At 37.3% G+C, this 72089-nt stretch overlaps 6 protein-coding genes across 9 annotated transcripts in view; 3 read left to right on the top strand and 3 right to left on the bottom strand.

Annotated features, from left to right (window-relative positions):
- The window catches only part of LOC110861859, a 10199-nt gene extending 4016 nt beyond the window's left edge, over nt 1-6183 (bottom strand). For 2 of the 4 annotated variants that reach the window (XM_035845058.1, XM_035845059.1), the window contains exons 1-2: nt 5978-6183; nt 5303-5564 (exon numbers count right to left, since the gene is read on the bottom strand). In XM_035845058.1, the coding sequence (XP_035700951.1) occupies nt 5303-5564; nt 5978-5980 (265 nt within the window). In that variant the 5' untranslated portion in view covers nt 5981-6183. Of the gene's footprint in view, nt 2429-5302; nt 5565-5712; nt 5830-5977 lie in introns of those variants that run through there. The other 2 variants (XM_035845060.1, XR_004833291.1) reach the window with 2 other exon arrangements.
- Nucleotides 6184-6456: 273 nt separating this feature from the next.
- LOC118433294 lies at nt 6457-9288 on the bottom strand. Its single transcript, XM_035845080.1, has 3 exons — nt 8812-9288; nt 7894-8194; nt 6457-7352 (listed from the first exon to the last, which is right to left on the bottom strand). Exons 1-3 carry the CDS (start codon nt 8973-8975, stop codon nt 6915-6917), a joined length of 903 nt encoding a protein of 300 aa, XP_035700973.1. The 5' UTR covers nt 8976-9288; the 3' UTR covers nt 6457-6914.
- An 8301-nt stretch (nt 9289-17589) lies between these two features.
- Nucleotides 17590-21146, bottom strand: LOC118433285. The gene is made up of 2 exons (XM_035845067.1): nt 21054-21146; nt 17590-18905 (listed from the first exon to the last, which is right to left on the bottom strand). The coding sequence occupies exons 1-2, from the start codon at nt 21061-21063 to the stop codon at nt 18253-18255; spliced, it is 663 nt and encodes a 220-aa protein (XP_035700960.1). The 5' UTR covers nt 21064-21146; the 3' UTR covers nt 17590-18252.
- Nucleotides 21147-29894: 8748 nt separating this feature from the next.
- On the top strand, nt 29895-32676 carry LOC110861882. Its single transcript, XM_022111016.2, has 3 exons — nt 29895-29988; nt 30107-30175; nt 30495-32676. The coding sequence occupies exon 3, from the start codon at nt 30500-30502 to the stop codon at nt 31268-31270; it is 771 nt and encodes a 256-aa protein (XP_021966708.1). The 5' UTR covers nt 29895-29988; nt 30107-30175; nt 30495-30499; the 3' UTR covers nt 31271-32676.
- A 2248-nt stretch (nt 32677-34924) lies between these two features.
- On the top strand, nt 34925-39840 carry LOC118433268. The gene is made up of 6 exons (XM_035845027.1): nt 34925-35118; nt 35789-35977; nt 36530-36790; nt 37116-37361; nt 37812-37974; nt 39228-39840. Exons 1-6 carry the CDS (start codon nt 34995-34997, stop codon nt 39559-39561), a joined length of 1317 nt encoding a protein of 438 aa, XP_035700920.1. The 5' UTR covers nt 34925-34994; the 3' UTR covers nt 39562-39840.
- Nucleotides 39841-42082: 2242 nt separating this feature from the next.
- LOC118433271 lies at nt 42083-61754 on the top strand. The gene is made up of 5 exons (XM_035845032.1): nt 42083-42590; nt 60559-60617; nt 60676-60793; nt 60871-61223; nt 61290-61754. The coding sequence occupies exons 1-5, from the start codon at nt 42083-42085 to the stop codon at nt 61464-61466; spliced, it is 1215 nt and encodes a 404-aa protein (XP_035700925.1). The 3' UTR covers nt 61467-61754.
- The last annotated feature ends 10335 nt before the right edge of the window (nt 61755-72089 follow it).

Below are 72089 nucleotides of genomic sequence, written 5' to 3'. Positions count from 1 at the left end.
CTTTGAATCCCCTCCCATACCATCCCAACCATTGGTTGTTCACTTGCAGACGATACATTGTTGAAAGTGCGACTCTTTGAATCCGAGTGTCCATCGGATTTTCATGCCCGGGACCCTTTGGGGTGACCCATACCGATTTTTAGAAATTGACGTAAGAAGCTGAAATTCGGCACGGTGACACTTAATGACTTCTCATGAAATAATTTGAAGTCAAATATGAACAACAAGTAACAAGAGGGTCCCTTGGGGGTGACCCATACCGATTTCTATTAGTTTCAATATTCAGCTGAATTTTAGTATGGATGCGAAAAATAAGTTAAGATCTGAATTTCGATTTTTTATAGAAAATTCTGACAAACATGAGTTTACTAAACATTCCTGGCTCGGGCTAAGCAAAGCTGTACTGATAGGTTTTTTAAATAGGTTGAATAGATAGATAGGTTGAATTTAAAAAAAAAATTGTCGCGAAGGCTGTTTTACATCCGAGCGTTTCAATTATTGTGACTGGAATCTGTTGCACAATACTTTGCTTGAATGAAACTTTAGCTTGAAATTTCTGCCGGATAAAACTGGAATTTATTTATAAATCTTGTGCTTTTAATTTTTTAGCAACAAGGCCTCAGAAGGCGAGAAGTACAAGTCCATAACGCCAGCGGTGTCGCGCTGGTTTTGACGAAACCACGATAATTATGTAGACTGAGATACATAATTAAACACGTGCTTCAGGATTTCTCATGATGTTCGGCTTAATCGAAATTATGACGGAATCCATAAGCGAGAGTTTGCATTTCTATCGAGAAATTTTTATCCCGAGAGAGAAAAATATTCTCGGTTTCGGATTCCATCATAATTTCGTTCAACTTGCAATGCGTAGTAATTTGCTCGTAATTTGACCTAATTTTAAATTGCCCATATACCGAAATATCATGAAACCCTTCACGGAATTTCAATACGCAAGTTTTCGGTTGTGGCAGAGTTTTTGAATACAGTTTCATCTAAAATCAGGATTTTTAAAAAGCCTGCAAATTTTCCAATTTTAACGATATTTCAGAAATGAAAGAACATGTAGGCCCAAAATTACTTCTATAGAAATACAAAAATACGTTTCCAAGAGTTTAAACTCAGAGGTCAACGCCGCCGATTGCCCGCGCCGCCGGGCGCCGAACGGTTTTGACGCGATGCCGCCGCCGCTAAAATCTAGTCGGCGCGCCGGCGCCAATATTCGGCCGCCGATTTATACTTAAATTGATTAATTTTTTAATGTAGTTATTTTTTTTATTTTGTTAAAAATTATTTTTCTTTAATTTTGAAAATTGATATGATAAAAATTTTCCTATCGTCAAATATTACATTTTCAATAATGCTCTAAACTTGTCGAAAGTGCATGATGAAGAAAAAGTTAATGAAAACATTCATTTTGCAAGAAATATCGTATATTTCCGATTATTGGCAGGTTTCAGACCCTATGTATTTAGTGCAGATATGTTTAGTAATTTATGTAGGCGCCGCCGATATTTGCTCACCACGCCGCGGAGCGCGGCCGCCGCCGACCAATATAGATTTTCAGTTTTCAGTATTTTGAAATGACAAATTATGCAACAACTTCAATTCAATCATTTTTGTCTTTGTGACGACAAAAATATATCTGCTAATTATTGTTTTCGTAATCATAATTAATTTTATTATTAAGTAACCTGATTGGTATTTTTGAAAATTCAGCTAAGTGAAATCAAATTAGCAGAAGTCTTTGCGAGCGCCGAAGGAACAAAAACGTTGGGGCGCCATTATAATTTTGCCTAGGGCGCCACATTACCTAGAACGGGGCCTGGCAGTATGACAACGTCACCCAGATGAAAGATGCAATTTTGTAAACTTAGGCGAGAGTGGAGACACAGGCGCTCTAATAGCTCGTGGGCCCCTTGTACCCCCGACGTAATGAATTTATTTCAAAGCATTAGGGTCGTCGAAGTACCAAAAGTCACTAGAAACTTCAAATATTGATCAGTAAAATAAATAGACTTTTAATTAAAAAATATCGATCATCGCCTATCGTTTTGCACCACCTATTTTTCAATTTTTTCTAGCTACGAGCTGTTTCCGATGAAGCTGGAATGTCATGCTAATGTTATAAGTAAGTAATGCAATTATACAGATTTGTGTAAAGCTTCAAGTCATTCGGTACACTGATGTGAAAACTAAGCGAAAAAAACCATATCGCTTATCGTTTTGCTCCTGACTGTAACCGCTCGACGAGCGCAATTAAGTATGTACTTATACAATTACCAACTATGTATGTAAATACATTGGTCGGGTAATTAGTTACAACTTTATACAATTACTTTGGTCAAAAATTACTCAAATACAGATTAATTACATTTCCATTTCCATTTTCATTTATTTACATTTACGCCCCTGGCAAAATTTTCAGAAAAAATTTCAGCCAAAATTCAGATTTTTAAAAACGCTCTAACTTTTCGAGTTTTAGCCCGATTTCAAAAATTGAGTACAATTTGTGCTCAGAATTACTTCCCTGAAAATATAAAAATTCATTTTCAAAATTTTAAAAAAATTGATATTTTCATGCTATTTCTGAGTTTTTAGAAACCCCAAAAACGATAATTTTTTGAAAATTAAAAGTTTTTTAAAAATGAATTTTTATATTTTCAGGGATGTAATTCTGAGCACAAACTATTCAATTTTTGAAATCGGGCTAAAACTCGAAAAGTTAGAGCGTTTTTAAAAATCCGAATTTTGGCTGAAATTTTTTTTGAAAATTCTGCCACGGGGGTAAACATGCCCATTCAGAAAAAGGAAAAAATACGGGTGGGCTTATTTTTGAGCCTGAACAATGTAAAATTAGTCCGGTCCACATTGGCGATAACCACCTGACACCTTCTCATTGTTAGTTACTCATTTGATTGCATGCAATTTTTATTGAAAAAATTGGAATACGGGGGCACTGCCACCGGTCCAACTGATGATGTTTTTCATTTAATTTTTGAAAAATATGGTGCCTGAGACCTGTGTCTTTGCTAAGTGAAGCCTTTCCATTTGATTTGTACTGCCGCACGTGTAGTACAACTTTACAAGCATCGAAAATGGCCCAATTCTGTCTTTTAATTGCTCTCAGCGAGGAAGGAAATTAATATTTGCGAAAGCAGGCTTCACTTAGCAAAGACATAGGTCTCAGGCACCATATTTTTCAAAAATTGATTGAAAAACTTCATCCGCTGGACCGGTGGCAGTGCCCCCGTATTTCAATTTGTTCCTCAAAATTGCACGAAAAATTAGTAACTAAGATGTAAATTATAATTAATGTGCACCTAAATATATGCGTTTTCTTGCATATTTATGGTTGTCAAGCTCGAAAGTCGTTTTGGAAATGTTCGACAATTTTTATTTATTTGTGAAACTTAAACTGGGCCTTAATTGAAGCCAAAAAATTAATTACAAATTACACTTAGGAGGAGAGCTTCACCACCTGCCCTTCTCAGATCTTGATATCATTCGGATATGTAGTAGTGTCCTATGAGTGTACTAAAACCCTGAAGTGGTTTGACTCCATGCCCACATTTGCGCCCGCCACACCCCCTCAAAGGGATGAAAACCACAAAAGTTACCAACTTCAAACATCCACCAAAAATCCAATTTTGCTCGGATTTTTATAAAATTTGCATTTTTGTGCTCCCAGATACTTGTGTGATAATATCCAATAGCAATCTCATTTTTTTTGAAATTTTCGAAATTTTCGAGCTGATGAATTATTCGCAAAAATTCAAAATTTCAAAAAAGTTGAGATATCTACTGGATATGATCACACAAGTATCTAGGATCACAAAAATGTAAATTTTATAAAAATCCGAGCAAAATTGGATTTTTGGCGACATTTAAAGCACATGAAAACAGGGTTTTTTTCGAGTTTTTGGCGCCTTTGAGTGGGTGTGGCGGGCGCAAATGTGGCCATGGAGTCAAACCACTTCGGGGTTTTAGTACACTCATAGGACCCTACCACATATCCGAAGGGCATCGAGATCTGCGAAGGGCAGGTGGTGAAGCTCCCCTCCTTAGTTACACAAATCCTTACCAACACTAAAGAAAAACCAATAACAATAAACCGTTACAACGCATGTAACCAAGGGGTGAAAGTAGTGTGTCATATGTCAAACTGAACACAATATTGTGTTTGCCCGTTCAAAATCTGTTAAAATTGACATGTCTGACGTTTCTTCAATATATGAATCAAATTGAACTGTTGTTGACCTTCCAATGACCTCCAAGTGACATTTCATGACATGTGAGGTCAAAATGCAGGTCACCATTGAATTGCTCATTGAAAAATAGTTAAAAATGATGTGTCACATGCCAAAACTGAAATATGACACTTTTTCGTCACTTTTCGTGACCGTGACGACGTCATCGCCACAGGTGACGTCCAAACGTAAAATGACATGAATTTTCGAGTTCCTCGTTGAAAAAATAGTTAAAAATGATTTGTCACATGCCAAAACTGAAATGTGAAACTTTTTCGTCACTTTTCGTCACCGTGACGACCAATGTCAAAATGACATGAATTTTCGAATTCGTCATTGAAAAATAGTTAGAAATGATGTGTCACATGCCAAAACTGAAATGTGAAACTTTTTCGTCACCGTGACGACGTCATCGTCACAGGTGACGATTTCACAGTGTCCATCTTCGAACTCATCCTGTCCCATGACGTTAGGAGTTTACGTTCAAAATTTCAAGCCTCTATGTCTCTTCGTTCAAAAGTTATCGGGGCTACGGACAGACAGACAGACAGACGGACGGACATAACGATCTTATAAAGGGCTTTCATCCCTTAATGATTTGATAAATTATTTTTGGACTAGAATATGGCCACTGCCTCGATTTCGTACCCCAATTTTCCAATTTATTGAGTTTTGCAAAATTATTGCAATTCCATATTGGTTTTCCGCGATGGAATTACTGTAATTATTGAAGGTTCTTAGCGTATTGTTTACGCGTCATAGTTATAGACATATTTTGCCAATTACAAAAGAAATTTTGTTAGAAAATTAAAATAATTTCATTCGAAATTACTGAAATGAAACACCACTACCAAAAATGATCCATTGACACCGGCAGGGTTGATAACAGAAACAAAAGTGGAAAGGAACAGTCGAAAAGGTAGCAAGATTATCTGTCTTATACTACAGCGTATTCGTTATATGAGCTTTTCACTTATCAGGAATTTTGAAAGCCACACAAAATTTTGTAAGCAATTCGGAATTTTGTTAAATTGTTGTGAATTTTGTCTCACCTGCGGCATTCCGGTGATTTAATGACTCCAAAATTCCGACCAGGCGTTCCACCGTTGCTCCACTTCCGTTAGCTTCTTTCCAAGCTTGCAAACCTTTGTAGATCTTGTCCCTCGTGGAATCTTGTGGATTTCGAACTATATCCCGAATAGTAATTTCTTCAAGTTGCATCGTACGAAAGAGTCGACTTAGATCTTCCAAAACGACTACGTGCTGGCATAGAATTTCCCCCGCGAGATGAATTTGAACCAATGGTGTCGTCGTCTAAATATGTGTAGTTAATTAAATAATGTAGTTAAGTAAATATGTATTAAAGTAAATTGAACAGTTTAATTTCGTTACGCTCACGGCATGATTTTACGATAAATTTGTTATCGCTAATATCAATTACGAGATCATTTAGGCAACTTACCTTGAAATGAAGCAGTATAAAGGCTACACTAATTTAATTATTCCCTAACGGAGTCGTCTTTTATTTAATAATAATGCACTGCATTAAATATCTATGTACGCCTCTTAAAGTAAATATATGTATAAGTACAATTTTGTTCATAAATTCCCTATCCTGCAATGGCATCCAGTACGAGATAAATAAATTATTGTGAAAGTATGGAGTAATAAGGCGACGCAAATTTAATTATTTGGCAAAAATACAAACCAACATTTACTAGACTTACCATATTGTAAAAGAGTGCAGTGTAAAATACTGTGAAGTGTGTATCTTGTCTTTGTTGTAATTATCCCTTAGTTCTGCGTGGGACGGAAAGGCCCCTTACAACAATACGCTAATTAATTGCTAATTAGCGTATTCGTACTAATTATATGCGAATTATGGGCTAAAACCATTCGATAGGATAAACCTATCCTATGCTTCCTACACACTCCGTCGCTTGTTAGAGTGTGACAACATATGTATGAGCAGGAAGTTTGTATGTACATATGCATGATAAGGGAATAATGTGAAATACGCGATGCCCGATAAGGAATTTGGTTGCGATCAACAACATTTCAACACAGAGGAATACATAAATGTTTATTCACTTTATGTTGACAATGTATTTGAAAATGTATGTATGTATGTATGTACGATTAATATTATTTATTTCCTACTTTTAAATAAATATGTATCACTATAGATTTCAGGAAACACAAACAATTTGAAAAAAGCATGGATCCGTTTCCGCATCATTATTTACTTATCTCAAAAAGAAAAACATGAATCAATGACATACATGTCTACAAATTATTATTTACATTTCCCAAAACTTCCTTGTATTGAGGGATTTCACGGCAAGTTTGTAACTACGTAACTGCGCACTTTTGATATATGTAAGTTGACTATGCAAACATTTTGGTAAACGTTTCTTTTTCTAAAAAAGTAAAAAAAAAAGTAAAAAAAAAGTAAAGGTAAAAAAACCGTCTCATAATTTCAACGGAAATATAAAAATATGAAAGGCTCGAATAATGTATGTATGAACTTCTGTTTCCGAATGAAAAACCATGCATTTGTTGTTCGTAAGCTTGGTAAATGTTCGTAAATTTCCTTAGTGGTTCCGCAAAGTTACAAAGCTCACGCGGTTCCGAGGGTTACAAACTTTGACGTGCGTTCCGTCATCATTTTTTACACTTATTCGTACACAGGGTGGTCAAACTAGTAAACTTTTCCGACTGTCCGCGAAACAGCGTGATGAGGGTGCGATGATACGTCTCCTTCTCGTCCGACCCATGAATGTTTACGCTTTCTATGTTCGGAAACTTAAAAACCGTGACAAATTTTGTGATGAAGCATGCACTAATATTTTTAAGGTGGAGGTTGCTCAATTTAGAAAGTACGATGGGATCATAGGTATCATCAGGTTCGATTTTATCCAGGGAACAGTTAAACAGCTTGGCGTCCACGGTTAAGTTAGAAATTGAGAGGCTCAGCCAGTTTACCGTGTCGTGGATGAAGTGCCAGTCTCTGGTCAGGGTGCGGATCTCGACTTCGGTCGGGTGTTCTATTCGGGGCAGACAGGACCAGTTAAAGTCTGACCGGTCACCTTTCACCCACACCTGTTCAAAAAAACTGTTTTCCTTCAAAGTTCAGTGATCCCGATTTCTGCTCCTTCACATTCAGTCATTTTCTTTCAAACTCATTTCATCTGACTTCAATTCTTACTTCGCCCCATGTGTTAAGCATAGGGTGAAAAATGGAAAGAGCGAAAAATCCGTTTATTCACAGTCACTCATCTCCCGGGTGAAAATCGTATGTAGAATTTGACATAATTCTGCACAAGTGGCTGGAACAATGGTTTGTGCAGACAAAATATGAACGATTCTGCATAAAGCTTCTGACGTGTATATTCTGCAGAAAGGTTTAGCACAATTATGCATAATTCTGCATATTTTTGTGCACACATTGTTTCGGCATAAATTGTTCTGCATAAAATCCAGCCAATTCTCTGCATACAACTTAGCTAACTTTCTGCATAAAATCCCTTAAATTTTTCACCAGGGCTGAAATGACTGAATCTTTCACTCATTACAGGAAATTCATTTTCATTCACTATGATAATCAATCTAATGAATGAAACTGAACAGGTATGACTTTTACCAAAATGTTGGATGTTTCCAGGGTGATTTGCGCCGTTTGGTTGGTTATCTTGTACAAGTCGGGGACAGAGCGGATGAACGTGGTGCTTATTTTCGGGGAGTTCTTTCCAGATGGCGGTTCATGTTTTGGGGGAGAACAGTGACTACTAGTTTCTCCATCCAAGGGGGAAGGTAAGTCGAGTTTTGGTGGGTAAAATGCCCCCAAGATGATCAAGAGGAGTACGATTGCAGTGTTGGCTAGGATGAATATCCTGGCTCGGGTGATTTTTACGCATTTAGCTGAGTTCTTGGTGGGACGGTGGCTAAAATAGGGGGAAGATGTTGTTGCAACTTAATAAGTTTAGATGAAGTAAGAATATTACGAAGTAAGGATTATCCAAGTCTATGTAGTTAAATATGTATAAACGATGGAGATACATCGAATAGATATTTGTTACAGAATTTATTCAGTGCTGCAAGCTTGGCAATGTTTCTGTGTGGAACTAAACCCTGCCTGTATTCATCAAGGGTAAGAAAGATCTCAGTTGATGAGGAAAATTGGCCCTGCTATTCTTATTTAATTTCATAAGGCTCACTGTTTAACTTCTAACTTTGGAACGAATACAATTGCTTGTTTTTAATGATGCGCAAACGTACTGATCACTTTTTATGTGCTACCGTGCAACCACGCGTTAAGCCTAGTGGTCAGGACGGATTTTTTTGCGCGAAACGAGAAATTGTTCGATTTGTGTCAAATTACTCATTCACTAAAGTGGAACCCAATTAATTTTCAAACTATTACCTAAGTTTCTTATTTTCTCTTTTTGCACGGAAAATTCGTCCTGAATACTAGGCTTTATGCCAGAATTCTTCTCCATCCTGAAGCTATTTTTTCTGAAATTATGTAGTTAATGTACATCTAAATATGATTTAAACTTACATTTTGGCGGAAGCACAAATTTGTTGGCTTGTTGGATGGGGGAGATTTAATCTTGTAAATTTCTGACCTCCGTTTACAGGTAACATTTCAATAATGTTACCAACTTTGGATATATTCGTTTCCAGCGTGCATTTCGGAGGAGAATCCTTTGGAGATCTGATCATCTCGGAAATTTATGTATGTGAAAATCCTGGTATCGTAAAAGATAGGTTCCCAAATTTTACAAAAAGGAGGTGCCACTATCAAAAACTTGGATGGGAAAGGACAATATTTTTTGATGTGCTTTACAATTATGAAATCAAGAATAACTCGCAGTATGTTTCTAAATATGTATGCTAACTCGAAAATTTATTAGAAACAACGTGTCACAATGACTTCCAAGAATATAAATGAATCTACATGTCGATCTCCTAACGTGGGAGATCATGATTCAAGGGATTTAATTAATTTACATGATAAATTGCTGTGAATATTTCGTATGTGAGTGAAACTTGTGAAACCCGTTGACACTTCATGGTTGGCAGTTGTTCCACTTTCGAGCATACAACGATAACATGTATGTACATATAATATTTATGTAAATTGTTCGTAAATATGCATTTGTCTCAAAGATAGCCAACACTTCCGCGTATATGCATATTTACATATCCATACCATTCCACTTTCATTCATTTCACTGAATCTGATGAGAGAATGAAGTTCTTGTCATTCGCATGGAAATGATTGAAAGAGTCTGTCATTTCAACAGAATGAGAGGATTTTTCACGCTTGCATTTTTCACCCTTTGCTTACATAAATATGAAAGTAATACATATGTACATAGAGTAAAGTAAAAACCGACTGCAAGCAACTTACAATGCAGAGGTGTGAGGTGGTTATCGCAGATTTGAATGGGACCACTGCAGTTTGATAGTCCAGCTCAATAATATAGAGGTAGGGTTGATCAATTTTCTGAATGTGCAGATTTAGCAAACTTATCAGAGGTAAAGTTGGCGAAAACGCTTTTCGCACAGCCAAAAATCAAGCGTTTTCGCCAACTTTACCTCTGATAACTTTGCTAAATCTGCACATTCAGGAAATTGATAAACCAAACCTCTATATTATTGAGCTGGACTATCAAACTGAAGCGGTCTCTTTCAAATCTGCGATAACCACCTCACCAGATGGTATCCGTCCATAACGATAGGTGTGGAGGTGTGCACAGGCCGGACCGAAGGTCCGGCCGTATCACGGCTCGGGCGCGACAGCACCGTGACCGAAAAATCATAATGCAGGATAAAACAAAAAATACGTATTTGTGTATCAAAACTTGTTACATATGTACATATGTATATGCAAATGAATTATTCAGTTTGCAAATTTTCGAACCGGTAGCTATTTTAGAACTCAAAACAAACTTTTGAAAAAATCACATGGTCCTCACAAAAATCGTACAGGGTCATATATTATGATGTGGTATTTTCCTTTAAAAGTCAAACAAAATATGTGTAAGTTTGTTTTTGACGCCCCAAATTCTTTCTGAAAAACAATGGGCTAAATTTTATTCACCACTTATTAGCTGAAACTTGGCACTTTTTTTGACGCTATAAACCACTAGCTGAAATCTTCACTACGTCGATTTTTTCAACCCACTTAGCTACAGTAGCTAGTTGCAATCGTTAGCCAATTTCGGATTCCTCACGTCAAGAGATCAAGCACAAAAATCACTAGCTAATGTAAATTTTGCACAAATTCTCATGAAAATGCATAAAATATCCTTCCTGATTTACATTGAAAAAATTTACCTAACACTAAGAGCTCTATGAGCCTGAGCAACCTTTCCCTCTTGCGATTTTAGCCTAAAGGTACGGTTTTGGATACTGCGCTAATTTAATGTCACTTTTTTTGAATTGTTAGTCCAATAATACGCTTACAAATGATTCCAATCATCAATTTAAGATTTTACCGTTCATAACCGGTAATACAAACCGTGTAGGTTTTAAACTATTAGGTAACTAAAAAAGTCAAAAAAGGTTCCAGCTAGTGGATGATAATTTCAAAAGTGGGAAGATTCAGCTAAATAAATGGGAGCCTAAATCTAAGAACAAAAGAATTCAAAATTTTAACTTGTCAATGATATTTAAAATCTCAAGTTAGAAAATTGTCCCCAGACACTTTTGGCCATTTGGACGAAATTCTAAAATTTTAAATTAGAGGATCATGTCTAACAATATAGGTCTTTTACATGCAGAACCCAGATTTTCATCGGACCAGTTTTATTTTGCTCGCTACCAAAAATTAAAATATGTACCCTTATTTTCTAAGGTTTCGTGATGCGCTTACTTAAACGGGAATCGCGAAGTTTAAACTGGTTTCCGGCGAAGACCTCCGGTTTTTAAAATCCTCTGACTTTTTCATTTTAGCGCCAGTTAACAAATTCGAAAACAATTGTCCTTCAATTTGAACTTTTGATCCGTTTATGCAATTTAGAAGATAACTAACTCCGTAGAGTTTTAAATTCAAAACAATATTTGCAATTGGATTGTTATTAAATCATGTAAGTCATTCTGGATAGATTCATGTGATAGTTTTTGAAAGTGGGAAGTTTTCGAAATTTGTCGATTCGCGCTGTAATTCAGGAACGATCTTGATGACCGGATGCTTTGGGTGGAAAATAAGTAGTTTAAAATTTACTCCTCGTGCTCAAATCTGTTCAAAAACTGTTCAAAAAAACTTTTTTCATTCAAAGTTCAGTTATCCTGATTTCTGAGTGAAGATTTTCATTCGCATTCAATCATTTTCCTTCAAACTCATTTCATCTCGCTTCATTTCTTACTTCGCCCAATGTATTAAGCATACGGTGAAGAATGAAGAAAGTGAAGATTTCATTCACACTGACTCATCTGATAGGACTGAATCTTTCACTCATTTTCATTCAAACCACAGGAAATTCATTTTCATTCACTATCATTCCTTATCATAGTCAGTCACATGAATGAAAGTAAACAGGTATGGCTCAAATTAGCGAAGCATAAAAAGTGCTGCAATACGGTAAATATGCGTATCTTTTGTGGTCAATGCAAAAATGGTCCCAAGTAAGTCTGAACTTTCATGTAAAAGCCCTGCGTTGTAAGTACAGACTTTGACATTGTAGCAATACATACATAAGTTCGTATGTAATAGTGTAGGTGTATATAAATATCCACCTAAATATAAAATTATGACCTGAAACACACCGGCCGGACCTTTTCAAATTCCACAGGCCGTACCAAGCCTAGGATACCCACTGCACCTCACACCTCTTCATTGTTAGTGGGGCCTTAAAAGATGGCAATAATGCCATCTTGGTACTTAATGGCAACAAATTTGGGTGGAAATTACCCCCAACCACTTGACCGACCATGCCCATCTCCGAACTCATCCTTACTTTTTACCCGAAGATGAAGCATGCAAAATTTCAAATCGATAGCTTTTGTTTAAAGAAAGATATCGTCCCCACAGACGGACGGACAGACAGATATCTTGACAAATATATAAGGCCATCTTAAAAGGCCTAATAATAAATGAAGTCCGAAATAAGTTTGCAAGAGAATGACTGAATGGGACTGAAAATCTTTTACTTTGCCCACCTTTTGAGATTAATCCCAAGTCCAGTGGGTAAAAATGGTGGGTAGTGGGGAAAACGGGTATGAAGGGTTAAAGTGAGGTGGTGGATCACCAGCACCATTGGAGTATCTTATTTTCCTTGTTTTGTCCTGTTCTTATTGTTTATTAAATAATCCACTCGATTTTTAGCCCGAGTCAGGGCTTATGGAACCGTCATGTCCGTCCGTCTGTCCGGAACGATAAAATTTGCATCTTGAGGGACCCTATAGGGTGACCCATACTGATTTTTCAGAATCGTCATATCGAGCTGAAATTTGCTAGAGAGGTTGCTAATAGGTCTTATTGGAAGAATATGAAATGCAATTGGTAAAATTCTTCTCTGGAGCGACCCTATCGGGTGACCCATACCGATTTTTACAAATTGATTGAAAAACATGAAATCCGGCACGGTGATACCTAATGGTTTCTCATGGAAGGATATGAAGTTAAAAGAGAGCAAATTGCAACCAAGGTGACCCATACCGTTTTCAAAAGTTGTTATTTCCATCTGAAATTTGGCATGGAGACTAAAAACCACTTCTTGATAGCACAAGTTCGAAATGTTAAACAAGCCCACGACGTTCGCGACATTATGTCGATCAATTTGGGAGAACAATTTAGAAACGGGCTAGGACTCACTGAGTCAGGGACTCTGTCCCTGACTCGGGCTATATGGAATCTGCACTGTAGGATTTTATTTTACCGATAAATATTCCATTACGTTTAAAATTGTCAGTTTAATAAAAATAAAAATTACACGATGTTTTATATCAGACAGAGAGAGTCAGTAATTATATTTTTTATAATTTCTTAGTGCTCTTGTGTTATTTAGTATGTATAAATCACTTTGTGTTTCAAGAAGGGAATGAAAAAATGAGCCACTTGGCCCTCAAAAAGTGTTTTCCTCATTTTTTTTTCATTTTCCCCACCTACGGGGCTTTATGGTGGGTGGCTAAAACCCATTTTACTCGAAAAAGTCGTCCTTCCTGAATAATCTGCTCATTGATATATACCCCTTCCAACATGCACCTGATGTTGTTAAAACATCAGATGGCCCTTCAGACCATGTTGTGGTCACACTAGATTTTTTTATGTTGGTATTTTATTTTTTTAAATATAGTCACGTAAATACTTTTGTGTATCAACATTGCGATCCTTTCTAAAAAAACAGGGAGGGATGGTGTTTAGAATGTTAATGGCAAAAGAAACGTGTACATAAATAGGATGCATAATATTGAGAAAATTGAGATTTTGCATTTGAGACAATACTACATGTGAAATATATATGCATGCATACATATTGGGTGTATGGATTACATACCCGACGAAGAGAAATGAGCGACTTGCTCAATATCGCTCTCACACACAGGCATGCAATGCAAAGTACTTTGTTCATGAAAAGCATGAAAGTTAGGATGCATGTATGTATGTATGTTGCGACGGTCCCCTCTCGGAAGGACCAAAATAAACACGACTCAGGTCACGTAGGCACGAGTTCGTGTACGTCCGACCAGACCTGTATAAACGGTCACGGTCCACCACCACCGCAGGTCAAAATATCTATGTGCTAAAGCAATCGCTGTTACGCGCAAGCGTGTTTTATTTAGTCTCACGTTGCCTCAAATGAGAAGGAACGGAGATAATAAATACACACGTATCAAATTGCCTCAATTTTAATTACCAATATAAAATTATCAAATTACCCCTAAACCAGGAACAATTAGTACATGCATTAAATATGTGTGTGTGTAACATGTAAAAAGTATAAATAAATAACTAATCGTTCCATTCCTATACAAATTAACCCTTTCGTTACCAATATATTTATTGCCATAAAAACACCACCACAATTAAAAATAACCAAAAATCAATCATTACAATTTCTCAGGAATCTAAGCAGATGGAACATTATATAGTGGGATGTGAACTTCCATATACTCCGTCATCAAAAATTTCGATGGTTTGTTTTAGGCGTTTAATCTTCGTGTTAACCTAAAGATTAGCATTTTTTTGACGACGTAACATATAGATGATCCCTATCGTAGAACAGATTTCGAAGGTTACGTAAATTTGTAAGCTTGATAAAATTTAACGATTGAAAATGTCGTTTCGATTTGGACGGAACTTTACCCCATCTTTTTCTTCGTAAATTATTTTGCGATTCTACAAATACAAGGAAATAATACTGAACACCCTCAATATTCACTCATTCCAGGGGCTCCCCGTTAATACAGATTCACATCTGGGAAGATCTGTTTTACATCGTCGGAGAGAAACCGGCCATGTAAACACTGTTTTTGAAAGTCGAGAATTTCATTCAAAGGGCTCTCATAAGCTACAACAAAGCGTGTAATAATTTTTAGCGCGTGGCGGACTTTCATATCTTAGTGTCTAATACAGCACCATGTATTACCTTACATACTTATCATCACGCATAGTGATAGAGTTGCATCCGGTGTTTAACAAGATATTATAAAATGTCGCTTACCGGTTTCCTATTTGCATAATTAATATCCACACCAAACAAAATTACAACGTTTAATTAGATGTTCGGTAAAAACATTATGTTGACAGGAAATGAATTAACCAATAAATGCATGTGAATCTAAGCCAATGTCAGCATAGCATAACATTAATTAATTTTGTACCCGTGGCATACGTACCTAAATCGGCAGATACTTATGGATAAAAAGTTCTACTCGACAAGTACTTATCCTGAATCGACATTACTATTGTAGATATCTAACCGTGATGAACAATTTCTTAAAAACTGGCCCAATAAATACAACTAGAAATCTTACAAGTTCGATAAATATGCTTAAAATCAAGATCGTGATACTTCTCCTATTTTTGTTTATTGGTATCATTTCCACTCTAAAATTACCTACTGTCATAACCAAGACAAGAATGGGATGCACCTGGAAATATTCAATTATCGGTCGAGGCCCCCCAACTTGGAATCGATTTAACCTGGATAAATTCTTTTTTGAGTATGCGAAACCCAAATTTCCAATTATATTGGAAGATTTTGTAGAAATCAGAACAACACAACTTGACATGTCCTCCTCAATCTCTAGACGATCGGATCAATGCAAAGTGCACGTTGTAATTGTGAAGCATTCTACTTCACCTTATTTCCCCAAGGTTTATGGCGACGATAATGCCAAAACATTGGTATATATTTTACCCTATAATCGGGGTATTCCATATGTAATTTCTAACAAATATTGGCGCCGTTCAATTGATAATATACGTGACATTTTTGTGCTAAATGTTGACTACGATCGAATGATAGCAACAGCGCTTAGGGCTTTTCAACAACGACCCATACAGGTCGTGGAGTACGATCCTTTGCAAGGTAGGTGAATTTACATATTCTTAACTGCTAAAAACTAATGTAAGGTGTTTACAATTTTGTAATTTTTGTAGAAATGGGTCAACCCAAAGGAAACTTTAAACTTGGCTACATTTGGGTTTTCGAACCGGACGGTACTGACCGAAACGTTTATCATACCACTCGAATGAATCCTTCAACTCTGCCCAAGCTACACGCATTATCAAAATTAATTGCTCCACGGTTTATTGTTCTTTTTGAACTAAAAAGATATCTCAACTTTACCCCGCTATTCGTTCTAGATTATGAACTGGCTCAAAAAGAGCATAAAAAACGAGGGGGTGTCATCCTCCCCACGATTTATACCCCGAAAATGTTTTCCTATGGGTTTGGCCTGAACACACGACACAGTAATTTGAATCCTTTGGTTACCACGTATCTTAAAACCAGAGAGGAAGAATTGTATATTTTATATTGCGAAAATGATCCAGATCCGTACACTCCGTCTGCCTTTTCTGCCCTGTTATTCCGAGCCTTTGACTTGGCGACATGGATTTGTCTACTGGTTACGTACGTTGGTTGCGCACTGACCACAAAATTGGTCTCGCGAACGGACGAATATCCATTTTTCAGTGTAACTTGCATCTTCTTTCGCCAATCTGTGAGCAAGTTTAAACCACTCCATTTAATCGTTAGCCTCGTCTTTATCCCGGTCTTGTTCCCCTACGAGGGAGATATTACAGCTAGAGTTATTGCACCGGATGAGCCCAATATTTATGCCAATTCCAAAGAATTGATTAATAGCTCGTACACCATATTCGTGAACCTAATAAATATTGGAAACGACGAGTACACCGTGCTGGAATACGATAGTGTCCATTATAAGATTGATGAGGCAAATCTGACGTCCAGGAATACCAAAAATTTGAAAATTGTGGTCAAGAGATTATTTAAATTATCAAAAGAATTGAAAAAACATGGAGAAAGGAGTCCACTATTGAGAGTTGATAATCAGACAAAAAAAGTTATGGATTAACCCTCCTTGGTACTTAATGTATTTTATACCAAATTAGTAATTACTGTTCAATCCGGAAAATGATGTCAGTCTTTTGAAAAGTAAATGCGCTCTAAATTATGCATTTTAATTCAAATATACTAAATCCAGAGTAAGACGACAAGGGGCAAAGCTTATGTTAGATAGTATACCCAACCTTACACACATAATCGCGAATTCAACGTGCATTTAGTTTTCAAAACGTTAATATTGTTTTTAAGAGTTGTACATATCTTTTCAGACGGCTTTCAACTTTTTGATTTCGCAATCGTAAAGACGAGGCAGGGTTGCATCAAGGACAGAATCAGACGGACGCTGTACTACAGAAAGAATGGACTAGACCGGAAGTGTCACTTTGTGAAGGACCCCATTGTGCGGAATGAACCGATTACCTGGACTTTTAAGCGGGATCGTGGCGGCGGATTTATTAGAAAGATGACAAATCAAATGTTTGAACATGGGTTGACCGCGTTGTGGTATTATTCGTATGAGAGGGAGGCACTTACGAGGCCAAATTTGAAAAACGCGGCATTTTTAGATATTACGCATGAGGTTTTGAAAATACGAAAAATAGCTTTTGCATTTGTTACGGGGATTATTTTCATTGTAATTGGTACCATTGTGGCCTTTATTGAGAAGATTTATCATTTGTTGAGGGTACAACCACACGTGGTACCCTTTACACTATGTAGGCTCATAATCTGGAGGTAATGGGGGTGGGGAAGATAATTCAAGATGATTGATAACCTTTGATAACTTTCGCGGCCCGAAATTGTTTCATTTTTATTTATTATAGTTATCGGATATATTTATGTAAATACAAAAATTTGCTACATATTTTAACAGACACATTTTGACCTGAGGGGCCTTCCATAAATTACGTAATGTGAGGGGCGGGTGTGTAAAACTCCAATGATATCGTGCCTCTGCCATACATTTGTACATGTCAAATGGGGAGGAGAGGTCCAGAAATCGCGATTTTTCACGACGTAATTTATACACGGCCCCAAACCATTTGCGGGGGAGAGCAACATACTGTTTTAGAACGTACCCTGTCATTATCACAGATGCATATTTGTACTTCGAGGTCTCTAATTTCTCCCGCCGGAACTTCTCGACTAATAAATTAGACCCTTTATCGTTTTTTAGGACAATTATAAAAATCGTCACCGACCAGTCCAGAGGTACAGGTTTAGAGAAAATGTGTATAATTACTGATTTTGAATGGTCCCAGTACCAATATATCAGTGGGAATTAGATCGAGTCCAATTTTTATCGTCGAATTCCGACAATAAAAATATACTGGGGATCATCCAAAATTAGTAAATTACTGAAAAGTAAAGTTGATATTTACGTTTCAAAATGGTAGCATTATTTTCAAGAGTGTAGTAAACTTTGTAAAACATGGCATATTTTGTCGAAAAAGAGGTCACACATTCTCCAAATTAATCGTGATGAAGTCCACGTTAAGATTTGTGTCGTCCATCGGTGCGTTTATTGGATGCTTGGTTACGCTGCGAATTATTTCAAATCTTCGTTCGTACTCGGAAATTTGCAAATTTAGTCGTGCGATGGTCTTGCCTTGTCCCGAGATGATGCCGTCTTTAAGGGCAAGGTCATTTTTCATTTTATCGACTCGCTCCTTGGCCAAGATTCTGTTCCGCCGGGCAGTAACCGCGTTACGGATGCGTTCCGTGGTCGGCTCGAGGTCGTATTTCTTCACGCGTGGGGGAGTTTGTGGGACGGATTTTCTTACTTTAGGTCGGCGGCCTCGCTTCTTTTTGGATCGTGGTGGTTGGGATGTAGTAGATAACTGCTTATCGATCTGTAGTTGTGATACATGTGGTATCTTGAAATCATCTTGTGGAGGAATTTCTTGATGATAAGTTCCTGAGAAGGTAGTTCCCTCCCCCATGGGAAGGAAATCAGTCGATATGTGACTAGCCGAGGGTAAGGAGCATGATCCCCCTATATTTTGAAGCTCGACTGGTCTCAGGGTAACCGAGCCTGGAAGAACGAGGTAAATCCTATCATCGTTTTCGACCTCTGGGGGATTGACGTTTCCGAATGGATCCATTATTCCTGCAGGAAATGCGTATGTTTTTACGCTCTAAATAACTTTAGAGACAAAACGTAACCCGTAAGGTGTTAAATGTAAATAAAGCTGTGTGATTAAGAAGACGTCTTGTCAGTGTCACCAAGGGAAAATTAATCGAACACCCATGTACATATGTTCGAACACGCATAAATACATACAGTTACTCAAAAAATTGAAGGCACCATTCCCTGTCATGACACAAACCTTGTTGTTTTTGCATTCTGGAAATTTGTTATTCTTGTGAAATATATCGATTCTATAGGAAATTTAATGGGGATTTCAAAAATCGTAGCAGTTTATTGCTGACTTTAACGGTTTTCAAAATATTGTAAATTTAGCCAAAAAACTTCGAAAATCCATGTCAAAAAAATAAAGGCACCTTGATAATTTTTCGGCCTTACGGTTGGCCCACAGACTCCAAACTAAAAATCACCAGATAAGTTTGAGGTGCAATTGGTTTTAAACGTGCCAAACGCAATTTGACAATTTGGAACATTGAAAAGGTCGAGTTCAATTGGCAGGAAAGACCTCAGGATTTAGCAAACCAAAAATGTCATCGCTCTCCACGACAAAAGGTTAGGATACTCTATGAAGTGTTCCAAACTTTAGTTTTCGACGTGTATCTTGCGAGACATCGTTAGAAAATGGAAGTTAAACTTGAAGAGAAGGAAATTTATGAGGCCGAGAACCGAAAAGGGCAACGACCGCGCGGAATGATCAAAATATGGTCCGTAAAATTTTGACCCACGGAGGACCCTCGGTCCCATAATTACTTTTAGAGTTCGCCAACAATTCAAAGTACATACTACACCTGAAACGAATTGCAACAAAATTCGGCAAATTTTACTTAAGGGCCAAGTAGCGTGGAAGAAACCATTCATGTATATTTAAAATATGAAGGATCACCCCCAATGAACAAAACCACACAGTAATTGGACTATCATCCACTGTAAACGAATTATTTGGAGTGATGATATTAAATTTAATCTATTGGAGTCGGAATTTATCGACTTATTTATTGATGCCTGGGAATTTGTCAAAAATCTCCCTCTGGGGTGCGATTGATAAGGGGTGCGATTGATAAGGGGCGGAGTTGTAATGAGTTGGGCTCCTTAACCATTGGGTGAAGTTGAAACATTGCACTTTATTGTTCTAATTATAACCAAGGAAGTGCAATAGTTCATTTTGTGGACAATTTGGTCACTTTGCTCAGATACCTGCGTCCTCAGAAGAACTTTGCCACCAAGAAGTATGGGGACCCCCAACATTCGGCGAATATCATCAAGCGGCACTTCGAGGAAACTAGAGTAAACGTTCTTTATTGGTTTGCCCAATGTTGCGGCCTAAACCACGTGGACTATTTATGCGCCGAATTAGAACAGAGAATTTTTAGCAGTAAACCAACACCAAGAAATTTGTGATGAGTGATCATCAGCCAGAAATGGGGTAATTTAGGACCGGAAGTGGCCAAAAACTTGGTGGATTCTGTTTCATGTCACCCCCAAGCAGTAATTGATGCAAAATGGGACTTGGCAATGTAGTGATAAAAATTTACAAGTATATTTTAATAAAAAAATAACATGGTGACTTCCATTATTTGGCATGCATTTTGAAAATTGAGCGGCTCCATCTAAAATATTGCACAAACCACTACAGTTAGCAATAAACTGCTATGATTTTTGAAATCCCCATTAAATTTCCTGTAGAATCGATGTGTTTCACAAGAATGACACGTTTCCAGAATGCAAAAACAACAAGGTTTGTATCATGACAGGGAATGGTGCCTCCAATTTGTTTAACTCTACGTTACGGCGTTTTCAGAATAAAATCTATACTTTCAGAAAACATAGATTTGGATAAAACTTAAAAAAACACAATTTTTTAAAATAACGACATATGTACATATTTATATAACGTCTGTACATTAGTTTTGACATATTTTTGGCGAAACGTCACCTTACTCACGATTTACAAGAAAAATAAAGCACCTCAACGGGTCACGATTTAGAGTATAGGTACAAACATGAATTGTGCTGATAATTATTTATATTTATATATTATTTATTAATATGCGTTCAATTATTTAATTTCTTCTAGCATACTCACTAATTAATTTTTAATTACTTGCCTACCTTTTCCCATGGTTTTCTTTATTAATTCCTCGCAGTCGCTCCACGACGAAGAAAGGCAAAGTTTGAAGTTTTTATTTAGGACTGTCTAAAAATTGTGCATGGAGTGAAGAACTACAATCAAATCAAACGATTCTCAACAGTGTTGCCACGCGCAGTGCAAATTTTTTGCAAAGGTGGCATCCACCCTGGAAAATGCTTATTTCTTCTCTTGAAACCTCACCCATGAGTCAAGTTAATGGATGAATACCCACGGCAGATTAGACTTGGCAAAGATGTGAACACTCTTAAAAATCTGGTAGAGTCAGATATGCACATATATTTAGACACATTACACTGGTAGTGATTTGTTAATAAGTTTCTACCCGATTGGTAGTAGTTTGCTTATGAGTGGCAAATTTTTCATTGCCACAACATTATTACACATTAATATATGTACATATGTATGTATTTGTATATATGTACTCCGGTCAGTTATAATATATATTGTTGCGTTTATTCATTGGAGTATAATTATAAATTGCATTTGTGTACATTCATAAAGGGTTAATGCATGTAATTATTTTTAAATACATCAATTTATTAATATATATAATACATACACAAGTGCAAGTTTTCTAAGAGTGCAGTACATACAATCCTGAATTTCTAGAGAAACGTTTCACTCTTAAATCAGTATGTACGTAAATACTTTGAAATACGTTTCACTCTAAAATATGTAAATAAGCCATGCGATGCAGATGATGTTTCGAGTTTGGGTGGACGCATACATATCTGCAGACTGTGCGGAAAGGATGCGACAAATTGGTGAAGAATTCATGATCGTTTACACGTTTCTAAATCTGTACATATTTACATAATACCTAAGACAGAAGGTAATAATAGTTTTAGAAAATTGATAACATTTTGCATGCATGGTCCCACACCTTGATAAGCCAGCCACATGCGTAAGATAACGTTAGACGTTTAATATTGCTTGGCAGATGCATACGTTCAGCAAAATAGTTATGCACTTAAAAATACATATATACATAGATGGATAAATGAATGCTTGTTGTATCTATTTATAGGGCCCGTTCATAAATAACGTTTTACGAGAGGCGATTTTGCATACATTCATGCAGCTAAAATGATGTCGCCCCCATAAATAGGATAGATGTTGAGGGGGGTAAGTGAGTCTAGAAAATTCAGATTTTTGCCTTGCATTATTTATGAATGGACCCATACCAAAAACTATGTCGATTGTTTAAACGCAAAATACTAAATACGATTGCCATATTCAAAATCATTAAGGGATTTAAAGTCAAGTTTTGTGATAGGCTTGTACATAAATTTGCAAACCTAAAATCTGCCTTAATGTTGGTCAACTTATGCAGTTGTGTAGGTTGCAAAAGTCGACGTGAGTTTATTCATTATTTTCATTTATTTTATTAACAAATACACACATTCATACATACAGAATTGGTTATGGTTAATTGATTATTTAAAGTTTTATTTATTCAGCTAGGACAACATATCGATGTAAATTTATAAGACCTACTCTCCATCTAATAGGGCGAGTCACCTCACTTTCATAAATCTCACATGCACATTTTCGGCGATACGGGAAGGTTTTCGAAGTCGTTATTTCGCGAACGCGTGATTAATGAGGTGGCTGACCATTTTAGTTGAAGAGTAAGTACTTATATAATATTGACACTAAATTAATAAGTTAACCTGAACTTACATACACAATGCAGTATTTGCGAAATAACATAGTTTGCATACCTAATTTAACTCTGTGGCTTTTAAACTCAAAGTTAAACTCTAAATGTTTTTAAATTTAGGAACATATGTAAAAGGGTTTCGAAAAGGTTCATTCATAAACAATTTTTACATGAAATGTGTCTCAATCTTTGATCATGATCCATTAAATTGTGTATTCAAATAGTCTAACTAATAGAGCGGCATATGTATGTACATGATTTCTTTAAAGGTTTTTTTAAACAGCAGCAATCTCCACTACTTGAGTATGATTCGATTAATGGATTTCATGGCGGGAATAAAATTATGATATTTTGCAATTAGGTTACGTTCATAAACTTCATGACGCAAAGGGGGGTGGGTGGGTGGTCAGGGCCCAATGATATCGTGCCTATGTGACACATGTTAAAGGGGGTGGGTGGGTGTCAAAAAAGCCGAAAATTTGCGTTATGAAGTTTATGAACGTCCCCTTATTTCATTTAGAAATTTGATCGTCTCCAGTAAACGTGTGTTTGAATGAAATTTTAAGGTAAATATGTATAACAGGATTATTTATGTAGATGCTACACTTCGTCCATTACAGCGAGTCACTTGATTTGCATATATACATATTTCCGCATTTGCGAAATAATGGTATATAGTTGTTTTAATATTGGAGGCCCGTATCGCCGGAAATGGGCATTGTGAGATTTATATCTTTGGATATATGCCAATTTATAAATGACTCGCTGTAATGAAGGAAATACGTAACTAAATATTATGGCGGAATGCGTAATTTACTTACTACATCGCCGTGGAAATGGTTAGTTAAATATTGTCAAAGTTCAAATTTGTATCCTCTATTGATACCCCATAATTCTGCCCGTTAGGCGGCAATATAGCAGTTTGAATCATCCATAATGTATTTTTATAAGCTGCATTTTCTAAATCTTTCGCTTTAAGAGCTTTGTTCAAGTTGACATTTTCCTCTATTTTAGCGGCAAGGTCGGCTCGCAGCTGTTTGTTTACTTCCTTCAAACCTTTTTGTTCAAGGGCGGCCTTTTTTAATTCGGCGAGCAGCTGTTTGTCGAATTCCTTCTTCTTCACACGTCTCTCGTATGCTGCCTTCCCCTGACAGATGCGTTTGGTCGTGGGTTCCATTTGGTGTGCTTTTATGCGTGGAATGATTGGAGTTGATTTGCGTTTATTCGGATTAGGTGGTCGTCCCCGGCCCCTTTTAGGTGGTGGTGGTGGGGTGGAAGGTAAGAACGTTTCAACGTTCTGGGCTAGTTGTGGGTCATGCTCAGGTGGATAAGGTAAAAGCGTATCAACGTTGTGTGCTGGTTGCGAGGAATGCTCAGGTGGATAAGGTAAAAGCGTGTCAATTATCGGGGCAGACGTTGGTAGTGACTCAAACTCATGCAATGAGGTTGTGGAAGCGGATAAATGCGAACCTGTGAACTCCATATGGTTCATGAAATCATTTCCTGGAAGGGCAAGATCTTCTTGTAGAGTAAAGAAATCTGATGAGTATGATGTCAATACAGACTCGGATGGACGAACCCTGCCAGGTCGTTTGATCCGATTCGGTCTAGATGAACTTGACCGAAACCGAGCGCTTCCAGATGGATCGGGTCGGAACGATGAACCGTTGAGACCAGGAAGTCGTAAGATTCGGGAACATGTACCGTAGAAATTATGTCGGTCTCCGCGTAATTCTCCGGCGTGGAGAATGGGGAGGTAGCGAAATAATCCTGCCTAAAACAAATTGAAAACCGTCACATCGCTAACCAGCTATGAACGATTTATGTATAAGAAGGATTAATTATGTAAAGATGTATTACCGGTTTATGGTCCTGTATTACTTAACGATCGGTGCCCTGTAGAAGTAGGATAGTGGGTTGATTTCTATTGACTAAATTGAAGTAAAAATTAAGAAATTCCCATTGTTTTAGTGACATTTAAGTAATTAATACATTTCTAGGCGACCATTTGCTAAGCAATGTTTAATTTTTCGCATACCGTTTCTTGGACGCTAGTTTGATAGATTATTTCCTCTCGTAGAATGAATCACCTTCTGAGAAGAATTATTGGCTAGGAGTAGTACTTTAGACTTGAACTGGATAGAAATGGGCTTCATTTTATCTGAGTGTGAAATCAATGCGAAAAATATCTAACTAGGTATACTATTTAGGTGGGTGGAGAGTTCATATATGCCACTATATGCAAATATTGCACACCATATCGGTATGAAAAAATATGCAAAAATTTCCGTGCTAAAATCACTTTTGAAAAAGTAATGACGATTCAAGTGACGCAAGTCTAGAAATTTTCTCAATGCTTTAACAAAGGTGAAATTTTTGCTTTTGACCATTACGGATTACACTCTTTCTCCACCACTGGCGGAGACATCGTTTCGCTACGGTTCTAATCACTGTCCAAATTAGCCGCCCAAAATGTTAAAAATGCACAAAAAGTGTCCAAAATAGGAAATGGGCCAAAATGTTGCAATTTCTTTGTTATATTTTTTTGCAAATCTAGGCACATATATTTTATTTTCCTAATTAAGGAGCTTTAAGCACAAATATAGCATTATTTGGAAAATTCTGTAATTTTTCATAAGGAAACATATTTGAGCACAAAATTCCAAATAATGCTATATAAAGAAGATCCACTAACGTCGCGGACTAACGCAATAAAATGCTCAGAACTTTATACACAGTTAATGCAATTTCACAAAAATTGCATATGTTTACTACTAAAGGGTTTGGATTGCCATACAGTTCAAATTTTAATAATATAATTCCGCTGTCTGCTACAGATGGCATTTTCTTCTTCAGATTTCGCGTCAAATTCCGACCACAGACTGCACCTACTTCCTAGCTAATTTTCGTCCATCTGTTCTTAAATTTTCGTAAGGTGTCTGGCGTTTCTGAAACCTTAGAATGTTAGGATGTAGTCAGCGCCCAGAATTTCTTAATTGGTCGCAGTTGAGGAAGATTTGGTGGGTTTTCGTTTTATGGCACAAATTCAATTTTTTTCATATGTAGGTACTAAGTGACCTTTTTGGCGTCATGGGACCTTGCGAGGTCAGACCAAAACAAAACTTTATTTTTTTATGATCTTTGGTAAGTAACGATTCCAATCGCCCTTTAATGCATGATTCAAGATGAACCTCCTGGTTTGCAGTGCCCTCCAAAACGACGGGATCGGAAAAATGGCCGGCGCTGGAGATACATTGCCAAATTCTTCATTTTTTGGGAATTCGTCTTTCTTTTGGACTTTGTCTTCATATTTTACTTCACTGGGGTTGGAACTATGGAAAAAATGCCTTCCTGGAAGATTTGAAGGGTCAGCTGTGACGTAGGGCTCATCGTCCATGATGACCACTTTTCCCCGAATCTTCTTCAGAAATTTCCTGTAGCATTTATGAATTCTTTCTTGTCGGGTTGGTTTGTAATTTATGGCTGGTTTTTTCGTTCTCGCTATAATCCCTAGTTGCTGGACTTCGATTTTGCACAGATAGCGTTTTGAAATCTTGACCTTACTTGCCGCTACAGCCGTAGTCGTTGATGGATGATTTTTGAAGATTTTTTAAATCCGATTTTTGACTTTTGTCGTCTCTAGCTTTGCAGGTCGACCAGTAGGGACTTTGAATTTGACTTCATTGGATTCCTCATACTTTTTTACGTATTAGTAGATGTTGGATTCAGAAATACCTTCTTGTTTGAAAAAATGTCATGCAATTTTGGAAACACTGCTTTATTTTTATGAAACTCATTCACTCCTTTTGTCAACTCTTTCCTTTCAACCCCAGTTTTTCTAGTCATAGCCATGACTCAATAATTGGTGACATATATCAATGGAAAGCTTATACTTTGATCTATTCAAAACTATTTTTTTCGAAAAATGATTTCACTGTGTTCCCGCCTAGCGCGCCTTTTACGGGGCAGTCCGCGACGTTAGTGGATCTTCTTTAAATGTTTTTTCATACCTATATAGTGTGCAATATTTACATATATTGGCATATATGAACTCTCCACCCACCTAAATAGTATACCTAGTAAGTCCGCAATGGGATAGTGATAAATATGTTGATAAGCATTCCAATAGATAAAATGCACTATATTGTATCGTACAATGTGCAATGAGTGCAGTGACCGGGGAAGATAATCTGGACGGTGGGGACATTATCCGTATAACCCGCTCTCGAAAATTACACTTGCCTACATATTTATCTCTACGGTGAAGAAGTTTAAATAAAATCCAGAATTTAGAGAAAAAAGTTAACGCAATATTCGGTATAACCTGAAATTTTAAAAAATGCAAAATTTTTAAGAAAATTTAAGAAATTTATTACCATTTTAAATTGTGGGTTGACTTGGTCGAACCAGGGTTCGCAAAACCGGGTTTTTGTGGGTTTTTGTAGGTTTTTCCAGGGTTTTTGTATGATTTTGGGGCAGATTGAAACAAAATCCCTTAAACTACATCTTAGATCAATGCTAATTAAACTCTTGGATTCATCATGGAATTTTTAGAATTTTTATGTGAGACTTGAATTTCCAGGTTTACATGCTAAACATGAAGTTTAGATTTAACAGTCAAAGTCAATGATAACGCTTAAAATTGCATGCTGAATTCGTATATTAAGTTAGTTTTTCGTTAATATATAATTTTAGGAATTTTGGTTCAACCTGCCCCAAAATCTACAAAAACCCACAAAAACCCAAAAACCCACAAAACCCCCAAAAACTGCGGAGTTAACCCCTCGAAAAACTCTCGAGGTTTGGATTTTCTAGAAAACCCCCGGGGTTTTCCGACCCCTGGGACGACGTTTTTTAATTCCTGTACACGAGACCGTGGGAGCAAATGCGCTGCATCGTATCCCAACGAAAATCTGTGTGGGGACATGTCTCCCCACATCCGCGGCCACCGAATGAATTGCAAAATTAGGTGTGGGTGTAAACCGTTCATACATACGTAAAGATGTACTTTGGGTCACGAAAAACTAAGAAATGTGCCTCAAAATTTCTTTCCAACCAAACCCTCTCTTGGCGCAATGTTACCCCGGAGGGGGCGTGGTTCTAAAATTTTTGCAATTTAGGAATCAACAAGTCGCCTAAATAAATCCAAAAATTTAAGGATTTTGAATATAATCTTTCGAATTCCAAGAGAAACACGCTTTGCAAAGATGCAGCATATTCGGTGGTGGCTTTATTTACAAGATATGTAGTTCTTCAGTTTCTTTAGTTGTAATGGAGACCCGTATATTACGTTTTTAAAAAAGTGCAGGTTTTTACACCACCCCTTTCATATCATTCACATGTATGTTGACCTATTTCGCATGTGGACGTTGCCTTAAAAACCATACAAAGCAGCGACGTCGCCACAGTCCTTTTATCACGAGGTGCATATACCAAATGATTGAGAACGTTCATTTCTGTCATTTCAAATTGAAGCCTGGTGTAATACTAGATATCAAAACGCATGTACATATGTAGCTTATCAAACCTGACGAGGGAATAAATTCCACCGTGACGGTAGCTGCATTAACCACGTGGTCGGTTTTGAAACCCCACTATGCCGTTTTACCCATAATGTTGTAATGAACACAGGAACGATACCCTGGCTTGAGTCGCACTTGGGCACAAGTCGACCCAATTCTTTGTGCATGGCCCTCTAGCACATCGAAATTTACATAACTACGTATCGTATACTTTACATACATACATACATACATACGTGGATGTAGGAGACGACGCTCCCCAAATAATTTGATAACGTGTTATCTTTCCACAAGCTGAACGTTACATTGAGATAAATTTTACACTCAAACAGGCACCATTTTCATAAGGATTACTCAATATTTTCTTCATTGAGAAGAGTGCATCGTAATGCTTACAATCCATGTATGCGGGTTATCAGGAGTTTACACGTGTTCTCGGGAACATTCAAAAAATTTCTCAGCAGGGTATGCTACCCCGGGTTTTTGGGGTATTGCGGGTATTGGTGGGTTTTGGGTAGCAAATTTGAGCACTACCCATTGGTAGTCGGGGTAGTCGGGGTTTTCGAATTTAATAAAATATGATAACTGGGCATTACTAACAAGTCTACAAATTAATTAGTTAGTAAAATAAAATTAATAAGCAGCTTGGCTGCAAAATTATTGCATAACCAAATTATTTTCACAACTGATTACCTGGGCCACTGGCTCAGTTTACCCCCAAAACCCCGACTACCCCGACTACATGGAAAACCCAGGTAAAACCCCTGGGTATGGGTTTTCAATGGCAAAACCCAGGGGTTTTCCTTACCTGTTTCTCAGGAAGTTTAGGAAATGCACGAAATCCAGGCATGGCTAAACCATTTCCTACATGATAATAAATCATTCCCAATCCTGATCGCAAAGATCAGTACATACATACATTGATACATTAGGTGCAAATTTAATTGACTCGTAAAAATGCATATTTATATTTACATTAACTCTTGTTTCGCTTCGTAAGGTTTACAAAAATTTACGTGAATTTTGAATGTACAAAAACTTTATACATAATTTTTTAAATGCGTTAGGCTTTCTATTCTTAATTCCTATCGTCACCAGGACGGAAAATACATATTTATTACGACCAATCAATTATTATTATTCCCTGCATACATTCATATGTATCAAATGTACACTAGAGACCGTGCGCAAAAAACATCACCAAGTTAACGTTGACGAGACATTACGATTCAAATTCTGCACTTTTGTAAAATCATGTTTATGTAAAAATGCCACCCTTTACCTACACCCTTAACTAATCGATGACATATTTTATGTAAGGTCTCACCACGTATCGCAGTCAAGTTATGTATGTCTGTAAATACTGGTACTTACTCATCGCATAATTTTCGCGAAAAAACGTTCCCCAAATAATTCGCGAGGCTGCAATCTTGCCATATCGCATCGTCACGAGGGTATTTGTCAATCCTTTCCGTACACTTGTTTTTCCAGCTTGCTTTAAATTTGCACAGAATTTGGCAACCTGCTCGTATCACGGTGTTATTGCGAATTTAATTTGTACGTTGATTTTCTCCCTTTAAATACGGAATCATGCGAATTTCTCGTCAGTCCGAAATCTACGCTACGCGGAATAACAACTTAATTTTGCTCCTCCGTGGAGATGGGGAAAAGTCTGGAGAGGAAGTAAACATAGAAAACCTCTGGAGAAAGGTGAATATGCAAATAATTGAAAGTTAAAGGATGATGCACAAATCAATTATAATGTCAAATATGTAAATTAAAGTCAGATTTTACAAAAATAAATTTTAACAATTTGTTTTATTTATAGATAACATCACAACGTTTTTGACAACATCGTAGCACAGCGACCGTGTCAATTAGATACGATACAAAGTTGGTAAGTAAATTATGTCGCGATTTTTTTTTCACCGTGGTAACAAAATTGTCACCAAGTATATGTACATACACACTAAACAAAAATAACTAAAATTTACTCAAGGTTGGATAAAAAGGGGAGGACACAACCGAAAGGTAAATTTTGTCCAACGTTGAATAAAATTTACCCAACCGATGTGTAAAATTTATCCAACAAATTTTGCAAATTTTGTCCAACGGGTGGGAAAATTTTAATTATTTTTGTTCAGAGTGTACAAAAATATTCATGCTTCGTTCCTTTGTGATTATGGAAGAATAAGTTTTCAATTTTTCAATTGCAGAACTAATGAATCCCTCTCATCAGTTTGAAAACGGTGATTTTAATTATCTACCATTCTCCTCGATTGAGAATGGTGAGATTGACTTCACATCGTTTCCGGTCGGTGCTGGTGCTGTCGAGCTGACAACGGACCAAGGTCACACCTTTGACCTCGAGTCAACCTTGACCTCCTTGGTGGCGTGGCGAGACGACAGCTCAATCGCCATGGATACGGACGACCTCGACGTCACCTTGCCATTTTCAGATTTGATAAACCATGCAGCTCTCTTATCACTTGATGAGCCCACGTCACAAAGTGAGTCATCATCAGAACCAGATAACTCGCTCGATGAGGTCTTATCTTCCATTACGTCATCTCCAGTCGATATTGAGGCAACAGACACACAATTAGGAGACATCATATCGCCACCACCTCAAAAAAGAGGGCGGGGCCGACCACGAATATTGAAAAAACCCGCGCCTAAAACTGCTCCCCGCGTAAACAAATATGAATTGGAACCCATCACAAAAGACATCCGGAATGCGATCGCGGCTAGAAAAAATCGCGTCGCGGCGAAACGACGGTTGGAAAATCTTGTAGCGGAGAACGATGCCAAAGAGGAAAAAATTTCCCGCTTGGAAGAAATTATTAAAGATAAAAATTCGGAACTTACAGATTACAAGAAAAAATTGGAAATTATTCAGCAAATTTTGACAAAGGGGCAAAATCAGGTGATAATTGATGACACAAATCTGGACGTGGATCAACTCGAGGCGACCATTTTGGAAACGATGTGATAAATATTGACTAAAATATTTAATATTAACTTAATTTTAGGAAACTTATTACATATGAAAAATATTTTATTTTTGTATAATCACTGATTTTTGAAGATGGGCCGTATTCAGATTGGAATTCGATCTACGGAGGAGAACGTGCGACGTTTGCCACGCCAAATTTTGATGCCCTTGGGATGCGTTGTCGGACTTAAGCAGGACCGGAAAAGGGAAGGAGGGTTCGACTTCATGGGTCCATGTGGGCCCGTTGCACCCATTTAAATGGGCACTAAACGCTAAACAGGAGGCATTTTAAATTCACGAAAATTCTCAGATTTCTATACATAATTTAAACTTTTTTTGAAAGTTCTTCTGCTCGATGCAATACGAAACTGTAGATTTTTAAAGTTTTTAAATTTTTGACTGCTATTGAAAACTGAAAAAGTGGAGTATAGTTTTGGATAGAGGAGAGGAAATTTCTTGAAGAGAGAAATTATTATTTTGAATCTGAGGAAAAAATTGGGTTTTTCGTGAATTTGAAATGCCTCCAGTTTAGCGTTTGGTCCCCATTTCGGTAGGTGTGGCCGGCCCAAATGGACCCATAAAGTCGAACCCTCCTTCCCTTTTCCGGTCCTGCTTAAGTCCTACAACGCATCCGAAGGGCATCAAAATTTGGCGTGGCAAACATCGCACGTTCTCCTCCTAAAATGGACTCGATTAAATTCCGTTTGCATGCCGCCGACCGTCCAAAATTTGTGATTATGCCTTATTTTAACTAATGCCGCCCGGAATCTTATTTATTTTCTTTGAAAAAAACAAGCAAAAATTTTAATTAGGAGTTCTGGGCGGGAAAATTCGAAACTTCTTCGGAACCTTGTAATATCGACAGTTTGCGATTTCCGAAATTATGTCACACTTCCATGTCGATTAAAATCATTGGACGGATCAAGGATTGAGACACGTTTTGAAAATTGATTTCGAATTTTTCGAAATGTTTCGAACTTAGAATTATAAAAAAGTAATAAGGATTTTTTAAAGTTTTGACTCTGGTGATTTCAATAATTTTAAAATTCTACCAATATTTTTTTCTGTACTTTTTTGAAATTCTAAGTTCGAAAAATTTCGAAAAATTCGAAATCCATTTTTAAAACGTGTCTCAATCCTTGATCCGTCCAATTATTTTTGTCGACATGGAAGCGTGACATAATTTCGGAAAATGCAAACTGTCAATTATTGTACTTGGAGGAATTTAAGTTTGCCGTTTTTGTACCATAATCCATCCCCATCATTGGTGCTGGATTGCGCGGCAAAAACGTCAAACTTAAATTCGTCCGAGTACAATAGCTTCAAATATTATGAAGATGTTTCCGATGACTTAATTGGTATTTTCTTTAAAAATCTTAAAAATAAAGATTTCAATCATCCGATTCATATATTATCGATTACTTCTTTTAATCAATGTCTTTAATTAATCTTAAAAACATTGAAATAAATATATAAATATGTATAATTCGTGAAACTTGAATTGATACTTAAATACTGTCTTTCTAATACTGTCATGCCACACAAAATTTGAGAATAAATTACATATAAATTATGAAAAACCCCAGATTGCAAAGAAATATTCACGGAAATTGTTCCATTTCGCGGCATAATCATAGAAATCCTGCAAGTCCTCATTTAACACACCGAGAATAAAAAGTAAGCAAATTGCTCCTGGGGGTGTCTATATATGACCTCACACAGGATTGGTTGCGTTGTGCTACAGAATTGTAGTAAATTTGCTACCATCTTGTAGCATATCCTTACCCCACTGTTGCGGTTAGTCAAAATGTGGCAAAAAATTTACTACAATTCCGTAGCATTCCGGTGAGGTCATATTGCAAGTTTACTAAAGAGAGAGCATAAATATACATACACCGGAACTTGACTCATACCTATGTACATATGTACATGTGCATCCTGTCCTTAAGGCCTCAGCCACATATGCGTTTTTTGCTGCGTGATGCGGCATTTTTTGATGTTGATGTTGATTTCCACATCATCCACATCAAAAAATGCAAAATCGTTCACATTTGCATCATTTTTTTGCCGCATCATTTTGACGCCACAAGTAAGATGCGGCAGTTTTTCACACTGCATTAATTTTGTCAAATGTGAATAGTTTTGCAACTCTTTCACAATATTCTCAACTCATGTGAACATATTTGTCTTAGAAATTCAAAATAAAAAGTGCTCTTGTATCCGACATGGGGTGTTTGTTACTTTTTTTCATTTTGATTTCCTTCATTTACTTGTTCGCTTCAGCTTTTATGTCGACATAATAAATCCAAACATTGAAAAAGAAATTTTTGAAAACTATTTTGGCTAGTTATAGTGCATATTCATCAAAATCAATGAAAAACAAGCGAACTAACGTTTTTAAACAGATTTTATAACGATTTGACTAAAAGATGCACAATATTCTACTTTGCTGCTTCTCTGGGAGAAGCCGCAAGATTTTGAGATGCGCAGGAGGAAAATGAGTTGCGGCAGCAATTTGATGTTGCTGCAAAATTATATGTGAACAGGCGAGCAGCAAAAGATGCGAGAGCAAAAACTGCGCGCAGCAGAAGTTTTGCTGCCACATTTTTTGGCGCAAATGTGAACGATGGTGATGCGTGATGTGGCATCAAAAAATGTCGCATCACGCAGCAAAAAACGCAAATGTGACTGGGCCCTAAGGCAATGCTTGAATGGGAAGAGTGATGCATGTATGTACCTACCTAACAGTTCTGTCCGTTTGGATCCTCATCGTTTTATGTAGTGAAAGGGTTATAACTTTTGTTTCCTATCCCTTAACGATTCCTACTAGAACAACATGTGTGTTGTTGTTGTGAAAGGGAAAAATTTACCAAGGAAATAGATATTTCGAGAAGAAACTCACATAAATAGTTCTACGTAATGATAAAGTACTTTAGTTTATTGTTACATACACTAATTGTTAATTAGAGAGGGGCATATTTACATTGTATTTGACTAATAGATGGCAGACGAGACAAAAAGGCTTGTGACTATGGGGGAACAGCATCCGTTGAAAAACTTTGTGGTAAATTCGCTGATTTTCTACATATACATATATCTTTAACTATATAGATATTTAATCCTATAATAAATACAGAGAGTGTTCTCCTCTCCTGGAACGATTTTTAAGAATTTTTTTCTCACAAGCTGAAGAAAGACGAACCAACACGGCTTTCAAAATACATAAGCACTTTATTCACAGTGAAATTTTCAACCCTAAATCTGCTCTTACGGTAAAAACAAAAATTTATGAAATCCACACCACCGGTGTCAATACATTACTTAACCGCGTTGGTTACAATGCTGAATCCGAGTTAGGATGATTTTGATAGCGGTGGTGATAATGTTATAACCGAACGGAAAAATTTCACTACAACTCGGAATCACAATTGTAACCAAGGCGGTTAAGTCATATATTGACACCGGCGGTGTTGATTTGACAAATTTTTGTTTTGAGTGTAGGAAGCAGACAGATGTAATATATTGATTCTTCTAAAGTACTTCGAAACCCGTTTTGTTTTATGTATCCTTTCCTGGCTTGTGACACCAAATTCTCAAAAATTGTTCGAGTAGAATGGGACACTTTACTTGTGATATCTTCGTCTAGATTGTTTCCAGACTGTTTGAAATAATAATAGACGAAACATTTCCTCCTCGTTTGAATGGGTGGGATAAGCACGAAATGATTAATTTGTCCTTCGTTTGCGCCGAGTGGGCGTGCGAGGCAAGGAAATATATTCATCAGCGAGACGAAGACGGCAGATATTTCTTTTTGGATTCCTGGCTCTCGTCTAGGCTAGATAATGGTAATTGGATGACCACCAGGCCCCGTTTGAGGCATGGGCGGGCAAGGCAATACTCTCTCAATAATTTTTTGACATAATTGTTAAGGGCGGTGGTACTATGCAACTCTACCGTGTGGTAACACTATAGTAACAAATTGTCTTCTGAGGGTAAGAAATTGCCTCCGGTATCGGTGATATTTTTATTACGTCAGCATAGACATTGGGGGCTGAGCAGGATTTAGCTTCTGTATATTTATATGCTACCCTTTAGTGATAAATTATTATCCACGCGGTAGAGTTGCATAGTACCTCCGCCGGTAACAATATCATCAAAAAATTCTTTAGAGTGTGCACTACATAGATGAAAAGAAGCTTGTGGAGTTTTATAACTTATCATGCAAAACAACAAGTACAAATTTGTAAAAAGTATTCTATGTTTTTGTATCAAATATTCAATGACATTTTTTGCAAACGTAGTGATTTGTGCAAATGCAATTAAATGCAAAAGGCAAATTTGTGTAGGGATAACATATATAATAAGAATGGTGAAAAATTTTGGGCGCCAAATTAGCGTTCAGGCCCCATTCTATTTATGCCTAGGGCGCCACATTTCCTTGAACTGGGCCTGATAGTACTTAAATGTGGGCTTGAGTAATTTGGTGTTAATCATCTACATATCTATTGGATACAGGTGCTGGGCCGACCGTTGTGGCCCTACTGCCGCCTGCCCTCTGGCCAGCTGTGGGGCCATGCATATCAAATGTTGACGCGTCAAGGCGCTGTTTTTCAAAAGAAAGTGCTGCAAAGATTTCAAAACTTGTGCCCGATTTGGAAATTCTCGTGGCCTCCGTGGCATTTTCAAAAAGTTGGTTTAAGAATGGTGAGTTCTGGCGTTTTTCCGGGGCTTCTGAGATTCTTGTGGGTCTTTGTAGAATATGGGGCTGGTTGATGCATAATTCCTAAAATTACGCATTAAAGTAAAACTACAAAATTCAATATTATAGTTTAGCACAGCATGTTCATTGACTTTTTAACAAGTCAAAAGTTTATTTTTTGCTACATTGAACACCAGAAATTAAATCAGAAATCTAAATATAATGAAATTTGAAAATTCAAGAAATTCTCGAAATTCTATGCTAATTCAAAAAATTTAATTTTGACCCATATTAGTTCTAGTTTAAAAATCTTCAATCTGCTCCAAAAAAAACCCAAAAATCCTGTTAAACATTAAGACTTTTCCCAACATTCGATACCCGGGGTATCGGTATCATACCCCCAAAAACCCAGAAAAACCGGAGCCTGACATAGGCTCCCGGCTCATTTACTTGGAGTCCTTCTTAACTAACTCTAATAAAGAATATATTTAGAATCTAGTAACTGCCTGAATACATACATACATATGTAAGTACTGGTAATTTCTTACACATTCCAGGCTATTCAATCCACACCGTATTTGACGGGAGCCTACAATTTCTGAACGTCAAGGAGCTCACGTTGTGGGTCAACGGGCCTTGTCCTTTTGTTGAAGTGCGCAGCCAAACTTATCCCGGGCCTGAGTCCAGCTATGAACTCACACCGGAACAAGAAGTTAGCGAGTCCGAAACAATGCTAAGGGCGTTCCCAAGGTTGACCGTGTTAAGCCTAGACAATCACATTTGCCCTGTTTTGGAAGCCATTTTAAGCATGCTTGAAAGTAATAATTTTATATGCAAGGTCGTATGAATGTCACAATACAAGGGAAAACTTTTCAATCAGAGAAATTCGTAAATTTCCATTAGCTACGGAAATTTTTGTCTATTTTTGTCGATTCATAAAGTCAAAACTTTATGAATTTTGTCAATGAACAGTGTTCCATCAGTTTTGATAATAATTACTAAAATTTCAATCCCAAAATCTTGATTTGGGGGATTTTCCGTCTGCCAAATTTTCCTTTGTAGCGCGAAATTTAAACCACACTTTGACACGAAACGTATGTATAAAACGGGAAATGTAAATTAAAACATTTTTAATGTATTTAGACGCACCACCATCGCTTGAATCTATCTACCTCGTCGTCCGATCGGAATGGGTGACAAAAAAAATCGTGGCGCAATACCCGCTCCTGATGCAACCTCACTGGATACAAATTCCTATCACGAAAATCTTGTTCGTGGTTTTCGTGGGCATTGAATACCCTACATTTCGGGAAGATGTATTTTTCTTCCAGGTTTTACTAAACCATTGCTCTCTAACTCTGGAGAAATTGGAAATTACTGAATTGACTGGTATGTATTCAGATTTTATCGTAAAAGGATTTGCATCGGGTTGAACCGAGGGGGACGTCCATCAATTGTGTCATGCAAAAGTCGCGAATTGCTAGACCTCCCCTTCCCCTTTAGCATACAGGTGTCACGTATTCGCGGTATCGATGAAGCCTAAGCCCCGCACCCCATCATTTCGCGCCACATATGTAATTTACGGACGGCTTTTACTACTCAGGACTAATTTTTGTGCAAAAAGTTTAGCAAGACGGGGAAACAGAAACTTAAATGTCGTCTTCAAACTGACTTGAATAAACACTCTCATTTGGTACACTTTATAGTGAAATTGAGGAAATTCCATTGTAGCAGTAATTTGATAAAAAGAAAAGAATGCCTTTTCGCGCGAAAAATCTGTCCTCACTACTACGTAGGCATTAATCGTTAACGACAGGCTCAAAAATGATTTCCCCACAGCACACATGGACAGTCCCAAGGTAACAATTGCCTTTCCAAAGATGCCTCGATTAAGAAAAATAAAGCTGGTCCAGATGCCTTGGCCACCGCACATTTGCTACCGATATTTTACCCCCCAAGTGCAGGACGATGACCCCGCGATACAATTTCCATCACTAGAAGAGTAAAATTACAAATCGAATTGACAGCGGAACACATTGCTGACAAGCAACACCGGGATTGTTGAGCGAGTTATTTAGAAAAAAAATTGAGCCAAAAATTATGATGAAAAAATGTAAAAAAAAAAATAACTTAGTTTGCGTTGGATGGCCCGTTTACGGATCAAAGTTCCTACATAAATATGTCCCTGTTTTTCACCTTGAGGAGGAAAAATCGGAAAAAATTTTCAAAAATAAATCGTTACAACGCATGTAACCAAGGGGTGAAAGTAGTGTATCATACGTCAAACTGAACACAATATTGTGTTTGCCCCTTCAAGATCTGTTAAAATTGACATGTCTGACGTTTCTTCAACATGTTTATCAAATTGAACTGTTGTTGACCTTTAAATAACCTCTAAGTGACATTTCGTGACACGTGAGGTCAAAATGGAGGTCACCATTGAATTCGTGTTAAATTTCTCTGTAAATTGACATACATATGACCTATGACCTTTGGATGACCTCTGAGGTCAAAATGGAGGTCGCCATTGAATTCCTCATTCAAAAATAGTCAAAAACGATGTGTCACATGCCACAACTGAAATGTGACACTTTTTCGTCACTTTTCGTCACCGTGACGACGTCATCGTCACAGGAGACGTCCAAACGTAAAATGACATGAATTTTCGAATTCCTCGTTGAAAAATAGTTAAAAATGATGTGTCACATGCCAAAACTAAAATGTGACACTTTTTCGTCACTTTTCGTCACCGTGACGACGTCATCGTCCCAGGTGACGATGACACAGTATCCATCTTCGAACTCGTCCTGTCCCACCACGTTAGGAGTTTACGTTCAAAATTTCCAGTGTCTATGTCTTTCCGTTCAAAAGTTATTGGACCAACGGACAGACGGACAGACAGACAGACAGACGGACAGACAGACAGACAGACGGACAGACGGACATAACGATCTTATAAAGGGCTTTCACCCCTTAATAACTTAGTTTGCGTTGGATGGCCCATTTACGGATCAAAGTTCCTACATAAATATGTCCCTGTTTTTCACCTTGAGGAGGAAAAATCGGAAAAAAATGTTCAAACATTGAGCTTTGCCGCCGATATTTTTCTTCGAAGGAGCCAGTCGCCGGGCCATGTGCTTCCTAATGTTTGGTTCGATTTTTTGATATAAATCCCGGTGTAGCTTTGAAAAACGGTTCCGTTGCGAGTTTTTTCATGTGTATTTTATGAAATTTTAAATCGTTGACATCTTGCAGACTTCTCTTCGATGGAGTTCAATGCTATCAATCAAGCGAAAAATGTTACGATCTGGACGCCACCTTGTTCATGATTGAAGCCCTATTCCCGTCAGAGACCAAGCCTTGCGAGTCGTTACAAATGTTGTCAATTTTTTCCGGGGTGCACGATGAGGTGTGGCAGAATGACGAAGATATAATGCGGCTACTACCTCCTCCCATGGGGCATCTTGAAGTTGAGAAGAATCATTTATGTCAGGCATTACCAAGCACGATTGCACGTTTTAAAGGAAAAATATTATCCAGATTTCCGAATTTAGTGACGGAATGTGAAAATTATATCGCTTCGATTTAGAAACAAATATGTACCCACAGAATTTAGCGTTGTAAAGTTAGAAGTATTTAGCTCACTCAGTAGTAATGACTTTGTAGATATAACTTTGAACCATTAATATGGAATAAGCTGCCAGAATGGATCCATGTTTTTGATACGATTTTGTACAAATAGAATCTCACAATTGAATTGCGAAATTCTCACTTTTTTACCTGCAAGCTAAATAAATCCGTTAAAACGTTGAGAAGTAAATAGTTACGGGTGAGTCCCTACACGCAAAACACAAATTGGTCAAATCAACACCGCCGTTGTCAATATATGACTTAACCGCCTTGGTTACAATTCTAATTCCAAGCAGTAATGAAATTCTTCCGTCCGGTTATAACATTATCACTACCGGTCACAAAATCATCATAACCCGGATTCAACATTGTAACCAAAGCGGTTAAGTCATATATTGACACCGGCGGTGTTGATTTGACAAATTTGTGTTTTGAGTATACACATTATATGTGACAAGCACGCTTCGAGTGGTGGTTTACATAAGAGTCCATTTAACAATTTAACAGAATCTGCTCGTTGTTGTGAAAGTGATTTAGGTAAGCACACAGTTGATCGAATGGAATCGAATCAAATAAATTTTTTTCAGCAGAACCTCGCACAAATTTGCGTGATGCATACACTGTGTAAAGAAAATTGCGCCCCATATTTTTCATTCAACTTAAACCCATTGTTATTCATCTTGTTGAAAAGTGATCAATTTCATTTTTGGAAACAATAGCTTAGTGTCCAAGGCTTTCGAGTAAATAGGTAGGATTTGGGTCCTGTAGTAGTTTCCGGTTACAGTCTGACCGGCTGGAACAATGTGCAGATCCGCGAAGAGAACCCACCAGCAACCATAAGTTTGAGTAATTTTTTCAGTATTAAAGTGGGTGGGACATCCGACCTTTTTTCAGTTCGATAGCGTAGATTCTGGTGATGAGGCTGAGGGCAAAGTTCAATCCATGTCTCATCCGTAAACAAGATATTTGACCGCTTTTCCTTACATCCGTCAGGTACCCGTTTTCGTTGAGAAAAGTTCCAAATCTCACCCGATCAGAAATATTTTTGGCACTAAGAAGTGGTTTACAGGAACTCTTAAACGCAGTCTTACCCCATGTTGTAGTTTTAATGAAATTTTGAACGGTCTGGTGGCTTAATTTCTTATCTTTTCTTAAAAACCGTTTGGACTCGCTTAGCGCCTTCGCACATTTTCTCACCGAACTACCCAATTTTCGGTACATCCGACTCTTTATCATGTTTTTTGTTGTAGGGCTGGCTTTTGTTGGTCTACCGGTCCTATTTTATCACAAATTGATTTCCGGTTTTTCCACCGCCACACAGTCTTCCGATCCAAACCCAATTTCCTTGCAATTTGCATGGGGTCATATCCCTCTTCGTGAGACTCGCGCGCGAACTGTGAAACAGGACAGGTGTTCATTTCTCTGTGTCTTTTTTGTTTTTCAAAAATAATTAAAAAGTGTGAAATGGAAAGCACCATTTCAAAAAATAATATCAGTGGGTCTGCCGACCAACCGGTCAAAGAGGCTGCGGCCTTAGAAGACCAGATTCTGGATATGGAGGTGAACTCAGGAGAATTGGTAAGGTTTTATTGTGGTTTGGGCTGCATGGCTACATATATAGTCGTCGATCCTCCTACCATTACTTTTTATAAAAATGTTGATAATTTTATTGTTGCCATTATTATTATCATGACGATTACACTTACCTGTGTGATGCAGATCGACGAACCGCTCTCCAAGCTTGCCATTACGGCAGAGGAGGAGGCGATCATCGTGGAGGATGACGACGATGAAATTGGGCTCAGGGGGTCCTCAAGGGCTCCTGGGGCTCCAGTGGAGTCAAGGAAGAGGCGGAACAAGTGTGGCTCTCTCAAAAGAAAGCAGAGGGCCCTTAAAAAGTTGAGAGATGAGGGTGGTGCTGCCATAGGTGGGCAAACTATCAGCTCTACCATAGTTGGGCGGGCTCCGACGAGCGCGGCTAATGGGCTCAGAAATGGGTCTCAGGTCCCTCCAGGGGTCACGTCAAGGTCAGTAACCTTCCCCTCTCCGAAACCAGGAACCCCCAAAAGGAGTTTCAAAAATAATAACGAATTTCCTAAATTCGATAAATCTTTCAGCTTGGTATCCTCCCAATCCACCTACGGCTAAGGGAAGTGGCTCTTCAATCATATCTGAGATTGAGGGTCCGTGGTCAGTGGTTGGATTGGGTTCGTTACGGTCGTGGTTTGAAGAGAACCACACACATTGAGTTATGCTCAAACCTGGCTCAGGAAATACCTGAGTTGAGTTTTCCGTATGACTATAATTCTGTCAAACCTCCCGAGGCTCGTAATTTCAAAATACGGGTCGTTGTCAGGGATGAATGGCAAGATACATACGACGACCACTCTAAGCTACCAGGGCTCCTCTGTTTTACGGATGGGTCTAAGTGTAAGAGTGGATCTGGTGCAGCCTTCATAATTGGTGAAGGTGGTAAGTTCATGGATGGGGCTAGTGGCTTTATACCTCTTGGTGAATATGCCACGGTCTTCCAGGCTGAACAGATTGGGGTTCTCTCGGCGTGCAACTACATGTCAGAAAATCCAAGTTTACACAAGGAAGTGAATATCTTTGTTGACAATCGCAGCGTCCTTGATTCTCTTCTTAGTGAGCGGTTGGTTTCCTCCCTCACGATGGAGCTTCATAGGGCGCTGCAGCAATGGAGCATTCACAAAGACATTACCCTACATTGGATCCCTTCTCATTGGGGTTTATGGGGTAATGAAGACGTGGATAAATTGGCTAAAGAGGCTGCTAGTATAACAACTTGCGGTCCAGAGCCAGTTATCCCTGTCAACCCGGCAATTGGAAAATTTTCCATCAAACAATGGGCTCAGAAGGAACATCGGGTCTATTGGTCCAACTTACTTAGTTGTAAGTTTTCAAAGTTGGCCCTGCCAATGCCGTATGAGGGTCTCAGTGGGAAATCGCTTGGGCCCACGAGGGAAAGTATGAGGCTAACAAATTTTGCAATTACAGGGCACTGTAATTTGCATGGGCATCTGTATAAGATGGGTCTAGTTGAATCCCCTATCTGCGAAAAGTGCGGGGAGGGGAACGAGACAATGGCTCATATACTTACAGATTGTCCAGCATACAGCGCCCTGAGATTTAGCACCTTTCTTCGTTCTACGTTAAGGATGGAGGAAGTATGGGAGTATCCTCTCAAAACTGTACTGGGCTTTTTAAGGTCTGGTAGATTCGCCAGCTTTGTAGCTGGGGAATCGAGAGAGACTCCGACACAATAATCGCATGCGAGTGCATTGAGGTGTCTGCAATAGGTCCAAATGGTGACCTGCGCGGCTGGACTGCTGCCCCTGTGGGCAGAAATCCTCCTCACATAATACATACATACATACATCCCTCTTCGTGTAGAACTTGGATTTTGCTGCGAGTTGCTGCTCGTGATTGCTTAACAGTTGGTCTCATTGTCTAAAAAAATCGAATCGCGAAACCGTTTGTCAAAAAAATATAGCTGTTCGAACGATTAAACTCGCGCAAAAAACGTATGGGGCGAAATTTTCTTTACACAGTGTATTTACAAAAATATGTTTGTTCATTCATGAATAAATAATGTACACTATGTGAAACTAGTGGGATTCCGGAGTTGTTAAAATCAATTTAGTGCGTACACATTTGACATACAAATAATGTTACTTGATCACAGATACATACCTGCATACATATTTACATAAATAAATGAAATTGGGTCCAATTCGCGACGGGGAAACCGGTAGCGTAAAGTTTATTTCCCAATCAATTTTTATGGGGTTGTCAGACAACTCGTAGTAAAATAAAGACAACCAAAAAAGTAAAGTGTAAAAATAAATGGGGACCTGTTTTTATACACATTTACATATTTCTAGTGTAAACTTTGTTAACCTGCCTTTGCATGCACATATAACTATTTTCATTTAATGGTCAGACAATATATTCATGTATGTATGGGTGTACCACGTACTCTTAAAAATGTGGTCACAAATATTTTTATTACCATAGCGGCATATTGCATTACTATGTATACGATAATCAGGTGCCGTCCAAAAATTATGTAATGCAAAACTTTAGATTTTCTAGAACCCCCCCCCCCCCCACCCCACTTTCTCCCCCTTAACATGTGTCGGATACATAGGCACGATGAATATCACTGGAGCCCTGAACCCCCCCTCATTCGCGGGACACAAGTTATAGACGTTCCTTTATTTATTACCGTGAAGTTATATGTTACATATGCACTCTGGTCGGTAATGATTTAATACAATTTTGCTAAGAGTGTACCAGTAAATGGACCAGAAATTTGTGTCACTCTCTTAAAAATAATGGTACCTTTGTGGAATTTAAATAGAGTCAGAATTCGATATTAACCAAACTACATACTTAATCCAGAGCAAGGTGAACTTGATAAGGGGCGTGCATAAAGAATGTGCTAAATTTTCGGAGAATTTTGAACCTAACTCCCCCTGGTGTGGCCAAGATGTCCCATGTTATAAATAATTAACATGAAAAGGATAGGATAGAACCACTACCCACCCCTTCAAATCGGTCACACTGCACAGTCCGGAAAAGAAGTGGAAAGGTTACATAGTTTGGATTTAGTATATAAAGTTCGGTTAATTCAGAAATTCCATACTTTCAAACTGGTCGTACAATTTTTAAGAGTGTTCACACATATCAATGTATTTATTTCTAACTCAAATTTTATTATTGGAAGGGAAAGTGTGTCAAGTGAAGATGTCAATGGTCAGATCTTTTTCGACAAAGGAGTGCTGAAGAGGTTGGTGAATTAAAGTGCATTGTCAATCTTTTTTGTATTGAAGAGTCGTACACTAAATATTATTGTAGGCATTATTTGTCAGCTGGAAGTCCGTAGAATGTGCAAAAATATAGAGGAGAGTCAATCAGGGAATCGAACCCTGAACCTTTCGCATACCGGGCGAACGCCTTAACCACTGAGCTATTGAACGCTACTCCATATCTATGCCACTCTTTTCCTTCCACTGACAAATCATGCTACTTTTCTTTCCCACATTATGCAGGGAACGTAAACACGGAATTTCTTCGTAACCGTGTAAATTTCCGAGCAAGTAAGCAAGCAACCTTATGTACAACTTAATAATTTTTGTATTTATTAAGTAGCGTCAGCTACTTATTGCGATCGTCTTGTCCGTCCGTCTGTCCAACTGTCCGTCCGTCCGTCCGTCTGTAAGCAGGATATCTCAAGAACGAGTCAACATAATCAAACCCCGTTTTCGCCATTGTGCTTCTGATTTTTAGTTCTCGGTCGAGTTCGAAAGTGGGGTCAATCGGGCCACACCCCACAGCGCCAGGGGGTGTGGTCAAAATTAAGTTTGACTTTAATTTTCATATGGGGTGTCATTTTAAAGGAAATTTCATCACGAATTCAATGGCGTCAAAATTTTTGACCTCATGACCTTGAGGACGAGGGCAAAGGTCAAGAAAGGTCATACTCGTCATATGGGGTGTCATTTTGAAGGAAATTTGACTGAGATTTCAAGGACGCTAAGATTTTTGACCTCATGGCCGTTAGGACGAGGTCATATACGGAGAAACGTTAAAGGAAACTGGAATCGCTCCGACGCTACTTATTTGCATTCGTTTGGAGGGTTTATTTAAAATACTTTAATTAATTACCCTTTCTCATAAATATTTTCAAATTCAGTGCAGCTTAATCAAGATTGAACGTAACATGGTAGGGGTGAAATGAGAACCTTTCATAATACTGGCGGGACTACGTGGTTGACTTTGTAATGTTCACGACGTTTACAAATTAGTGAGTTATTTAAATTCTTTTACTGGAACAATTGTACCGAAATTTTAAACCATGGGGTCCTGCTTTAACAGTCGACAATTAGCCTTTAATGTGCTACCGCCGCTGGCCTGGCCTGGCCATTTTCATTTATTTTATTAACAAATACACACATTCATACATACAGAATTGATTATAGTTAATTGATTATTTAAAGTTTTATTTATTCAGCTAGGACAACATATCGATGCAAATTTATAAGACCTACTCTCCATCTAATAGGGCGAGTCACCTGACTTTCATAAATCTCACATGCACATTTTCTGCGATACGGGAAGGTTTTCGAAGTCGTTATTTCGCGAACGCGTGATTAATGAGGTGGCTGACCATTTTAGTTGAAGAGTAAGTACTTATAATATTGACACTAAATTAATAAGTTAACCTGAACTTGCATACACAATGAAGTAGAGGTGAGTCGGGCTCGGGCTTTTTTCGGGCTAGGCCTATCCCGCCCAGGCCCAAATGGACCGATAAAGTCGAACCCTCCTTCCCTTTTCCGGTCCTGCTTAAGTCCTACAACGCATCCGAAGGGCATCAAAATTTGGCGTGGCAAACATCGCACGTTCTCCTCCTAAAATGGACTCGATCTAATTCCGTTTGTATCAAGGTTTCGTTAATGCCACTTTTTTCACTTAATGTCATGACACTGACATTAAGTGACATTAAGTGACAAGTGACATTAAGTCTAAAATTGGGGTAAAGTGAGAGGGAAATCAGCGCAGATCATGAGTTTTTTCATCCCAGCCGGTGTTGATTAAGGCAGAATTTGCTACAAATGCATCGCTTCTCATAATAAAACACAATTGAACTGAATTTTAATTTAAAGTTACATCAGGGGGACTTAGATCAGAAAGGTACGCCTTAGCTTGTTTTAATAGAATTAAGTATTGTTTCATTCATATTGCGTTGCGCCTGAGTCAATTTGTACCTGTGCCAATTATGAGCATGAACAAATGTAAATATATTTTTACCTGTTTATTTTAATTAAAGGAATTAATATAATGCATCACAATAGCAAGCTGTTTGAGCAACACGGCGATCATTGAGAGAAGTTTGTCTACACTTGGAGGCATCTTGACAAAGCAACGTAATAGTTTTAACCAGAAGCCCGGAAAAACATGCTTTAGCTTTATCAACAATTTTTATAAGTTTTTGCACAATGAAAAGCGAGTCAAACAAGGTCTAACAACACGAAAAAGATAAAAGCAGAAGTTGTCCGAGTCGTGATTAGAAAATGATAGAGTACAAAATTAAAAAGTCGCTTGTGTCGATTTATTGCACTTGTGCACAAAAATCATTTGTAAACATTTATTTACTATCATGTGTACAAGATTTTGGTATTCATTCCTGACACTTGCACGTACTTAATTAATTAATTTTCAGTATTTACACATTTTTAATTACATAATATGCCTTAAACAAAACCGGCTGGGATGAAAAATCTCATGATCCGCGCTGATTTCCCTCTCATTTTACCCCAATTTTAGACTTAATGTCACTTGTCACTTAATGTCACCAAACGTCAAGTGACAACAACCGGTTAATGCCACTTAATGTCAGTCACTTAATGCCACTTGTCAATGTCACCCGAACAGGCCCCGGGCTGGGCATATTTGCGCCCTAGGCAAAATTTTTCTGGCGCCCCCAGTTATCCGCCTGTGCAGAAATCCCTCTGTTAACCATCTGATACTCCTTTGTGAACCATTTAATATTGCTATAAATTTCAGCTGCACTTTACATATATTTCAAACATTTATTGCATTTATTAAGGGACGTAAATATATATAAATAAATGTCACGCGAGAAGGGGGAGGGGGTAAGGCTCCGATTTTTGCTGAGCATAATTTATCGTTCTCCCCTAAGGGAGAACGTTTATTATTCGTTTATTATTATTCCTCTATCTGATCCTAAGTTGTCCGTACTATTTTTAGTAAATCCAATATTTGTACTGTAGGTGCAATTGATAATTTGTATCAGAATAGTTGCGGAAATATTACTCACAATGCGATGACGCCAGCAGTCTCGCTCCGATCTTGATGAAACTTCGATAATTATGTAGCTTTGGGTAAATAATTGAACACATGTTTCGGGATTTTTCATAACGCTAAGTTTAAGCAAAGTTATTGTCGTCGAGAATTAGGATAATTATTTAGGAATATGACTAGGATTGCGATTTACATACTTGAACCTTAAAAGATAATGGAATTTTACATGATGTGACAATTTGAGATTTTGTATGGATTTTGAGGCTGGAGTCCGGAAGGGAAATTTGAACGGCTCCAGCCAGACTACTGTTGATGGGGAATTGTGCCCATATTTTATCTCCTCATTATGAATATTTTTAATGTTTGACCTCTCCTCTCCTCCTCCTTAATTAAATTAAACTCAAATGTGTCCCTTCTTGTCAAGAAGAGGAGAGGAGGATGTGATTTTGTAAAGTTAGCGTCTCTCTTTTGAAGTGATAACCATGAACAATTGTGAAAAAGTGCCAGTGTCTCTCCAACCTTCAAATTAATAACATCTTTCTTTTTCCCCTCGTCACAGAACACTCTAAATATTTGTAACATACCGAAATTGTGACAAATAACTAATGACACCAAGTAACTATTTGTGACCGCACCGCCCTTATTTACGTCCACACGATCACATTCACGCCACCATCAGTTACACATAAAAAGTCACACCACACTCACACACACACAATTATACAGTCCTCATCGCCGTCAATTTATTACAGTTATGATGGTATAAGTGGCCGAAAATTCGCATTTTTCTCGTGAAATGTTTCGTTTTTCGTTTTTTATGGGAAAAAAATGCGAATGTTCGGCCACTTATACCATCATAACCTTGCTTAAACTGAGCATTATGAAAAATCCCGAAACATGTGTTCAATTATTTATCTAAGGCTACATAATTATCGTTATTTCGTCAAAATCGGAGCGAGACCGCTGGCGTCATTGCATTGTCAGTGTGCAAATTATATATTCCATGATTCATGAAATTAAAGGCGAATCTATATTGTACATTGTTAGTGCTGTTCACCAGCTGTTATAGAGCCGTTTTTGAAAACTCTAGCGTCGGCCTAATAAAATTTTAGTCGAGTTCACTTAATGTTTTCAGGTAATTGTAACTTGTAATTTCAATACTTCAGTCAACAAACGTAATTGTAATTTGTAATTGAACTAAATGTAATTGGTAATTTGTAATTTGTAATTGCACATTTCAATATGGTGTAATTGTAATTCGATTACAATTACTAAATCACCATCTATCGTGAATATAACCAATCAAAAACCAATGCTTTTGTGAACGTTTCACTGACTTCTACTTTTTGGATTAAATTAAACATTATTTCGCATTAGAAAATTTTTTAATTACATTAAAAATTCTGAAAGAATTTGTGAACCCTAGTTATTAATTCTGAATCAGAATTAATAACTTGGATTTACAAATCCTTCGTCACATTGGGGTTATGCATGAAAATAAGTATGTAAATGCTAAAAGTAATGCAATTGAATTATATGACAAGACAAATTACTAATTATAATTGAGATCTTTTAACGAACATTCATCATTTACTATAATTGCAATACTTGTTCACTTTTAACAATGTACTAATAAATGCTTTCATTCGCAAAATTTCCCCTGCAAATTACTTTTTTACAGCTGGAAATTTTGAAGTAAAAGCATTTACATTATTAAAAGTGAACAAGTATTTAAGTTGTTTGAATATTAAATGATGAATGCTCAATAAAAAATCTATAATGCAATTAGTAATTTGTGATGTAATTCAATTACGTAATTTGTAATTGTAATTGAAGCGAATTTTTTTAGAGAAGTAATTGTAATTTGTAATTAGTAATTGAGCTTTCTAGAGTAATTGTAATTTGTAATTGTAATTGAAGCAATGCTGCAATTGTAATTGTAATTTGTAATTTGTAATTTGAGTTTCAAGTAATTTGGCCAGCTCTGCTATGTAGCCAGGCTCTCTCAACTGAAAAAATTAAGTGAACTCAGCTACAGTTGTACTAAACCCACACCAGAGGTTTCGAAAACGGATCGATAAGAAGCTCGTGAACAGCACCATACATCGCAATACATAACTGTGTTTTATAATTATGAAATAAGAGTGAAGATAAATTTGAGAGAAAAGAATAGAAGTGGGGTTTGTTTCCTCCGCATCCCAAATTTTCAGCATTGACCCGAAATATTTTATAAATTCTGACCATCGCACCAGCGCACGATCTTGGATCACGGCAGCACCAGGGTGATCCAATTAATAGTTTACGTAGTATATACTTTGAATGGTCTATTTTCCAGCACATCTTTTAGTCGATTTAAGTGTTCTGCAGGATTTAATTTTTTTTAACTTTATGTCCATATCGTTCGAAAGATTATACTACATAATGGGCAGTCAGAGATCCGTGATCATTGAGTTTTTTGTTGGGATTAAGGATTAAGGATTAATGTTATTCCGGGATTAGATTAATCCAGGGTTAATTTAATTTGCTGGGATTAAGGATTAATTTACAATGCTTTTGTATTCGGGATTAAGGATTAATTAATCCTGATTAATTCTTGATTAACATTGTGTTGAATTATTGACACAGCGATATTCTTATGTCAAATAAAATACATACAAAATGTGCAATGCATAATAGGATTGCGTTGTTAAGTACAAAATAAAATTTGATATTGGCTAAATATTCCCACCAATTACATATGGCACGATTTGGTGCACAAGCTATGCCTCTAGCCTTTAAAGAGCAGCAAGACTTGTCAAGTTCGATATCAAAGAATGTGCCGGTTAAAAAGAATGGCGAATCTCAGGTAGATTGATGTTCGCCATGATTAACAATTGAATCAATATTTTTGTAGATGCAACAATTTAAAGTTAAAAAATATAATGCATTTTAATTTCAGAATATGAAAGTAGAAAGAATGGAAACATATCGCATGGTTTAGAATAACTATTACCTCGCTCAAGTCAATTTCCAGTGATTAATCTCTCGTGAGAATTAATCCCAATCATGATTAAGGATTAGTAATTTGGGCACGCTAGTCGGGATTAAGCAGTAAGGATTAATGGAGTGAAAATTTATCGTCGGGATTAAGAATTAAAGATCAATTGCACAGTTTTTCGTTGGGATTAAGCATTAAGGGTTATTAATATTTAATCCCAATCCTTAATCCGTTAATCACGATTAATTAATCACGGATCTCTGTGGACAGTGCCCATGCGACTTTATTTTACTCTTTTTATTACAATATCCAGATGTTTCCTTTTAAATAAGTTAAATAGAACAGTTGTAATCACATCAGCAACACAAACTTATTGTTAGATTGGTCCCGTGTAAATGTGCGTTCCACATCTGAAGCAGTTAAGGGCATTGCGTTTGAAAAAATTAATTTGAATTTTGGCACCTGTGGTACAGGTGAAATGGATTGCCAAGACCAAAAATCCATCCAATCCAACATCCATTTGGATTTACCCAATCCATCCATGGATGGATTGCAATCCATTTTTAGTTTTGTCCCCAAAAATCCATTAAATCCATTATCCATTTTTTGAATTTATCCAATCCATAATTTGTGAACAATTAAAAATCGACTACCAGCTAAACCAAATAAAAAATCTATATAATCTAGCCCTACTTTTAAACTAAACAAATAAAATCCAGCTTAAAAGCATTGATTTAGTATTTTAATATAACAGAACTAGTTTACATGGCCGTCAATCTAATTGAAAATGTTAATTAATTTGGCCCTCGTTACCATTGCCAAATTCACAACTACTTCACACACCCACCGCCGATACAGTCACCTGTTGTAGGCTACATAAGTAGATATATATAACTAAAATAAAATATTAAGAATGACAAAATTTTTTGGTTATGATTTCTATGTATGCATAAATTTACAAAGCGACTTGCATGTATTTTGGCTGATAAGATAAGCTACGAAATTAGAGTGTTCAATTTATCCATGTCGTTAACTTTTGTCACCAGAATTCTAAACCATCCAAACCATACATTAGACCATTGATCCATTTGAATCCAAAATCCAATCCAATCCATAATTTTTCCACAACCAAAAATACATCCAATCCAAACCAGATTTCCGACAACATTAAAAATATTGATAAAGAACTTAATATATCATATTTTATCCGCGACGCCCTCTTCTGCCCCATGCACGGCTCGCTTACCCCTCTCTGGGGCCCTCTACATACGCGATGATTTAAATTATTATATGTGTGCTCCGAATCACTTTTACGATAAGAAATTAAGATTAAAACTTGATATTAGAACTTACAAGATAGTTTTTACAGTTTCTAAATTTAGACCAATTTCGTTAACACCAATTAATTTGTTAGTGCACGCGCAAGAAACCTTTGTGCGCCTAGGGGCGCCCTCAGAATTTTCGCCCCAAGCAATTATCCCTTCCAAAATTCGGGGCGTGCCTGCTGTGGACAAAATTTATTTGTCCAAAACTATGTCAAATAAATTAGAACTGTAAAGTTTCAAATAATTAGACCGTTTCAACGCGTTATTTATGTTTTCCTAAAATTCCTAATGACCACTCACTCTGAACGGATATCAGAAAATCATTTACCAATTTTCGAATTTGTCGTTTTTATCTAGTGTACAGCCGGGCGCCTGACGGCGCCCTTGGGAATTTGGCGCCCTAGGCAGTTGCCTAGGCTGCCTTACCCCTAAACGGGCCCTGCACCCGAAACCTTGGTTTGTATGCCGCAGACCGTCCAAAATTTGTGATTATGCCTTATTTTAACTAATGCCGCCCAGAATCTTATTTATTTTCTTTGAAAAAAAACAAGCAAAAATTTTAATTAGAAATTCTGGGCGGGAAAATTCGAAACTTCTTCGGAACCTTGTAATATCGACAGTTTGCGATTTCCGAAATTATGTCACACTTCCATGTCGATTAAAATCATTGGACGGATCAAGGATTAAGACACGTTTTAAAAATTGATTTCGAATTTTTCGAAATTTTTCGAACTTAGAATTATAAAAAAGTAATAAGGATTTTTTAAAGTTTTGATTCTGGTGATTTCAATAATTTTAAAATTCTACGAATATTTTTTTCTGTACTTTTTTGAAATTCCAAGTTCGAAAAATTTCGAAAAATTCGAAATCCATTTTTCAAACGTGTCTCAATCCTTGATCCGTCCAATTATTTTTGTCGACATGGAAGCGTGACATAATTTCGGAAAATGCAAGGAAATTGTTCCATTTTGCGTCGTAATCATATAAATTATGCAAATCCTCATTTGATAGAATTCTACTAACTTATGTATCGTGTGTTTTTATTCGTAACAGTATGAACTGTATCGTAGAGTGAGAATTCTACTAAACTAAATACATGCACTACGAGGGGTGAACATTATGCAATTCATAGAGTGTGGTCGGATCTGCATTTAATGAAATCCCTCTCCTGCTTTGCTGAACCAATGCATATTTAAAATCCCACCCTTCTTGAGAAAATCGATTTTGATGATGTTGATTTGAAGATGTTTCCGATAATTAAATTGGAATGCATGTTTTTTAAAAATAAAAAAAATGCTTTCAACAATTCCAATTAATCACATCGATATGTTCTTTTAATCATTCAGAAATTATCACATGAAATTGATTTTAATGCTGCCGCCATAATTGAGACCGAGCAGAAATATTTCGCAAGAATTTTCAAACAAGGTATGGACATGGACCTTCATCGATGTTGAAAAACAGCCATGACTCAAAAAGATGGAATGATAATAGACCCGATTTGGACATCAGCTTTATTACATTGACTGTAATTTAACAATCTATTTTATGACTCATAATCTTTTACTGATAAATATATACACACAAAAATGTTTTTTTTGCATCTCTATATTCTCTCCTGAAAAAGACAATTAATTAATTGTCGAAATATTGGGACAATAAATTGTGTAAAAAAAAGTCAACCCACAATGGCCGTCTTGACTCTCATAATTCTCGTACTTTTAAACATGCACCCTTACACATTATTTTTGAAAGTTCACTTCTTAAATTCTTGAGAACCCAGAAATACACTATCAACAAACAGACTTGCGTTATTTAAATAAGAACTTATTTAAATAATGCTTAAATAACGCTTGAAAATTATTTATAATTTATTATTTAAAAATAAATAAGTGTGCAGGATTATTTATTATTTATTATTTAAATAATTTCCAATGGACGGGTTTTCAAGTATTAAAGTAGTGACCATATTTAAATAATTTGTCAGTGCAATCTACACTCCCGAGCGAAATAAATTGCACGGTGACGGTCTCCAGATTCAAATGACCACAACGTCACAAGTTGTAGGGTTATAATATTCAACTTTATTTTATTTTGTACGTAATTTAATAGTAATTAATTGTCAACCACGTTTTGTTCAAAAAACTCAGTGAAGTTTCAAAGAATGGAGGTTATATAAATAAAGTCAAAAAAATTAAGTGCGAAATAAATTGTACCCCACTATAAAAATTATAAATAACGAATAGAAACTCATAATTTTGTATTGAATGTAACTTTAAATAACGTGTGGGATGTCGCAAACGTGAAATCCATGCATTACCACGAGTGTGCATGGATTAAGCCAACTTTTGACGTGAAGTTTTGATCCGCTTCAAATATTCTATTTTTAGGATGTTTCCCGTTCGAAACAGTCAATATTCGGACTTGTCCTTCTATCCGGCCCTACAATTGTTCGAATTGGTAAGTGTTTGAAGAAGTTGGATGATCTTCCAACCCCGAAACCTTGATTTTAATAACAAATTCAAATGTTCACCTTGCCACGTGCTTGGGGCCATCGTCTTTTTGGAATACAAAACGTCGACCAAGAACAAGTTTTGTTGCAGATGTATGTTAAAAATCTGCGTTACTGCTCAAAATATGGTGACACCAAAGTTGGTTCATAAGAAATCATGGCCTCATGAACTATACACCTAAAAAGAAGTAAATTTGCTAATCTAAAAAATCAAAGGAAAAAGCATGAAATTTTGAAATAGCGGTTTCCGAATGGCGAAGGCTTTTGGAACTTACTTTGGTGGTCAGAAGCAACACATTTAACATTTTTTGAACATATGAGTGGATTCGAGTTTGGCGAACAAAAGGACACAATTGAAGAAATTGCAACGTGCGGTAAAGCGTGGGGTTGATCGTGCTATGGTCTGATAATGTATTGGGCCATTCACTCACTGGAATTTTTAATTTTTCAATGAAATGAGGAACCAGCATAAGTGATAAAATGTTTTGAGCAGACATATGAAAATTTATTCAGCAACACATAGTCCGGGGCGACGTTTTGTATTCTAAAAAGACGATGGCCCCAAGCACGTGGCAAGGTGAACATTTGAATTTGTTATTAAAATCAAGCTTTCGGGGTTGCGTGATCCTCCAAATTCTTCAAGCACTTACCTATTCGAGCAATTGTAGGGCCGGATAGAAGGACAAGTCCGAATACTGACTGTTTCGAACGGGAAACATCCTAAAAATAGAATATTTGAAGCGGATCAAAACATCACGTCAAAAGTTGGTTTAATCCATGCAAACTCGTGGTAATGCATGGATTTCAAGTTTGCGACAGCCCACACGTTATTTAGAGTTACATTCAATACAAAATTATGAGTTTCTATTCTTTATTTGTAATTTTTATAGTGGGGTACAATTTATTTCGCACTTAATTTTTTTGACTTTTTTTATATAACCCCAATTCTTTGAAACTTCATTGAGTTTTTTGAACAAAACGTGGTTGACAATTAATTACTATTACATTATGTACAAAATAAAATAAAGTTGAATATTATAACCCGACAACTCGTGGAGTTGTGGTCATTTGAATCTGGAGACCGTCACCGTACAATTTATTTCGCTCGGCAGTGTAGATTTCCAAATTGCTACACACCTCTGCAACCTTTCAATTTCGGAGAATTTCGAAATACATTGTCTGAAATGGAAACTAAAAGTTGTCCTCTGGTCTAAGCAGCAATTTCAGACTCCAAAATAAATTTTCTAATCAGGATATTGGCTAAAATTTGCCGATTAGTCCGACAACGTGTCTCATTTTTATGCGAAATTTGTGTATTGATGGTCAATAACCGACATGATTTCAATTTCTGAGCAACTTTTTGAATTCATAGTCTCCAGCCGTTAGTATGTGGAGAAATTTAGTCCAATCCGGATAAGTTTCTCGTGTAGGAAATCATATTTTCCCTTTACTTCCAGTACAACGTTCTTCATCCAAATTTCGCGGTTTTCTTTGTCATGCAAGAAATTACTTGACTATATTTTGTTTTCAAAATAACTCCTGATAGTTACCAAATCATACAAGAAATGAAATTGGTGCAAAAAGTTCGAAAACGTAACTTTGAAACCAAAAATCATGAACCGTATCAATACTTTTTTGGGATGAAATTCACAGATTTCGCTCTTCCCCCATCATTATTTTTCCCGCTCCCGAAATTTTGAAAAACGACCACCATACTCGAAGTCCTCGATAAATTTCCTAGAAATTTCATTTGCTACATTTGCTTAGTAGCGACTGAAGTGTAGAAAAAGTAGACTTAAATTTTGGCATGGGCCACCGTATACGCACTTTTTGTAGAAAGTGTAGATTTTATATTTGCAGAGGATATGTACATTTAATGACATCTTTTCATAAGGTAAGAATGTCCTTCGGATTTTTAAATGCAATAAATCAATCAATCAATCAATCAATAATGATGACTATATATTTGTACATTATTTAAGTCATGACGGAAAGTTAATTAAATTTTGATGAGCTACTTTTCTGTCATTTTGACACACCCAATGTTTGATTTCTTCAGAACCAAGATCACGAATCCAATCCAAATGTTTGAAATTTCCAGAATATTTACCCGTGTATGTACCTGTGTTAATTTGTAATCAAAGGTCGAGCCAAGGTTATTGGTATTTATTTAGTAACGGGGATCTCCCAACGTACACTCACAGATTTGGACCAAATGAGCATCAATCGACCACAAATATAGTTAGTATGAAATTTGCAAATGGAACTATCTGCCAATAAACAGGTTTGGCGGAGGTATTGGTATATGTAAAAAGAGAAGCAAGCGCACCCTTAACGTTGGAAAATTTTTGATTTTCCAAATATGCTGCCGATTTTCCCGCCTTTGATGCAAATACCTCCACAAAGTCAGCGCATTGGCAGATAGTTCTACCTGTAAATTTCATACTAATTATATTTGTGGTCGATTGACGCTAGTTTGGTACAAATCTGTGAGCATACATACGTTGGGAGACCTCCATTGTAAGTACTGAAATTAATAAACCCGAATTCCAAACAATTGGTAAGAGGCAAGGCGTGTTTTTAGCTAATGTTGCACTTCATTTTGGCCCGACATTTGTGTATTTATGTAACTGCAAATTTATTTGACACAAATCCAATTCAACAAGTTACCAAGTTGAATCTCAATTACCATACACGTATAGGTACTTACATACATAGCTACATAAACGAATGCATAGTACATAGGTGCATCGTTACATATTTATTTGCACGCACTCTGCTGTTAACGAACGGTTAATCACCGATTATCAAAGGTAGGGATATCTCTAACTATGTACATATGTACACACATATGTATCTATGGTAAACAATTGTCAACCCACAAGTAATGTGAGAGTACTTATTTCTGCGTCATCCATATATATATATATATATATATATAGATAGATACATACCTTAGTTAATCTCAATCATAAACATCATTAGATTTTAACATCCGTCCCTACCCATGCTAAATGTCCAGGTTGACCCGTAAATATGTACGGCTACAAAAGATAAGATGCTCCATTGTCCATGAAATTTGACTATCGTACAGAATACCTTTTCCATCCCAGAAACTTTAAATCAGTCTCCTCTTCTTCCCAGTTTAGTTTGTCCATTTAATATTCGCAGTCAGAATTTTTTAGCCCTGTTTCTTCCAGATTTTACGACTTTAATTTTTATAAAATTACACTACACTCTAGACATCAAGTTCGATATGAGTGAAATTCCTAACTTTGATGGTGGGAGGTTCAGTGTAAGCAAGTTAGTTAACTATTTCGAGGGTCGTAGTCAGGTTCAAGCTGGATTAGGGGGACGATACTATTTAAATGTGGGTTTTTCGCCAAGTGAGATTATCAAATTCGGAATAGTGAAGGATTACAGCCCCAACTTTGCACATCATGCAATTTTTACTACGAAGCTTAAAGGAGCATTTCGAGTCGATGTAAGTACTTGATCGAAAATGATTTTTCATATTTAATTCGTTATTCATATTGGAAATGTATTTAAATAAACCGTTACAAACGACTGTAACCAAGGGGTGAAACAAAGTCATGCATGTATTTGCATGTGATCATTATAACTTCGAACTCTGGGTACACAATAATTACTACTTTAATAATTATTACTATTTTTTTTAGTAGTGATCAAGATCAAACTTCTGCTTGTATTGTTCCCGAGTCTTGACTATCCAATTATTAATTCACCTTTAATCTCAATTATTTTCAAATGGCCCAAAAATAAGTCTACAACGACTAAAACAAAACTTTCGACATTTTTGACCTTTGACCTCGTCCCCACGGTCACGCGAGCGTCGCAGGTCAAAATGGTTGTGATTTCTAAAATCCCCGCTCAAAAATACGTCTAAAACCACTAAAACAAAAATTTCGACATTTTGACCTTTGACCTCGTCCCCACGGTCACGGGAGCGCCGCAGGTCAAAATGGTTGTGATTTCTAAAATCCCCGCTCAAAAATACGTCTAAAACCACTAAAACAAAAATTTCGACATTTTGACCTTTGACCTCGTCCCCACGGTCACGGGAGCGTCGCAGGTCAAAATGGCCTATCCCATTGGACAGAGCGTTGAAAACCCTATCAATTTGACACCTCACACGACCCATTTGTCATTTAAAATATTATGACCTTATGACCTGGCGCCGTGACCTTTTGACCTATGACCCCCAAATTCTAATCACTTCGTCCCCTTGGTGCAATGAGTTTATGTTCCAAATTTCAAGTCTCTATGTCATTGCGTTCGAAAGTTATAGCGCCAACAGACAGACAGACAGACGGACATAACGATCTTATAAAGGGGTTTCACCCCTTAATAAACCGCATTGCAATTAAAATTGCGAGTAAAAATTTTGCTTACCTAAGGAAATACATATGTACATAAGTATTTGTTATTTCTTGGACGAAGTGTGCACATTTTCTGCATTTTTTTAGCTTGAAGGAGTCGACTGTGCTGTCCAATTGAACACTGGACCAAATAAATTCAAAGGCAGGGTTCTATACTGCGGAGACTTGTCGGATTATACCGGAATGGTGCCACTGAGGAAGACGCTCTTATTTCTTGGAAAGAACACGAGCCATTCACTAATTTAACTCCCGGCGTTAAGGTTTTACTCATCATATTTACATATGCATATTATTATAGTGTTAACTAACAATGGAGGTCTCCCAACGTATGCTCACAGATTTGGACCAAATTAGCGTCAATCGATCACAAATATGATAAGAATGAATTTTGCAAATGGAACTATCTGTCAATGCGCAGGTTTGCAAAGATATTTGCATCCAAAGCGGGAAAAATGCGCAGCAAGTTTGGAAAATAAACATTTGCCAGCCTTTTGGCGCGTTTTGCCCCCTTTTAAATGCAAATATCTTTGCAAAACCTGCGCATTGGCAGATAGTTCCATTTGCAAAATTCATTCTTATCATATTTGTGATCGATTTACGCTAATTTGGTCCAAATCTGTGAGCATACGTTGGGAGACCTCCATTGTGAGTAATAATGAAGTATTTATAGGTCGAGGACATATTTAATGTACATCCTTATTCCGATCACTCTGTCCTATGTGTGACCAGAAAGGGGACCGTTGGTCATGAGCGGCAGGTTTCGGCAGCGACAATGAGTGATGCCTTTTTAGGCGAGGATTCATTCTTGATATCTACACACTCATTTGACGAGGGGGTAGGTGTTACCCCCTCGATGCGTGGGAGAGGTACGAATTCCTTATTTTAGTGCCATCAAATTTAGCCTTCAATTTTTATATACCGTAAATACTGTTTATAGCCATATTTTAATTATAGCCGATCTCCTAATATATGTAGTCGGGGCTCGGTGCAAATATCCCAAAATTTTAGCCGGGTCTCGGGACCAATATTTCAAAATTTTAGCCGGCTCTGTGGCCCTGAATTTTGCATTTTAGCCCAGGCTATAAAAAGAGTATTTACGGTACAAATTTGTGATTACTTACTACCACACACTCTAAATAACTAATAGTGAGAATAAGTAATTGAAGACTAATTGTCAAACACGAGGGTACCATAAATTTTGGTCTATTTTTGGGTAATAAATACGGAAATGTTTTGTCATCACAGGGAAATATTTCAAAAAAACGTGTGTACCAAATACACGTGACGTCGTTATTTTGAAAAAGTGGACGATTTTTATTATCCGACCGAATATGTATAAGATTTTTTACATTAAAGTGGTGAACATTGGAATAACGACGCCACCCCAGTTTGGTACATGAGTTTGAGACCTATTTACCGTTGATGACGAAATATATCCGTCATTGACAAAAATAGAACGGTATATTTAAAAACGATGTGACGATTTGGCTCCAAGTTATTACCTCACCCTGCGTAGCACGGGAGCTATTGAATTCCTCTTGTCCGTCCGTCCGTCTGTCTGTTGACGAGTTTTTTGCATCAATTGATGCGAATTAATATGTCCCTGCTCCATTATTACCAGCCTAAGCAGCACCATTAGTATCAGAGAATCGTGACTCAAAATGGTGCGAAATAATTGGGGGAATCGATGTGTTCTGCACCAATGGTTTAGATTAACCGCAAGTTATATAAAGTAAAACCTGACACAACATAACCTCGAAATCATGTCGAAATTGTGTCTTAGGTTTCCCGACTTCGTCTGCACCAGTGATGCAAAATTATATAATACTTATGCAGCTATTTTCCCCACTAATATGCACCAATGATGCAAAATTGTATAATACGTATGCAGCTATTTTCCCAACTAATCTGCACCAATGGTGCAAAGTTATATTAAACCATTATCACAGGGTGAGCTATTTCTAACGTTACTACGGTTTATTTATGGTGTGCATATATATATTATTAGGATAAGCCGCCATACACCGCATACCTCGTAAAAGAAGGAGCTCTGACGGGGACTTTAACCATCCCAACCCAAGACTACTCAATTGTTCCAGATCGTAGCCCAAAAGTAGCATTTCTAAGTAAACTCAAATAAGATTAAATAGCTTAAATCATTTATTATCAGTCGTAATTGCGTGACCTATTATTTTGCTCATAGATCAGAACAATACGAAGCTAGTAGTTGCTCGTTTTGGTTCGCCTACACTGAAAGAGTATGACATTGATTCGGATATCAAGAAGTTCATTAACACCGATAAGCAAATGGTGTTCCGCATACTTCCGCCTGCACGAGGCTCAAATTGGCGACATGTTATTTTCTATGGGGCACACAACAGTTCATCGTCATCAGAAATCTGCGCTGGGAAATGCGTCCTAACGATGAGAGAAGGCCGGAAATTACAATGTATAGACGGCAATCAAAATTTCACAACTGGGATTTATGACACCCCGCCGAAAGAAGTTTATTTAATCGGCAACTTCTTAATCATTAATCAAGGGGATAAGTGGATGGTAATTTAATTTGAAGCGTTAATGAACAAGATTGTACATATGAGTAATTGGAATCTGTAAATTTAGGTCCAAGTAGTATTTTCTGCACGCAAATTTGTTCAGTTGGTAAAAGCACCAACTCCATGTGGAAATTGTGCTACATGCGACGCGTATTTTGGTGGAACGACCTACGGACCTAAATCGTTGGACAGGCATGGTACATCAATCGAATGCAAAAGCTATCGTCCTGCGTACATGAAGTAACAGAAAGTCCATGTCCATAAATTTTCCAATTTTTTATACTTAACAAACCGCGTTCTAACTAGATAATAAGGAAATGGTGGTCTAGAAGAAAGGCCGACCTATTTATGTAACTTGTGAAGAAGGGTATTATTGTTACTAGCACAAGCAATTCATTTTGTTAGATAATTAAGTATATGCCTATATGCCTATACTGTGCTGGTAGCCGCACTATGTATTACCGCATGCCACCCAATCTTTTGCAACACTATAAATAAATGTGATTATATGTACCATCTGTAATTTACTCCATTTTATGTAAAATTTCCACTATTGTGTAAAAGTTACTGAATAAAAGTTAAGATTTATACAATTTTGAAAGATTTTTGCCCAACCTAGAGTAAATTTTACCTTTCTCACTTGTCAGTGTAAATTTTACACAATAGTTGTGCTAGTGTGCCATTGTTCTCAACTTTATTTACAGCGTACGTAATGCTGATACGAGACTAAATAATGCCTTCTCGCGTCGTGGAGGAATTGAGACACCCGGCTACCGCTGATAGTAATATTACCACACTCGCGGTAACACACTATATTTAAGATATTATTGCGGGATTTTTAAGCGTGACAGTGTGCATAAACGTAACCGGATTGGGAAACCTAACAGGCGCACTCCACCCTCGCCCTTTTTCTAAGGTGAGGCTATAGTTACGTTAAAAAACACCTAAGTAAGCATTCCGCATGGTTTTAAAAAGTGACACGGGGCCTTAACGTTGCCATTTCGCAACCGATTTTGATGAAATAAAAACCCAGAGTCATTTATGATCGAGTAGAATCTGAAAACGAACTAGGAGACAGGAAGTGCTGTCGGTTTCTGAGATATTCACCAAAAACCCCCTCTGAATTCGATCTCTGGTGGATTTGAAAAAATTAGGGGCTTAACTAAAAATTCTGTTCCAAAAATATTGAAGTAAATATTTTTGGCTACCGAACAAACTTTAGATGATCAAAATCGGATAAGAAATGAAAAAGTTTTCTTGATGGTGAAAATGGGTAGTTTGGAAATGCTTGAAAAGTTTTTGGTAAAGGTCGCACAGCAACAATCTTGGGGGATTTTACAATGTAACAAATGTTGTCGACGGATAAAAATATTGCGAGAATTCGTCGATTTTGCAAGCAAAATGTTATCTTTAAAGAGTACACCATTTGTAGTCATAATTAATGCGGTTAAATCGTCCAACTTAAAAAGCAGAAATGTGTTTCAAACATCGTCGGTGTATGGATCTTTCCTGGATGCTATGAATTTCCCAAACACTTTAGCGAACAGGATCCAATGTCAAAAAATTGTCGAATTTTGGGAAACGATAACGGTAATAGATACATATTTATTATGGTTTGTTTGTGTGTTTGATGTATAGCTGTATGAATGTGCTATGTTTATATGTATGTATGTGGGATTTATCTGTATGAATGTTATGTATGTACATATTATTAACCATGGGTCCAAATAAAACGCCTTGTGATGAGGATGCTGTACGGGAGCTTCATCGTATACGTCTTTTCAAAGTCGGAATAGTAAATGAAGACGAGGCGGAAGAAATATTAAACTGGATTTTAGATTTTCCTGAATGTGTTAGTTGTAGGAAATGGGTTTGTCAGTGTATTTGTCGCTTATAAATCTTTACAATATTGTACAATAACTTTTATTGTTGAAGTTAAATTAATTAATTTCAAGAAATACAAATTTGCATAATATCGTAGACATACATAAAAGACTTTGAAAATGTTATAGAACTATTCCCATATTTTGCCACTACCAGCCCTTATTTAGTTACATTATTATTTTATCATGGTTTTAATCTAATTTTGAGTTTCAGATGTCCAACTGTGGTATTTGGTTTGTTCCAAGAGGTATACAATTTGATTCATTAACTAATCAATGTTTTTAGCTCCAAGAAAAGCGTATCGTGCCAAAGTTCAAAATTTTCTACATTTTTATATTCTACAATAAACAAGGTAGGTGTCTTTGAATACGTTTTTGTATTAAAGTCATCGAGAAAAGGGTGTCCCTAGTCATTAATAGTGTCTCATTTGAGTGCACTCCGGGTAGGAGTTAAGTACAAGGAATTTTTTTCCCAAATGAGATACTGACTGGGACAGGTAGTGGCAAAAGTAAGGTTCAGGAATAGATCATAATATTTGGTGATTCTATTCTTATGCAAAGGAATAGGAGCATCTAGCATTCACAACTCATATTTGCAACAACAACCCTTAATATTATCAATGAAAAGTTTAAAATAAACTAAACCCAAAAAAGGAATGCTTAGGTGAGACTACTGGTGCGATTAAAAGTATAAAATAACCCCCTACCCCACCCCCCGCCCCCACCGCCGGAGAAAAGATTTTGTATCCCCAGCATCACCGCCCTGGGAATAATTTTTTGACGGAGGTTGTGCAGTATGTTACTTACAAAGATTCAGAGATATAGAATTTCTTGATTTGGTTACAATTAATTAATTCAATTTCCTAGAGGTGGAGCGTAATGGAGTGGTGGCGTGTAGCGTGGAGACAGTGAAACCTGAATTACGATTGGAGCCTTTATGCGAACTATGTTCTCAAATTGGGTAACGTTTTCATTGAAAATTAAACTTACACTTGAAATACAAAACAATTTAATATTCATTTTTTGCATTGATCTTTCAGGAAATAACATCAGAAATAACACCAGCAGTGCACAAACTTTGTCAGATATACAAACTCAGATGCACAAACTTTGTCAACATATATAATACGTATTAAATAATATGTGTGATACAATTTTAAATTTAAAACTAAAATAAATAACGTTCATATTCTAATAATAAAATAACAAAAGTTTCATCATTTTTTATTTATTAAGATATGTATAAGGAAGTAAAAGTTTGTGACGGTGATTTAAATTTGTGTTATGTGTATATACTTAGAAACATTCAGAGGCATCAATCATGTTCTAATCATATTTTAATAAAATATAAGTTAAAGTTTGACCAGTGATAAATTATTTAGGGATTACCGAGCAAAAAATTATTCCCAGGGCGGTGATGCTGGGGATACAAAATCTTTTCTCCGGCGGTGGGGGCAGGGGGGTGGGGTAGGGGGTTATTTTATACTTTTAATCGCACCAGTAGTCTCACCTAAGCAGTCCTTTTTTGGGTTTAGTTCATCCTTGTCACACTCCACACTTCTCATTGGAAATAAAAGAGTAAACGGACTCCAGAAACAACTCATCCTGTAAATGGGTTCGGGGACATTCACATATTACGCGTCTAAAAACGCAAATTTTTAAACCACCCACCGGCCCCTTCCTATTCTACTGGTGTCAACCTTAACGCGAAGTAGATAGGCTGCTTAAAGCCATCCACCCACCTTTTTGATGACGTAATATATTGTATGGACGTTCAAATGTACTCATGAATAACTCTATGAATCCATTACGTACTAGCAACAGGAATATTCATAATTTTAGTGGATGGGTGGTTTAGGACTGCCTATCTTTCTCTTGTTAAAATTCCCTACCCCTTCGTTACTACGTTGGGTTCGTGGGTGGCTGCTACATTCGAAAATTTTTGATGACGCATGCAATATGTGGATGACCCTGTCTGTATTTCCTAACATGCAAGTTTAGTAAAGGAGATGGTACACCAAAGCGTAATTTGTATACATTTTCATAAGAAATCTTAATCCTTTCCTTCAGCCAATGATTGGATGGGAAGAGTGGTGTATCCATGTACATACTTAACGGCTGTATTTGGCATTTGGGCCCTTATCGTTTCAGTGAAAGGGTTATAACTTCTGCTCCCAAACGTTTTCCCTTAGGTACGAATAACCTATGTATGGTGAAAGAGGAATACTGAGCAACTAGATTTTTCGTGTAAGAAATTAAAATATATGATTCGTCATACTTGTAATACGTACGTACTAGTTTTTATTGTTAATCAAACAGATTATTGGATACAATAATGGCTGACGAAGCAAACCCTGGGACCTTGGAAAAACAACATCCATTAACAAACTATGTGGTAAATTCGCTCATTTTCCACATATCTATTCTTCACATTTATGTATGTAATCAGATAATACTTATGTAAGTACGTGTGAAATATTCGTCTAGATTGTTTCAAAACTGTTTGAAATAATTAGCCAATCATGCACTACTCATTGGGGTAGGCAGGAAATGGTCAATTTGTCTTTCCAGTGGGCGACCGAGGCGAGGAAATATATTCACCAGCGAGACGAAGCCGGTAAATTTTTCTTTCTGGATTCCTGGCTCTCGTGGGAGCTAAATAATGGTGAGGGACTCTGCAGAAAGCATGTGGTCGATTGGAGGGGGATAGTGGTCAAAGTAGGCAGGTCGTGGGTCCGTTTATCGGTGGTAGCAAGGGTTCAGCCCAGCCAATGCTAGCCTTGGGTTTTGCGGGTTTTGGGGCAATAAAAATGACCAATACCCTCGGGTAGTCGGGTTTTTCAAATTTCGTGAAGTATGGTAACCGTGCTTCACCAACACTTCTACAATTTAATAAATCATTAAAAGAGAATTAACCAGCAGTTTTGTTGCGAAATTGTTGAAAAACAGAGTGTTTTCAAAACTTAATACATTCTTGAGGTCGACACTCAGTTTGCCGCCAAAACCCCGAGTACCCACCCTGACTACCCGCAAAACCAAGGTAAAACCCCTGGGTATGTGTTTTCAATAGCAAAACCCTGCCGTTATCTTACCCTAGTTAAGGCATCCTATCTTTCTCACGTTAATTAACATTGGGCGTATAGGTCACACCAGGGGGTAGGGGTCAAAATTCTCCAAAAATGGATAATTCGATTGTAAATGTGGCCTTGTGTAATTTGGTGTTACTGGATGCAGCTCTTGGTTCCCGCGTTACGGATATACTACCACCTGCCCTCTGGCCACCACTGGGGCCATGCGTGACAAATATTGACGCGCCCTGGACCTGTTTGACAAAAGTAAATGCTGGCAAAATTTCAAAACTTCTGCCCCATTTAGAAATGCTGATGTCCGCCGTGGTATTCTCGAAAAGTGGGTTGGAGAATGGTGAGTGCATCATGTATACATTACATACCCTTAATTCGCACACAATTGAACTTTTACACAAATTTAGAATTGTGACAAACCACGCCACTGCCGATCTCAACGTCTCCATTCAGCATAATTTGAAGGAATTTGAGACTGAAATTCACGTAGTTTCGCAATTCCTGTAAAAGTTGATATAAATATGTGCGAATTATGAGTAGGTCCTGTTGTTGACTAACTTTATAGGTACAGATAAATTTAGTACTTAGTTTTAATAAATTTTTGTCGAGTATCGTATACCTTTAAAATCCAAAAATAGTTATTTATGTAGCTGTTAAGGTTTAGTTTCAAAGGGGCCTCGTTCCTTTGTTCAGGGTTTTCCTTCTTAAATAACAAGAAAGTTGGATTAGGAAGAGCAAATAACTGTAGGAATACTTGTCATTTTTTATTACAGAGTACTCAGTTCACAACGTATTTGACGGAAGCTTAACATTTCTGAACATTACCGAGCTAACCTTATGGGTCGGCGGACCTTGTTCTTGGGTCGAGGTGCCCAACCAGGTTTATCCCGGGCCTGAGTCCAAATATGAACTCACACTGGAAGAAGAAGTTAGTGGATCGGAGGCAATGCTAAGGGCGTTCCCAAAATTGACAGCATTAACATTATGCATTCACATTTGCCCTGTTTTGGAAGCCATTTTAACAACGTTTAAAAGTAATAATTATATATATGTACAGGGTGGTTTAAATGTAATGTCACGCTATAATGGGAAATTATTTAATAAGCAAAATTCCCAAATCCCCGTTAAATACTGAAATATTAGAAAATTCGGAAATTCAAAGTTTTAAGAATTTTGTCATCAGTGTTCCATCAGTTTTGAAAATAATTAATATAATCTCAATCCCAAATCTTGTAACTAATAAAGATCTTAGAGGCTTTTCCGTTTGCAAGTTGTTCGATTGTAACGTGACATTTAAACCACCCTGTATAACATGTCCGAACGATACGTATAAAACGAAGAAACGCAACTTAAAATATCCTCAATGTAGACGCACCATCGCTGGAATCTATCAATCTTGTCGTCCGATCGGAATGGGTGACTAAAAAAATCGTGGGGCAATATCCGCTACTGATGCAACCTCATTGGACACAAATTCCCGTCACAAAAATCCTGTTTGTGGTTTTCGTGGGCATTGAATACACTGAATTTCGGGAAGACGTATTTTTCTTCCAGCTTTTATTAAGCAACTGCTCCCAAACTCTGGAGGAATTGGAGATAACTGAATTGACTGGTATTCAGATTTTATTATACAAAAATGAACCGAGGGGGACATTCATAAATTGTGTAACGCAAAAATTAATCCTAAGAATAGCCGTGAGTGACTCTATTTGTCTGATCAATTTGAATCTTTGCGTTCCAACTTGGTTTGCGCATGGGGCAAAATGAGACTCAGTTTAATGTTATTGAAATTTAAAAAAACATAAGCGTCCCGCCCTGAATTTCAGTGATGAGCATTGGAGTATTTTGAGATTATCGACTTTTGTATATTCATGCATTATGCGCCCTCTAATGTCATTTATCACATCAGACATCAATCAATAGTAAGAATTAGGTAGTAGTGTGTTTGTGTTAATATTTGAAATTGGCGCTGGGACCATAGACAGGCTTAATTTACTCCATGAAACATGTTTATGTTATTAAGCATGTTTCGAATTATTAGCCACGTTCCTCCCCTGAGTCACACTGGCCTGATATCATTGGCGCCGGGATTAAATTAACGGCCCCCCCCCTAACATTATGGTTTTTGCCCCCTAAAATGTGGAAATGAACCGCCATTTACTTTTGCCCCCATGCAATTCATTTTTTACCCCTAAATATCAAGCGAATCCACCTAATAAAATGACCGGGCAAAAATTAAAGATAAGTATAATTGCACATATTTTGGACAGACTTGTCAAGGATAATCAAAATAATTTAATATTAATCAATGACAATCTTTGGACCAATTTGGTGGGCCCTCTGCTATCGTTCTTTCTCCGGGTACCTGCACACCCGTCTTCATCAAGGGGTTACAACGCTTGCAACCAAGGGATGAAAAGTGTGGGATACGTCAAACTGACCTTTGAGGTCAATAGGGTGGTGACCGTTGAATTAGGGGTTTCTGGGTTAAATAAATTGACTAATATAGGTGCGTACCTTAACCTTTACGTTACATTTTGTCGCCTTGGGTGACCTTTGAGGCTAAAATTGAGGTCCCCATTGATTCGGGGATTTTCTTGTTACATTTATATCTATATGCAACTTAACATTCACGTGACCTTTTGCGACGTTATTGATCTTCTAAGGTGTGATCTAGGGTTTCAATTAACACCCAGGGTTTATTAAAAAAATAAAAACCTTGGGATTTACTGTTTACTGAAGTTTATTGAAATGTAAATCATCAGAATAAAATCTGCTTTTCAGATCAAGACACCTACGATCAAGAAGTGAATGTTTAAAAGCTTCTGTCCTATGAATTGGCGCATACATGTAAGGTCGGTTGTAATTCATAGATCTCTCGGAGAAGGTTATAAAGTTTGGGTTTTTATTGGGTTTTTAGCAATAAATTCAACATTCAATTCAAATGGTGTATCATATTATTGAATAAATCTTGGTCCTTGTGGGCGACAACCGATGGACATTACCATTTTTCAATTCAGGAAACAGGTACATACTCAAAGAAAGAAGGAAAGCAGGGGCCCCTCAAAGTGCTCCAAAGAATTGTCATTGAATGATATTTAGATCATTTTGATTATCCTTGACAAATCCGATCCAAATATTTTTGATTATACTTGATGTTCATTATTATTTTTCCAGTCATTCTATTAGTTTGATTCGCTTGATATTTAAGGTGTAAAAAATGAATTATGTGGGGGCAAAAGTAAATGGGGGTTCATTTCCACAATTTAGGGGGCAAAAACTTAACGGTTAGGGGGTATCGTTAATTGCATGCCATTGGGGCCTTGGGTACCCCTCACGCGTAACATAATTTTTAGATGGCCCCTAGAACTCAGGATTTATTTTTCGCGCGAAAAAGTTATCCAAAACAGGGAAACTGAAACTTAACTGTAGTCTTCAAACTCACTTGTATAAACACTCCCATTTGTAGTGAAATTAAGGTAATTCCATTGTATGTAGGAGTAATTTGGTACAACGCCAAGAATCTGCCTTTTCGCGCCAAGAATCCGTCCTAGGCTTTAACCCCTAACGTCAGACTCAAAAATGTTAAGTTTTCCCCACAGCGCACATGGACAGTCCCAAGGTGACTATTTCCTTTCCGAAGATGCCTCTCTTGAGAAAAATAAAGCTGGTCCAGATGCCTTGTATGTATGTATTGGTGGGGTGACGATCCTGCCATTGTTGGACAGGACCGTCAGCTGCGCAAGCACTAAAGGCTTATTGCAGTCTCCCCGCATACACCGCTTTACAAGATGCCTTGGCCACCGCACATTTGCTACCGATATTTTACCCCCCACGTGCAGGACGATGACCCGGCGATACAATTTCCATCACTAGAAGCGTAAATTCACAAATTAAATCGAAAATAGAGCTCATTATTGAAAAGCTACACCGGGATTGTTGAGCGAGTTATTTAAAGGAAAAATTGAGCCAAAAATTAGGATGAAAAAATGTAAAAAAAAACTTGGATGCATAGCTGTTCATTTCATCTCACCACAATCCACAAGACCACAAACCACAAAACCTTCCACAAACCACAATACACAAAACCACAATCCACAATCCACAAACTACAATCCACAAACCACTAACCTTCCCATAAATTATGAATAGTTGTTGTATGTAGTCGTGGTTTGTAGTTTTGTGGCATGACTTAAAATGGTGTGAGGTAATTATCTTCGTTTTTTTCACCCAATTTTAAATTTTCTACGATCATTATTTTTGCGTACTCCAGAATTCTCATGTTTTCGCTCGTGGCGGAAGAATAAAAAAATTCAGCCAAAATTCAGATTTTTGAAAGGGCTGTCACTTTTCGAATTTTAGCATAATTTCAATTTTTGCTCAGAATTACTCTCCTGAAATTACAAAATTCATTTTGTGGTTTTGTGGATTGTAGTTAGTGGAAAGGTTTGTGGATTCCACAAACCACAAAACTTTCCACACACCACAATCCACAACACCACAAACCACAAAACCTTCCGCAAACTACAATCCACAACACCACAAACCACAGAAAAACCTTGTCCACTTTCCACACCACAGTCCACTTTGTGGATCCACACTGTGGTTTGAACAGCTATGCTTGGATAGCCCGTTTACGGATCAGAGTTCCTGCATAAATACGTCCCTGTTTTTCGCCTTGAGGAGGTAATATCGGAAAAAATATTCAAAAATTAAACTACCTAGTGTGCTAGTAAATTCCCGTATTCAGTAATTCTAACTTTTTCAGGTAACTGAAGTGAATTTTTATTTCAAACTTTCAGCTTGGTTAAAGAAAGTATTTATGAACAATAAAAACATCCCATTCTTCAAAATTTCCTCCTTTGGCTTTTACACACTGGCGAAGTCTGATGGGCAACCGGTCGATGGCGGCACGCACGACTTCCATTGGAAATTTTGCCCAAGCTTTACGAAGGGAGCACTTCAGAGCCTCAACACTTGTATGGGGCTTAGAGCAGGCCTCCACCTCCAATTTCGACCATATGTCATAGTCCAGAGGATTTAGGTCCGGGGACGCCGATGGCCATTGTTGAGAAGAAATGAAATCCGGTGTATTCGTTGCCAACCACTTCTGGACAATTTTAGCCCCATGTGCAGGCGCTGAATCTTGTTGGAAAGTCCAATGTTCATTCTTGAACAAAGTATACCCCAACGGCTTGACAATCGGCTCCAAGACGTTTTCCAAGTAGTTCTTCGCTCTCACTTTCACCCCTTGGGGCACGAAGAACAACTTTGCTTTCCCCTTCCAACTAACTCCAAGGCAGACCATGACGGAGCCAGGATGATGACATCTTTTGGACTTTCTTTGCGGTAATGGGATGTCTTGTTTCCGTCTTGCGTAAATTCGGTCGTTTTGACGATTAAATTTTTCTTCTACCGAAAATATCTTCTCATCCGTGAAGAGGATCGATTTGTACTGTTCACCCCCGTACCGCTTGAGTAGCGCCCGACATCTTTCCACCCTCTTCTTCTTCTGTGGAATTGTCAGCAGATGACAAGTACCTCGCCGGAGAGCCTTAACCCCTAGGTCAACTTTGAGGACATTTCTAATGGTACCCCTTGAAACCTTCATCTGCATAGCAAGTTTCTTTTGAGTGCGGCGTGGATTCCTCCGAATTCTGGCCTTTAGAGCTTTCACCATAGCTGGAGTTCGGGCAGTTCGAGGTCGGCCGGATCTCTTTCGGTAATCAACACTCCCTGTCTCCAGGTCCTTTTGACGGTGTCATAGACTGTTTGGCGTTTGACTCCAGAATTTTTCAGACAATTGAAAATCTCGATCGGTCTCTTCTTTGACAAGTGCAGCTGCAAAATTGCGTGTCGTGTCTCCTTTTTATGCGAAATTTGTGTATTAGTGATCAATAA

Source organism: Folsomia candida, unplaced genomic scaffold, assembly GCF_002217175.1.
Source record: "Folsomia candida strain VU population unplaced genomic scaffold, ASM221717v1 Fcan01_Sc046, whole genome shotgun sequence".
Lineage (NCBI taxonomy): Eukaryota > Metazoa > Arthropoda > Collembola > Entomobryomorpha > Isotomidae > Folsomia > Folsomia candida.
The sequence above is the reverse complement of the archived record's forward strand: the minus strand, read 5'-3'. Positions and strand labels throughout refer to the sequence as shown.

What these genes read in the sequence shown, in the direction of transcription:
- LOC118433294 (XM_035845080.1), bottom strand. Translation starts at nt 8,975, where the DNA reads ATGATCAGATCTCCAAAGGATTCTCCTCCGAAATGCACGCTGGAAACG. An exon ending in ATTTGTGCTTCCGCCAAAAT is followed by an intron (nt 8,195 to 8,811) that starts GTAAGTTTAAAT and finishes CCCCTATTTTAG; the next exon opens with CCACCGTCCCACCAAGAACT. An exon ending in TGGAAACATCCAACATTTTG is followed by an intron (nt 7,353 to 7,893) that starts GTAAAAGTCATA and finishes TTTTTTGAACAG; the next exon opens with GTGTGGGTGAAAGGTGACCG.
- LOC110861882 (XM_022111016.2), top strand. Translation starts at nt 30,500, where the DNA reads ATGAATCCCTCTCATCAGTTTGAAAACGGTGATTTTAATTATCTACCA.
- LOC118433268 (XM_035845027.1), top strand. Translation starts at nt 34,995, where the DNA reads ATGATTAATTTGTCCTTCGTTTGCGCCGAGTGGGCGTGCGAGGCAAGG. An exon ending in CTCGTCTAGGCTAGATAATG is followed by an intron (nt 35,119 to 35,788) that starts GTAATTGGATGA and finishes TATTGGATACAG; the next exon opens with GTGCTGGGCCGACCGTTGTG. An exon ending in GGAAATTACTGAATTGACTG is followed by an intron (nt 37,362 to 37,811) that starts GTATGTATTCAG and finishes ATTTCCCCACAG; the next exon opens with CACACATGGACAGTCCCAAG.
- LOC118433271 (XM_035845032.1), top strand. Translation starts at nt 42,083, where the DNA reads ATGGATGGGGCTAGTGGCTTTATACCTCTTGGTGAATATGCCACGGTC. An exon ending in TATTAAACCATTATCACAGG is followed by an intron (nt 60,618 to 60,675) that starts GTGAGCTATTTC and finishes ATATATTATTAG; the next exon opens with GATAAGCCGCCATACACCGC. An exon ending in CCCAAAAGTAGCATTTCTAA is followed by an intron (nt 60,794 to 60,870) that starts GTAAACTCAAAT and finishes TTTTGCTCATAG; the next exon opens with ATCAGAACAATACGAAGCTA.